The sequence below is a fragment of the Dipodomys merriami genome, unplaced genomic scaffold, assembly GCF_024711535.1.
Source record: "Dipodomys merriami isolate MVZ:Mamm:240054 unplaced genomic scaffold, mDipMer1.0.p SCAF_15, whole genome shotgun sequence".
NCBI classification, from domain to species: Eukaryota; Metazoa; Chordata; class Mammalia; order Rodentia; family Heteromyidae; genus Dipodomys; species Dipodomys merriami.
In genome coordinates, this window is record NW_027202826.1 from 2,480,010 (window position 1) to 2,552,098 (window position 72,089).

Below are 72,089 nucleotides of genomic sequence, written 5' to 3' on the forward strand. Positions count from 1 at the left end.
TTTAATCAAAGTCCTCTGGCAATCATAACTAAGGAAAGGCAGGGTGTAGTTGTGCACACCTGAAATCCCTGCATTTGTAGGGCTGAAGCATGAGGATCATGAACTGAGGGTCACTGGGGTTACATGGTGAGGCCACTGATGGATTTGAAATTAAGTGGAGTCACATTACTGCTATTCTGCTGGTCATCTTAGTTCTAAGTAGTGAATGCATGGTAAAGGTACCAAGGAATCTTTTTGCATTTTTGATTTCATGTGGCTTTAACTTATTCTGGTACTTAACAATAGTTTTATTGTTATGATAAAGGTGATGGATGGAGGGCTTACAGTTACATAAGTCAGGTAAAGGATACATTTCCTGTTGAACAGTGTCAGCCCTTAACTGGCTCTCTCCCACTTTTGCTCTCCATCCCACCCCAAGGTTGCATAGTTTGTTCTGACATAGTGTCCAGGGAGTGTTCTTGGATTTTTAAATGAAGGTTGAAACCACATCTCAATTCCCTTCACTATTCGCGTCCCCCCGCACCTGTCGAGGTAAGCAATGAGCATTATATCGTGCTCCATCTCCAGGACACTTGCACAAATTTCCCTCAATTCTGAATCAATTTCTGAGTGTGTTGAACCCGAGTTATTGTCAGAAAATAACTCCTATCTGCTTTGTAAATCCTAGAGCTTCTTTGATCCAGGCTGGGCACGGATAATGGAATCAGCAATACCATGGTTAATGGACTCTATAGAAGTGTTCACAGCTGGAAAATACATTTGGAGGATATTTATAATAGCTGTAGTAATTGATTGTTTTTATTTCATACAAGGTCTCTTTTTTAGTTTATTCAGTTCTTTGAGGCAGACTTACTCCATTTGAAGTTGTATTTATCTTATAAATAGCTGTATACATAGCATTACTTTGAATTAGTTTTTAATTTGTAGCTGTTTCTTAGTAGTTTCTGGGACCAGGGAGGAGACTTTCCATCCTTTTTCTATTATTTTTTAATGAATTCACGAAGTTGAAAGAGGTGGCGATTAGTAAAGCTGAAGATTAATTCCAAACAGCCAAACCTCCAAAACAAGAAAGAATCACAATAGAAAAACATAATGGCAAATAATAATACAGAAAGCTAATTTCCTGTTTCAGTCTCAGATTTTCTCTCTGAAAATGTCAGGACAAACTTATTTCATAATTTTAACACAATAGTGGAGAGCTGTTATAATGGAGGGAGTATTTATGATAATTAGTTTTTGCTGAATAATGCGGTTCTTCAAAGATGATCGTTGGGGTTATTGATTTTCCAAATGGACTGAGTCACTGATTGAATGCGATTTGAAGAGGAACGGAATTAGTCTCTTGAATTCACCTGAGTCTGCTCTGGGTGGAATCCCACAGCCATTGTGAAGAGGTCAAGGGCTTGCTGTCTGGGGGCTCATGGTGGATGTCTTTGGTAGTTAATCATGTTTACCCATAAAACCACAGGTGACTCCAAGGATGTTAATCAGTGATTGGGATTTTGTTTTTCTTTCTTAAGATAAACAAAATCTGATGATGAATAAAACATGGTAAGTTTTTTGAAGAAGATGAGAGGTCATGGGTCAGTACAAGGTGAGCTAGGCCAGGAGAGAGCGACATACATATAGATATACATACGGATGTGTATATCTATATGTATATATATATATATATATATATATATATATATACTCACACTTATATATTAACAGAAAGCTGCTACAACAGCAAAACAACGCATTCATGGAGGAAATGATATAAAATAGTTTGTGAGAAAATCTGCAAATTATTCTTTCATTCTTAGGAAGAGGAGAAGCCATGCACCTTGGAGCCCAGTGAACAAGCCAGAGAATTGTTGTTGTTGTTGTTGTTGTTGTTGTTGTTGTTGGTGGTGGTGGTGGTGGTGGTGGTGGTCGTGGGGCCTGAACTCTGGGCCTGGGCGCTGTCCTCAGCTCTTCAGTTCAAGGCCAGCGCTCTACCACTTGAGCCACAGCGCCACCCCCTCCAGAGAATGTTTGACCTGAGGTTAGTCAGGTTCACATCCTTGTGACAAAATACATGAAAGAAATGCAGCTTCGTGGAGGGAGGGCTTAGGCCTACTGTGGTCGCATCTTCTGTCTGTGGGGGTGCGGCCGCATCTGCGGGTCTGTGGTTGAGGCAGCGGCTGGTGGTGGAAGAGGACGGGGGCACAGACGTTTGCTCGTGGCCCAGGACCCAGGCAGCCCCAGCTGGCACCCTGGCTCACCTCAGCCTCGGGGGCCTCATCCTGAGCTTGCCAGTGGGTGTGATTGTCTCCACCTGCCAAAGCCCATGCTCCTAGGGACGTCTTGTGTTCAAACCAGAATCTGGGCTTCTAAACTTGTTCACAGCTCATCCTTTAGTCGGTCTGAAATAGGAGTATTAAAAATTCCCGATGTTGTGTATGTGTGTATGTTTATATATTTGTATATGTGTATATCAAATATGTACTCACATACGATGAACACTATGTATTAATCTATAATTATAGAGCATTATATTATATATTATAAATATATATCATGGAGGGTTCAACTTTGTGTTACTAAAACATGACATCAAAATAAATAAGAAAACGCTTAACCTGTATAGAACAGAATCTTCATTTTGTTTTTTTCTACAGACAGTGAATGATTTATAGCCTAAAAGTGCCCAGAAGATAGCGTGAAATCAAATACAGTATTTAAAATTATGCTTAGCAAAGTCATCAACCTGGATAAACTTGAATACTTATTTTTAATCATTCTCAGATATTTCAAATTTCTTATTTCTGTGTATTGGTAGTGACCACATTTCTGAGCTTTCAGATGTCATTCTTGTGCACAGTTTTACATAATTATTAGTAGTGATATGAATAATTGATTAGTATGTAAATAGGTGTTAATTATCTACATTTTAGATTCATTCATATTTTAATATGGTAATGATTTGATACTGATGTACATGCTTAGTATTTGTGAGATAGTTAAAAAATAGTGAGTGAAAGAATTTTATGTTCTACTATTTTGGCAAGTTGTAAAATGTATTTTAATTTATTTTCACTAAGATGAATAGACTCCATTATTTTATTTCTATTTGCATTTATTGGTATTTATGAAACTATCTTAGTTCATGCTATTCATTTTGGATTATTTCATGAACAATAAAAAGATGATAGTAACACAAAGATATATCAGAGCCTCAAGCATCACAAACTCACGGATTATTAGACAAAGGATAATTATGTGTTTGCACAGAGAGTAATGGCATTCTAGGAAATGCGTATCAGTCATTTCAAGTAACAGTGCTAAAATGTCAAAAGATCTTCCTTAAAAATAATTGAATGTGGGCTGGTGAGGTGGCTTAGTGATAGAGTGCTTGCCTGGCATGTATAAAACCCAGGGTTCAATTCCTCAGTACCACATAAATCGAAAAAGCAGGAAGTGGCACTGTGGCTCAATTGGTATAGCGCTAGCCATGAGCCAAAGAAGCTCAGGAAGAGTGCCCAGATTCTGAGTTCAAGCCCCAGGACTGGCAAATAAATAAATAAATAAATAAATAAATAAATAAATAAATAAATAAATAAATAAATAAATAAAATTGAATGTGAAAAAGTAAGATATTAAGGCATAGAATAAAATAAGATGTGTAAGATCGAAAGTATCATTGGAACATCAAATACAGTGAAAACAGGGGTTATACCATGGGGAAGGGACATACAAAGCAACAAAGAAATCACATGGTACATTAAAAATACGTTAGAAACAATAGCAAGCAAGAAAAAAACTACTTGTGTCCCTATCATAAGATTCACTGTATTTGATGTTGGTGTAATTTGAGGAGGGGAAGGTAAAAAACAAATTGTTCAAATAGGGATACAGGTGGACCCATTGCACAATGAGATGTACAAGACGTTATGCTGAAAAACCAACTTTACAATTTAGGCAGGGGAGAAGGGGAGAAGTATAGTTTCAGAGATGGGAGGAAAGGGATGGTAGGGGAAAAACAAAGAAGGAGGCAACAATGATAAGAAATGTAGTCATTAGTTTACTCATGTAACTGTAACCTCTCTGTACAGTATTTTCACAATAAAAAACTTATTTAAAAAGTATCATTGGAGTGGTCAGATGATTTTGGAAGAGGCTATGGCTATGGTTATTGTGTTTAGGGAAGATGCACACACATAAGTAATAATAATAATGATCATGATGATAGGCTTGGATACTCAGCTGAATTTGAATTTGAGTGACTTATGTTTGTTTTTTCTGAACTATTAAATTTATGATTTTATATTTCCAAGTGGAACCAGGTAAATAAAAATAAAGTTCTATATACAAATTTGTAAGTATAAAACTAATAGCTTTATGGGTAAAAGTAAATGTGGTTTTTATAGTAAAACATGTAGGCCTTTTGCTACATTATAAAATTTTTATTTATTTGTATGTGCTTAGATGTGTAATTCTCCAGATCTGCAATAATATATTTCAATATATTATACTTGACCATTTAATAAATTAGATACAAGAACTCACATACACATCAATGCAGTGGGGCATTTTGAAGTTTGTGCAAACGTTGGCTGCTCAGAAATTTCAGGCTCTCATTTAGGGTAGAAATTTTGTACCAGTTCTCTGTTCTCTCTTCTCTTGCATAGATTTTGTCCTCTGAAAAGGAAAGATCTGGACATAGCGGTTAAGAATGTCTGGGACCGAGGTTTTGCATAGTGTTTAGGCTCTGCTCTGTCACTGCGAGGTGCTATTAGTATAATAAGCATGCATTGGTACCAATGACTATTTACAGAAGCACATTCAAGGCTTGGAGTCTGTATTGCATCACTGGGTTCTCAGCATTGATTAACTAAAAGCAGATATTGCTGCTCTTTTCACAATTCCATCAGGCCCAGAACCACCAACCTTGGCTATATTTTTGTAACTTTGTGCTTAGAAACAGATGCTGAAATTCATGGGCTCATTGTTTTATATTAAAATTGCTTTCTCTTTTTTTTTTGTTTTTTTTTGTTTTTTTTTGGTCCTGTCGTGGGGCCTGAACTCTGGGCCTGGGCGCTGTCCCTCAGCTCTTCAGCTCAAGGCTAGCGCTCTACCACTTGAGCCACAGCGCCACTTCCGGCTTTTTTCTTTTTGCTTATGTGGTGCTGAGGAATCGAACCCAGGGCCTCAGGCATGCAAGGCAAGTGCTCTACCACTGAGCCACCTTCCCAGCCCCTTAAAATTGCTTTCTCTTTTATTATGGGAAAGTATTAAGAAGCAAAAAGTCATACGTATTTTGACATATGATAAAAAGCATGATATGTTTAAGAACCAGGTTTAAAATGATAAATAAAAATAAACACTTGCCTTTGTATTTGTATTTGTTCTATAAAGGAAATTGTAAGCTTGACTTTCATATCTAGTACATATTACAGTTTAAATGTTCAGATCACAAGTCTATTCTTTGCTATATTCTTTGTCATCTTTACTTACCAGCTATTTAAATTGATTTAAGTAGCTAATAGTATAGCATATCCAGTCTAGTTTATGACTACCAACAAATTGTACTTTTCTTTACACAATTTGTATTCATAGTTCACATGAAATTTTGAACACTTCTTAAATCTTAGTCATGAGAAAGCCAAAATGTTTGTATGTCCATGACATTGGAAATTTAATTTATCTATGAATGTTTCACATTGATCTGGGGATACATTACATTACAAAAAATGGAAAAAGAGTCAAATCAAACTTATTTTTGCCTGTACTGGGGTTTGTATTCAGGCTTCGCACATACTTGACTTGCTTAATAGGCTAGTGTGCTAACACTTGATCCTTGTGCCTAGTCTGGCTTTTTGCTGGTTTATTTCAAGATGGAGTCTTGAAAATTTTGTGTTTCCTCCAGCTCTGATTTTGACCAACCAAGACTAAGTGTGAGAGGTACTGACATATTGCATCAAGTGAATTCTAATTGTCTGTTGAAAAAAATAATAAATGTAGTTGCTTCACAAATTTCTTTGAAGTATATGGTTGTTATCAAGTCTGAAATTCAAACATTTAGAAAGCAGACATTGATCTTCAATTCTGGTTTTGAAAATGAGTCCCAGAATACCTAAGGCCTACCCACATTATCCTCACTGAATTATCTCTTCCAGGAAAGCACAGGAAACAAATATGCATAAGAGGTAGAGTCTGGGTCACCAGAACTGTCTTACCAGAGTCATGAGCATGCACAGCCGATGTTTGCACACTGGGCACCACTGGGAAATGTGGGATTCGTAGTGTTGCTTGTGTGCAACAGCTGTTTACAGATAATTGGACTGTGTGGGTTCCGAGTTGTCATTTTCCTGGTGACCCGAGCACAGCACTGATTGCAAGTTGGCAAGAAGCAGATGTACGTATTTGTGACTCAAGTGCTAATTTGTGGAATTCTCATTTTATTAGTTAATAATGCATGTTCAGTTATCTGACTTTATCTGTTGCATCACTGTGTAATACCAAAACCGGAAACTAATTTCATGTAATAGGAAAAAGCTTAACTAGTTTATGGAATGTAACTTTGTTTTGGCGTTGGTCAAGGTGATTATTCAGACTTGAATTGTCCTAGAGAAAATTGCAGCTTTACTTCACATATGCAAGAAGACCTATCCTCGGTGAGTTCATTTAGTTAACTACTCCATCATTTTCCATGTCTTCTGCAATACTTAAAGTGTGAGTTGTAATTATAGATTTCCGTAGGGGCGTTTTTGTGTAAGGCTGTCATATATTTGTTTGATAAAGCCTGTTATTGGCTTTGGGAGCTGTACTTTGGTGACTGCAGAAGACCGTTTTTCTCGCAAATATTTCCAGTTCTTCTCATTAGGAACCCTGCAAAGGACTTTTAACAAATTCCTTTTTATCAAGAAATCGTACCTTCTGAACTATTCGGTGTTAGCCGTCACCCCCTCTTGGGGAAGGCCGGCTGCCGCAGTGAACTGCCCACCCGGGCTGAGGGCGCCCCAGGCCATTGGATCAACCTCCATGGTCTGCCCGGGGAAGAAAAGCAGCAACACAAGCCGCTACCGCCACTCCCGCCTGCCACCCCAGCTTCTCAGGAGGCTGAGATGTGAGGATCGCAGTTCAAGGCCAGCCTGGGCAGGAAAGCCGGGGAGACTCTTCTCTCCAATGAACCACCAGAAAACCAGGAATGGCGCTGTGGCTCAAGTGTGCTAGCTTTGAGCAAAAATAAAAATAAAAAGCTCCGAGACAGTAACTGGGCCCTGAGTTCAAGTCCCAGGACACGCACACACACACACACACACACACACACACACACACACACACACACACGCACACTGTATATATTCCTTCCCAGCTGCTCAGGGTGACGCTTGAGTCTAATGGCAGGGCAGGGACTTTCTCCTTCCTTTCTTCTTTCTCCTTCTTTGCTTCCTTCTCTTCCTTTCTTCTTTCTCCCTCCCTTCCTTTCTCCTTCCTTTCCTCCCCTCTTCTTCCCTTCCAGCCAGCACAGGCACGCGTAGCTCGCGCTCTTCCACAGCAGCGCGAGCCCCGTCTCCGTCCCCTTGGTCCGCGCGTCTCCTCTCCAAGCGCCCTGCGGTTGCGCACGGCCTCTGGAGTGGACCCGCCGCTCCCAACACGCGTGGTCCCTTCTCCCGCAAAGACACAACGTCAGAGCCCGGTGACGAGGCATTGGATGCGCGTGTTCGGAGACTCTTGAGCGCACCTCCATTAGCTTCACAGAGACGAGAGAGCCCTGAGGCTCCGCACCCAGCACCCAAGAAACTCCGGGCAGCAGGGGTTCCTCAGACCGTCCCCCTGCAGCCCCAGGCTGCGCGGTGTCGCCGGACGCGCGGAGGACCCCCGGCCCAAGGCCCTGCGGACCCTCTCCAAGAAGCAGAAGCCTCAGTGCCAGGTCCAGGTTTCCCTGGTGGAAACAGAATGCGACTAGTGATGCGCAGGAAACGATCCGCCTGCGCCGAGAGAACTTCGCTCCTCTAAGCTTGATCTTTATTTTGTAAGATGGAAACTGTATTGTTTTACAAGCGTGTGCCCATGGCATAATTTTGGATGGCATTATCAAATGAATCTTTTGTTTTACTTAACCCTTGGCCGCCCTCGCCCTGCTGTGAACAATTATCCCTTCCAAGTTGTTATTGACACCACTTGGCGCTGGTCCTTTACCTCAAGTGCAATTTCCCATCTCTCTTCTTTAAAACACTTAAGTCATTTCAAGATATGTGTTTTTATTTGCTATTGTGCTTCCAGAGAGCTTTAGCTGAACCTTCTGCAGGAGAAGTATGACCAGGATGGTAACTGCCATTATCGTTACGTGGCGAGGGCGCACAGAAACAAGAGCGAGTCCTTGCTCCTCTCTCCTCGCCAGTGTGATCATAGATGGTAGAGAAGAAACAAATCAAACATTCGTTGTGCCCCACAGTCTACCTTTAAAAACGGTCAACTGCTTTATGGAGAGGCAGAAGAGAGGGAAGAACAAAGAGACGCGGGAAAAATCCCAAACGTCCTGCAATATGTTCAGGAACTAGGGAGCTCGTTTAGGTTAATAGAGGAAACCACAGAATGTATAAGGGAAAAAAACATCTTGGTGGGCCTATATTATAATTCATTATTGTCAATGCTTTCCTTATTACTAATGTGAAATAAAACAAATATAATACAATTAATGGACTGAAAGAAACAGAAACTTATAATTTAACATTTTTTTATTGTGAAAATACCATACAGGGGGTTACAATTACATGGGCAAGATAATGAGTACATTTCTTATCAAGCATTGTAGCCTCCTCCTGTTTCCCCTTCCCATCCCTTCCCAAACCCCTTACCCCCCCAACATAAATTCTTTTTGGTGCTAGCAGCAGATACAGTTATTCGATTTTCTGGTTTTCTTGTGTATTAACCTTTCAATCACCACTGGAGTCACCCATCCTTCTATCCACTCATCAGATTAACAACCATGCTTTGAACATATGCTTATGATTTCTGTGGGCTTGAATTCATACCGTATTTTATAAGAAACATATCTCTTGTTATTGTTGTCGAGCTGAGTTTCTATAACTGGACTTTCCATTTTTCTGTGTCCAGTCAAAATGTGATACAAGGTGCATCTGGAAATAATTTAACTCTATTAAACTTTTTTTTGTCCTTTAAAGCATTTGAGTTGATTGAGTAATTTGAATTTTCAAGTGTCTTTCTTATAACTTGTCATGTGTTTAGTGTGGGTGTATAATATACCACTGTAAAAAAGATAGTCCTTTCATTCTTGGAAGAAGGCATTTGGTTATGATATTTACTAAATATATGTCATTGTAATGGCATTGGTGCTGATTAAATCTGAACTATTGAGATGTAACTAGCTATGAAGACTAGTCATAAACCAGCCTGAGAAACACAAGATTTATGAACCCCATTCTTGAGAACAGGATCATGAGAGCCGTCAGCTAACACAGGTTACTGCCCATACCCATATCATGATATGGACTTTGAATTTAATGCAATTATGATACCTCCTGCCTGGCATCTTATTTTCACTATAATTTTATTGCTAGATTTTATGCTTTGTTTTCTTATCTTTCTCACATTAAGATTTTTATTTACATTGAACAGTATATGCTGTGTAGCACCATCGAATTTTCTAGCTAAAAGTCAACTCTTGTACACTAAGTGTGATAGCCATTTGCAGTCTTTTACTTCAAGCAGCTCAGGAAGCAAACGGGGTCTGTTGGCGCAGCACCATGGCGGTTCCCTGAAGGCTGGGGCTTCAGAGGAGAGCTGAGGCGGGGAGGCAGGCGCAGGGTGACAAGCCAGACGCCACCCTGCCATTTGGGGAGTGGGTATCCGTGTCTTGCACAGATAGATAAGACTGGAGTTTAGCAGAAGTATTCGCAATTGCTTCTGGATGTACTTTGAAGGTGGGGTCACCAGAGATTATCTCCATACTATAATCTTATTTGGACAAAAGGAGAGGAAAGCTGCTTTCCCAAGGTTATTAATTTTCTTGAGAATCTGAAAAGATAGAGTTGTCGCAGGTGTCCCAGATTGCAGCAATAGTACATTTCACAGAAGAGACTCAGGAGATATTAAATTCGAGATGTATGATAGTGAAAACAACATATGTCGACTAAGATAATGATCGTAGATGGAGTAGTCTTTATCCAATTAGTACGTATTTGGCAGGTATTCAGTTTCTTTATAGAAAATGATGACATATATTTTCTTTTACAAGAATTTAAAAAAGGAACATATGTTTTGTGCTTTCACTCAGGTATTAATTTGTAGTCATGTTTATTAAATGAAAAGAACAAATATGGAATTAAATGCTGCATTTGAACTACAATGTAAACCTCTGGACCATAAGGAGAATGATGGCATTTGTATAGATCGACATAGATAGAAGATGATGATACAGGATGGATGGAGGCTGGATACATACATAGAAACATGGAATACGATGATGGAAATGACACAGACAGAAAAACACAGATAGGTCAAGAAATTATCTCCAGGCAACTGGGAAAATCTATAGGACTTCATGACTGTGTATGGGAAAAATCACATTTTTCCTGAGATGATAACAAATTCTTTGAGGAAGGCCTTTTTAAAAAACATAAACAAAATTTCAGCTCTCCGAATCTCTATGTTTTATCTAGAAATAAAGGCAGAATCCCATTTCCCCTCTTCCTTTGGCATGGGGCAGTAATGCCCATGGAAATGCACACGGCTTCCCAAAGACAGCACAGAGAATCTAAGTGGTTCCGAAATCAGCTTTCATCTCCATGCAGACCGACAGGCTCAGGACAAGGCAGTCTTCTTAGCACTGGAGGAATTTCTTTTAGAAAACTAATTTTCTTACTCTAATAAGTTATTGATTAACTGTAGAACTTAATATAAACTTCTTTCTAAGTATAGAATTTTCTTTCCAAGTATAGAATTTATGTATGTATACGTATTTCAAACACATACATGGACAGTCAAATATGTATGTGTGTTCATCATTCAGCTGGCTAACCATACACACTCTCATTCACAGGATATTGAGAGTTTTGGGGATAAATAATTACTGAAGAGAAACAGGCTTTTTACTTATCATTATTGCCAAACAATACATTAAAACTATTTGGATAGAATTTGCATTCAATGCTATAAATAAAATAGAAATGACTTAAGAACGAGAAAATGCATATGACCTCTGTGCACACATTGCACTGATTCCATTATGGGCCTTTTTTTCTAGTCCTGGGGCTTAAACTCAGGGCGTGGGCACTGTCCCTAAACCTCTTTGTGCTCAAGGCTACACTCTACCACTTGAGCCACAGCGCCACTCTGGCTTTTTTGAGTAGCTTATTAGAGGTAAGAGTCTCACAGGGACTTTTCTGCCTCAACTGGCTTTGAACCCAGATCCTCAGATCTCGACCTCCTGAGTAGCTAAGATGAGGGTGTGAACCACTGGCATCCGACTTCAATAGGGAGCTTTGGCATCCACAGATTTGACTATCCTCAGGACCTGGGACAAATAAACCCCTGGTAACCAAAGGAAAAAAAAATAACATTTAAGCAATAAGTTGTAGTATTTGAAAGATTAATCACATAGTATAGTCTGCATAATTTGCTAAGTAACTAATCACCATTCCCTTCACAGCCTCCTCATCTGGGTCCTCCAGGCACATTTGAATGTTGCATTTAATAGTTAAATATTATTTTCCATGAGCAGTGTAATAGACTTTATATGAATTTCCAGTATAATGCCAGTTTTACATATCACAACTAATATACGCACTCTGTGCCTTGAAACCACATTTGATTTTATTTGCGAAGGTCATTGTGCATTTCATTAAATAAGTGATGAGATATTTAGAAAAATATTTATTTATAAGTGTCTATTACCAGTATTTAAAGATATTAAAGCAATCACTCACTGGATGTTCATGCATGGCAAAATCATTAAAGCATGACAAGCTAAGTGATTAAGAAAAATCTATCAAAAAGCAAATTGCTATGGATATTTCAGTGATGACTTATAAGAACTATTTTAGTATGGGGATTAGACTCATAATGGTGTCCAGCAGACTCTAACTGAAAATGGAATGAATATTATGTATTGCTGAATTGTTTAAGTCTTCATATTGACATTTTTAATGCATAGTTTATGAGAATTGAAGTAGGTTGTGTGTAAACTAGTTATTTTAATTTTAAATTTCATACATCAGATAGGTAGGTGGCAACTTCTTAGATATTCACTGTTCTTGTCCATGCAGAAGATATTCTTTCATACATTCTAAATCATGGGAGAAAGAGAGTTGCTTAGCAAGTTACCTGAGAGTTGTTAATCCCTTTGAGTCACGGTCCATTTATAAAGACTGCAATTAGCATTGTCCCTCAGTTGAAATGAGGTTGAAGTGTTCAAGGACATGCAGCTAATGATGAAAATAGAGTCCACCCAGACCAAATATTTCATGGCACTAAGCTTCCAATAATTCATGTTCAAACAACTCTAAACACACTGTCGTGTAAAATTTAAATAAAATAGATGACCCTGTGGCTATGTGGTGAGTGTGATAGAGCAGCACTGTCAATAGAAAGTGGCAAGTGGAGACTGCACTCTGTAACTTCGGTGGGTAACAGGTCATTCTGAGGTCCTGAATGGAAACACAAGGCATGCAGTCACTCAGCTAACCAGATGTCCTCAGTCCCGCCTGTGCCTGTGAAGCCTACATGAAGGTTTTCTGTAGGCTTCTGTTATTCCTAATACCTTAAAAAAACTACAAGTGTGAGCTATGAATGAAGGGAAAAGTATATGAATAGTTTGCAAAATCAATGATTTCTTATATCACTTGAAATGCACATGAAAAGTACCAAATTACAACTTCAGTTAGGAGGTAAAGTAGCCAAACTCCCCCCCCCAAAAAAAAAAAATCTTGCTATGCAGATTTACACATGTGGGGCAATGAACAATTCTGCCATTGAAAGAACTCAAAGGTCTCTTCCTACGATTATCTTCTGTACATATTGTTCTACAAAACTCTAACTTGTGACGAACAGCCTCTCAGATAGGAAGGAACACAGTGAAAATACTGGTCAGCACTAGATGTGCCGCAGCAATCTGACGAGAAAGCTTTGAACTGGTTTGGTGCGGATGAGAGCCACCTCGGAGGCCCCCAAGACGTCCTCTCTGGTTTTGGTTGGTGGAATACAGGGATGCACTATGGGTAAATTCAAGTCGAAGAGCTATGCCTTCAGCTTTTGTATTTGATTATTTTATTAATATCAGCTTACATCCAGATTTCCTTTTCACATACAGAAACACATGTGCTAATTTTTGAGTATGTAGTTAATAGTTTTATATATTTATGGCTTATGAATTTTCACTTTTCTCAATGCAAAAGAGTTATGTATAAAATGGTCAAATGTCTCAATTTAATTATTTTCCACCTTTGTGGAAAACAATAAAAATATACTGGTTAAAACTACCAATGTGTATGTGTATACATGTATATTTGCAGTTGGTACTTCAGGAAGTGAAATATCTTGTCAGTTTCAGTTTCAAGTCTCTAGCAATCACTGGAGCTTAAAAACTCTGGCTGACTTATAATTAGCCCATAAGAAAAAAAGAAAGGAAAATATTTTATTGAATTTAACAAATAATTTTGTTGAACAAAGAAATAATCTTTGTGGGGAATTCTATAGCGGCTCTTGAACATAGATTGTTGGAGCAGCAGATGAATAAATTACCTAAAAACATAATATTAACCTATAAAATAACACTAGCAAGTACCAGTGGAAAATACATGGAATGTAGAATTCTAAACATGATCATGCGTAATATATTTGGTGGCAGAAGTCATTTGTGTGTTCTAAGTATACTCACAATGCATGCTTATAAAGACAGTCAACAAGAGTTGAACAAGAGTGTCTCTTTCTTCACATGTCTAATAAGATAATGTTGATCAAGAAAAGGATGTTATTATCGTACCCAAATGTAATTCTTTTAATAATTTCCAAGTAACAAAAGGAATTCTTAATTCCCTGTTCTCAAGATAGCAGTGAGTGAAACAGGAAGGAAGGCTGGGGCCCCGTACCAGTGGCTGTGGGTATCTGGACAGCTTCTGTAGAAGGTGCCAAGAGGAGAGGGCCCAGGCCGCAGGAGAGCCACCCGGGACCCGGGGTCTGGAGGGACGTGAAGAAAGCACGGAGGAAGATGACCCTTCCTTCCTTCCTTCCTTCCTTCCTTCCTTCCTTCCTTCCTTCCTTCCTTCCTTCCTTCCTTCCTCCCTCCCTTCCTTCCTCCCTCCCTCCCTCCCTCTCTCTCTTCCCTCCCTCCTTTGCTTCCTTCCTTCTTTCTTTCCTTCTTTCCTGTTTTCTTGCATAACAGAGCACATGCGATGTTTACTCAAGTATATGGATCTCAGTCACCAAAAAGAAAACAAATCTCATCTTAATTTGTCAAGATGTTTCTTGGTCTCTGTCTCTGTCACTGTCTGTCTGTCTCTCTTTCTCTTCCTCAGCTTTCACCATGATCTTTTGTCTTTTAGTTGATCCGAAATTAGGTTTGATTGCTTTAAGTTTATTTGAAAATAAAATCTTCCCCACTTCAGAGCCTCTTGGACACAAAATACAGTAAGCGATACTCATCTAACGAGGTGAACCTAGTGAACACTGTGGACCAGCTGTGCCACACACTGCCAGGGTGAGTCAGCCCAGCAGGCTGGGGCTGCGGCGTAAAGCCTCTATCCCACAGCACAGGGCAGGGTGGACCCCACAGGGAACATGGGAAATGATCACAATGAAAACTTCATACAGGCAACCCAGCTACTCAGGAGCAGCCTGGGAGGATTGTGTTTGGAGAAAAGGATTCTGAGACCTCATCTCAACAGAAAAAAGTTGAGTGCATTCATATGTACCTGTAACCCTAGCTATAAGGGAAGCATGTTTAACCAGCCTGGCAAAAGGCGAGTCCTTATCTTAAGGATAAGTAGAGAATGAAGGACGGTTCAAGCATGGCGATGGCTGCCTGGCCCAGAGCCCGAGGTTCAAACCCAGCTCCTCTCCCAAACTTCCAAAGAAGCCAGCCATGCCTTTTACTCAACCTTAGTTCTTTTTAAGCTCTGCAATGCTGAAAACGTCTAAAGGTGCATCATCCTAAGCTGAAAATCACTTCCTCTTGGAAAGCTTAGCAAGCACAAACTTAAAAAACAAAATTACTTCCAGAAAAGTGGAAGAGACTGAAAGAAAACTAAAATTTAAAAAAATAAAAAGAAACAGGATAGTCATGGAATTTAATTACATGGATGTGAGAAAGAACTCTAAATAATTTTTATGAGGTGCCAGAGATTTGACGACAAAAATAATTTAAAATAATGCACATAAAATTTAAAGGTAACTGGCAAACTGAAAAATCTTTAAATGCATAAAGTAGAAACAGTTAATATTCTGAATTTATTAAGTGTTCTTTAAAAGCCAAATCGTAAAAATGGAGCACTGCAAGAGCAGAAAACATCTCCAGAAGAGATGTCAGGTTGTTTTATGTGCCTGTGCTCAATCTCTCCAAAGTGATGGAATCATCACCACAATGGCAACTTTGTTCTTTGTCAGAAAAGCAGAGCATATTTTACCCGACATGAGAAAACACACGCGACAGCTGAAGGTGTGGGGCAAGGCTGCCGTAAGCAAAAATAGTTCTCTTCACTTTAAAGACACTGAATGATAATCCACCTATTTTCTGATGTAACCCTAAGAGCTAGAGGCTCCAGCCGGGAGGGCTCCACCGGCCGGCAGGGCACAGACACTACCAAGCGGGGCAGGGCAGGGGATCACTGGTAGTTGTTTCTTTCATCGGTGAGTTTACAGGTCCACCTCTAGGAGCACATCCCCCAGATGTGATGGGGTCCAGAGCTGGAACCCCAGAGAGCTAAGTATGCTGTTGGAGACCTTGGGAATAGAGACCCCAGTGGCTTCCCATCGTCTGCCTGCACTGAGAAGTCACTGTGACAGGTTAACTGTCCACAGACAGCAGGACAGACTCCACCTCTCCCTCCACCCACAGGCCCTCACCTGCACTGAGAAGTCACTGTGACAGGTTAACTGTCCACAGACAGCAGGACAGACTCCACCTCTCCCTCCACCGACAGGCCCTCACCTGCACTGAGAAGTCACTGTGACAGGTTAACTGTCCACAGACAGCAGGACAGACTCCACATCTCCCTCCACCGACAGGCCCTCACCTGCAGTTTTGGGGGAGGGAGGGTGCAGCTGGTAGAAATAAATGGAAGCTTAGTAGCAGCTGACCGAAATAAGCGTTTGAGATGTGAGAATCTAGGCATTCTGTACTACCCTGAGTCAGCGTGCTCCAATGACAAGATACTCTCAGAGGCAGCGTGAGGTTTGTAAAGGCATCCAAAGAGCCGTCACTTCTGTAGCCATTGCCACAAGTGTCTTAAAATAAATATTACCATCGCCATTTCTAAACGTGAAGTTCATTGGAATAACTTGTACAAATGCAATTCAGGTGAAAAGTTCAGGTAGGAATTTCTTTATTGTGGTCATATAGAAATATTTAGCTTCTGTAGGAGCTATCTCTCTCTGAGCCTAGTAAAATGTAAAGAAAACCCTACCTGAAGGCAGGGTTGATTTTGTTTCCCTTTAAAAATTCCATATACTGCTTACTATTTTTCTCCCTTTACAATGCTAATTAATGCAGTCAGCTTGAGATGGCATCTTATTTTCTCTTCATAGTAGAATATTTGACCAGTAATCACTCTTCCAAATAAGGACAGAATGGCCACTACCAACATAGAGCGGCTTGTTTTCAGATGACAGTAAATAATTTTTTAAAACCTTCATACTTCTTCCACTATCATTACATATTGAATTTATCATATTTAGGAGGACCATGAGCTTCTATAGTCTTAAATACAAATTCTAGTTGTTCCTTTCTTTCTTTTAGAAGAACTTAAATTAGGAAAGTCCTGACAAAGATTAAAGAAATCTGCTTATCATACATTATTTTTGCATGAATATGTGTTATTTAAATGCATACATACATACATGACATTGCCTGGTAGGTTACATGGAATGTGTGCTTTAATAACAGTAAGTACTGTTATGAGCATTTCCTAAACCATCTGCCATATTATCAATGGAAATAAATGGTAATTTATAAGCCAGGCAATGGGAAATCATTGTTTGTGCTTCCTTACCTCTTCCAGTCTCTTTCCAAACTGCCTCTTCTACCTCATGCATATTCAAGCAACTTTAATATCCTGCTTTCTGCTGTTTCCTAATCTATTTCCCACATGCTTTCCTTCTGCATTGCGTTCTGAGGAAATGTTTTAAAATTTAAATTTAACCAGTCAATGGTAACTTTCATTATTTAAAAAATCTTCTTTGGTGGGTACCACCATAAGATATAGATTAATGTCCAAAAGTGCAATGATCTATCACCAATGTATAGTTAATAGTATTCCATATTATAGTGCCAACTACACAGATGTCTGAATATCTACAATGTTTTTATCTAAGTTCATTGAACTTTACTTTTCCTTTTATCCTAAGAATTTTCAGTATGATAGAATGAATGTGGTCCCTCCTGTTATACTGTATTCTACAGGTGAGGAACGTTCAAAGACTCACACACCACCACACATCCACACATGCACACACAAAAACACAAACATAAACATTCACACTCACAAACACACACACAAGTTAAGACTTCTTAGCATTCAAACATTTTTTTCAAGAATAACTAAGTTTTCCTGATGTAAACCCAATTATACAACCTGAGAGCTCAGATTCTGTTATGTAGCTTTTTAATCTTTCATTCCATTTTCCCCTTATCACTCAAATTATAATCTATCAAGAGTGAGGGTCAGGTAGATGACAGATAGGAAAACAGAAAGATACATAGAAAGATAGATGATTAAGAAAAATGGATAATAGAATATGATGAAAATATAAAGATAGACAGACAGACAGACAGACAGACAGACAGACAGACAGATAGATAGATAGATAGATAGATAGATAGATAGATAGATAGATAGATAGATAGATAGATACTGGAGTTTGAACTCAGTGACTTGCTAGACAAGTATTCTACCACTCACACCATGCTTCTAACCCAGTATTTACTTATTTGCAATTGCCTCCCTCCAAAGAACTATGCCCATGGAAAATCAGAAAGTAAGTTTATTCTATAACAAATACGAATGTCATAGGCTGGGGAAATTAAGTGCAATCTGACCTGGAAAATGCTCTTAAGAGCAACATTCAGCCATAATTATTTGTGCTATGTCCCTGATGATTATGAGTTTGCTAACGATTTCTGGTATCCATGCAACCTTACAGTCACTGACTAATTTTATCAGATCTGTGTTTGCATCACAGAAAGTCAGAGCCCAGCAACAGGCTTATAAAGACAGTACGCCACTTTCTCTCTTTGGAACAAAACCAATGTGGCTGTGTTGGAACCAAACTTTCCATGCAATCAATCCAAAGCCAGATTTTCACAGAGACAACCGTTTGCTTAACAGGCAGTCCCTCTAACAACCCATTCTTTCTCTTGTCTTGAGTAGTTCATCCTATATATTATCTTTAATAGAATCTTCAGGTCTGAGGCAGTGTCTTCCCAAAACAAATGAATGTAGCAATTGCTTCCTACATAAAAAATTTTCCCTTTTGTCATGACTCCCATCCTCCAATAACAACTGTCTTGGCGCAATCACAGAATGACCAACTAAAAATGATGACATCTTCCACCTGCAAAGTACAATCCTGTAGGCTTGGGGTCACTGCCTTCCAGGTGGGTTCCAGGCCTCAAGCCAGCGCCAGCACTCTGGACTGAGCCTCGGTTCACTCGCTTGGGAACACGGTGTGGGAAGCAGAGAGGGCCACTTTCCCTACCCCACATCGTGTGTTCATGGGAGAACATCGGTTTTGTCTCTGATCCCTTACATTGTATGGCCATCCTTAGGAAGGAGACCTCACAAAGGAAGAGCTTGTGCTTTCGGCCATCTGGAAGCTGGAGTTTTCTGCTGGTCACTTTTACTTCCTTGTAGGAACAGAATTGATGGTTCTTCTGGTGCTTGGTTTATCTTGCAAGTCCTGCTGGGTTCCTGTGTTGCCCTACTTATCAGGGGCAATGCCAGCAGCCCAGTGGACTGGCTATATTCACTGCTGACACTTAGCACGTGTAGACGTTGACAAATATTTCTGCAAATAAAACTGTCATTACATATGTTGAGCTATTTTCTGGTTATTATCAATATATACCATTAAATGTGTCTGTAAGCGTAGGATGATTATGTACACAAAGGATGCTGAGTGGATATGGATGTCCATCAACACTTCCGGTGGAAAGCGCTGCTCTGAGCCAGGGAGGAGATGCTCAGACTCAGTTCCCTGTGCCCAGAGTCACGCGCCATTGATTGGTTCGTGAGTGAGGCACAAGCATACTCCAGTGTCACACAGGAGCAGAAGGCTCTATTAGTGACACTTGCTTATGGGCTCTTGAGTGTTAAAGTAGGAAAACAATGGCTGTTTTCCAATCTCTTCTACTAACTAATATACATGGTTCTGGATTTTTGGAAATGAAGTATCAGAAAATAGAAACATTCATAGTTATTAAAATTTTTTCTGGCTATTATTTATTTGACCGTATCCATCTTAGTAATATTTACATTATTGGTATTTATTAAAATCAGCAAATACATGGGTTTATTCCAACATAATATATGAGGGGATTAAACATTATTAAAAAATCATGTTATGCTCTTAAAACAGTTCTTTAGCTATATATGGAATAAGGCAGTAATATAGGTCAGTAAATATTATTATATGTATTTGTCACATTAATTTCCACAGAGCTTATTAAACAACGGGGTTGGTATCAACAGTACTTTTTAATTAGGAATTTTACACATTCTCTTTTTGAAATAAAATAATTATGCCTTCAAAGATTTTTGTTGTTGGAGTTGGTATAAAAATTTCATAATGAAACAGAAAAAAGCAACCAGGACTTGAACCGGGGCTCCTGCTGGCTGGCCAGGCACGGTGCATTGTGCTGCGTGTGGCGGTCAGGGCTGCCTGCTGGCCTGGACCCTGTACAAAATCTGCCTATTTGACTGTCCCGCCATAGCGGGAATAAGAGGTGTATCCATCATGCCAAACCTCGCTCTATTGAAATAGCGTTTTGTGAACTTTGCTGCCTTCGTTCCCTGAGACACATAATATTCCTGCCCTGGACCTCCCAAGCACCCAGGATTACAGATGGGAGCAGCTGGGATTACAGATTTGGGCAGCTGGCCACAGGCACAGCCAGCTCATCTGGTTTCCCATTCTAACAAGCAATTTATCTATTTCTCTACTTCTGGTGATTTTTTTGAAAGAAAAGCCTCACTTTGCAATGCTCATAAAGGATTTTCTAGTACTTTATGTATACAAACATATATACTATCCATATTTAAAGTAGATTTCATTTTCAGGATTTTTTTGAAAGTAGATTAGAGTATGATTCAATCTTTATTCATTATTCCCTCCAAGAATTTCTTGGGATTTTTTTTTCAGCCATCTCTTGACAATCTGAGCTTTCAGTTTGAAATACGTTCAGTGCATGTGATTTTTACTATCATGCGTTTGCCAATTACCTCACCTGTCTCAGCTTTGGTTCCATCTTAATGGATCATCAAATGAAGACTAAGCTGGAAAAGAAAGCCGAGGCTACTTACAAAACACCATTTAGAATTCTTATTTGAACTCGTTATGTGGGAATATTAGCCATACTCATTCATGCTATTTATTAATGCTAAACTTCTAGAAAGATGCAGATTCCTGGGTGAGTGCCCAGGGCTCCCTAAGGAGACTCTGACCCTTTGACTTCTCATTTCTATCAGAAAACGTACAAGATTCCAAACAAGGATGCACGACAAGCAAGTCATTTTTCTGTCATACAGTGAAGTGTCTGTTTTTACAAAGCAATGAGTCACTTAAGAACAACCACATGGGGAATGAAAAGTATATTGTACCCTTAATTAAAATATGGCATCTTGATTGCATTCAATGTGGACATATTTATACTTTAGGATCCTGCTTGACACATTAAACTATAACATTTCTCTTCACTAATTTTTAATTATGCAATATTTAGTTTCATTAGAAACTTTTGGATCACATTTCAATATAATCTGTGACATCAAAAATATTTTAAACTTTAAGGCCACGGAAAGAAATATTCCTTATGCAGAAAAGAGCAAATAATTCAATTACATTTCTCTTTCATGTATTATTACATTACACTACATTATTGCATTAATATTTCATTCATATTCAAAATTAACTGTAACAGAAATTAGCATACTATTCATTATTTCCTGGTAGTAAGTCAGTACATCAGAACATTTACTGAACTTCTCGGGTCATTAGATTACTGTTTCATTAAATTCTCAATTTTCAAAATAGTCCAGACTTATTTCATTTACTGGAAGAAAAACACAATGAAACTAAAAGTGTATTTTTAGAAATGTGATTCATGTCTAGTACTCTCGCACTTTAAGATCCACGGCCCCAAATGCAAATGGTTGCCATGACAGGTTCCTGGGTTGCTCAAGTCCCTTCTCCACATCTTTGACTGTGGTGAGCCAACGCAGGCCGAATCATCATTCCATTCCATTAAATACTCACACTGTAGTAGTTCTGGATTTGGCCTAAGAGAGCTTGTCCTGGCTCCAAACAGAACCAAGCTTCTACGTAGGATTTCCACAAGGATATTTCCAATCTTCAAAACTTGGTCAAACAGCAAGTTTGCTCTTCCTTTTGCATTTGACATTATAAGTCAAACATAACATTTTTAAGCAAAAAAAAAATAATTCAATATTTTTATCGTACTAAAAGAAGAAAATTAAAAAACTCCCATGGTTATGAAGCATTTTCTGGTACTTCACATCAACACACAAGTAAAATACTGTTATATAAAGCCGACCCAACAGAGGAGTTATGTGATCATAGGATGAGATAGGAAATCCAATCACACCATAAGATGCTCAGGTTATGTGCAACTTCACAAAGACAGAGCTTGATTAAAGTATCACAGCTGTTCATCAGGAATGCAAAGCACAGGCCCAGACTGGATTGTTACAAAAAGAGAGGGAATAAAGAATTATCTATGGTTCATTGGTTTATTATCTATTGAGTGAAGAGTTAACAAGAAAATGTGTGGATTAATATTGGAATACAACTTAGTTTATACATAATGCAATGCTTGGAAGCTGGGAAAATTTGTTTGTTTCTAATAGATCCAGCTACAATGGGAGGAAGATGAGGACAAGAACAGCCACTAAGCAACAATCAACTTTTGAAAAAAAATCTGAAATGCCAGCCAACTAGAAACTAATAAGCATCCACACCTGCATAAGTTATTATTGCAACTTACAAATAAAATTTTTGATCATTTTGCATTTCTGCCTAGTATATCAGTAATTTGGAAAACAACTTGAATGTAGTTACTGAAACTCCTAAAACTTGCATGTAGCAATGGTTCTTTTACAAAATGGTATTAACATACCCTATGTTTAATATAATAAATGGTGTGATCAAATACTAAAATGCGTGAAAAATTTCATAACAATAAGATCAATCTTTGATCATTTATACCAAACAATTCATAAAAAGAAAAATATATGTGTAAAATGAACACAACCTTGGGCTTAATGACAAAGAGTGGTCTTTATCTAATATAGTTTAAATAGATTATTCAATCCTATGCTTTGTCATGTAATATGTTACTTTCTTTTTACTCTGCATAAAAGTCTTGATTCTTCTACTGGTTTCTAGAGTTTCTGTCTATAAGACATCTGTAATAATTTTGGGATATAATACACTTCTGAAGAAAATATTGTTTATATAATTTCTGTAACACATCTGGTGGAAACTAATACATAGAACTTGTTTTATTGGGTTTATAGTTCAGTTTGGGAGTTATAAACATACTCATTCATGTTGCAATTCAAACTCATTGAAATGTTTAATAAAGATAAAGACATAAATGAGATCCAAGAGGGAAGATTGCTTTTCCATAAGGAAAACAGACTCATTCCCCTGGAGGAGGTGTAAATGGGGCTTTGAAGGTGTGCGGCACTGAATAGCAAAGGGAAGGAATGCGTGATGAGGAGCTATGCACAGAGGCTCCATTCTCACCCGACCACAGGCTTACCAGCACCGAATCTATCCATCTATTCAAGATGCATTCATCTCTGTTCAGTTTTCTTTAGTCTTCTGTCTTATCATCTACCTGTCTGTCTGTCTATCTAACATCTATCTGTCTACATCTATCTATTCTTTATCTTGTTCTATCCACCATCTGTGTTTGTATCTAGCACACACTTATCCTTCCTTTGTTCTCTCAATCTCCTCCCTAATTTATCTGCCATCTATCTAACATCTATCCAGCTATCCATCCATCTTCTGTCAATCTACTTATCTGTCTATCTACCAAGCTATTTATCCAGAATCCATCCATCCATCATCTACCTACCTACATTTTCTACCTATAGAATGTACATATTTAAACTGAAGATACAAAGATAAATAACAAATTACCTTTACTCAAAAGAAGGCTAGATAAAATGAGAACAGCAATTACAGTTCAGTGAACTAAGAGCTTTGATAGAAATATGTTACTAGAGCACAGAAAACACATGACTACATTAAAATGGGACATTCATGGTAATCAAATAAAAGCTATGCTGCACCTGTGAATTATAGATGAGCTCACAGCTAGTTCAAGAATGAGGCCAAACAAATGGCATACATAGAAATTGTGAATTATACTGATGGGTGAAGTGAAAAATATTTTTATAGTATAGGCCTGGCAGCCTATTAGAGGAAGTGAGTGATAAATTTGAGTTTACATTTTGTTTACTAGCCACAATTTTTTTTTTGGGGTCCGGTCATGGGGCCTGAACTCTGGGCCTGGGCGTTGTCCCTCAGCTCTTCAGCTCAAGGCTAGTGCTCTACCACTTGAGCCATAGCGCCACTTCCGGCTGTTTTCTTTTTGCTTATGTGGTGCTGGGGAATCGAACCCAGGGCCTCAGGCATGCAAGGCAAGCACTCTACCACTGAGCCACCTTCCCAGCCCACTAGCCACAAATTTTGAAGACTAGTTAGAGATCTGTGAGATACAATAGGATGTACATTTGGAAGTTATTGTCTCAACTTTGCATGTCATTCCATTATTTAGCATACACACATATGTGTGTGTGTGTGTGTGTGTGTGTGTGTGTGTGTGTGTGTATTACAGTTTAAATAGTTTTCTACAGGGAAGACACAAAACAGGTCTTGCCTTTTCTATCAGAGCCTCCATATTCTGAACTACAAATACAACGTGCTACACATAGACAATGATAGGAAAGATAGATCTGTCCTCTCAGCCACAATATATCACAAAATTATCAAGTTTTTACCTAAGTCCACTGAATCGAAGATGAGAAAAGAAAGACGATTTTGAGAATAAATTAGGGACTCTTAATTATATCAACCTGTCAAGTTCTGATGGATCTGAGAGCAGGCAGGAACAGGAAAGTGTTGTAGGTAATACCTCATCTGTCTAGGGTTGTGATAGAAGTTGTACACGTACATAATAACAAGAATGAACACTAGTAGTTTCCTGATGCAATGTACACATTAACACAACAAAGATGCCTGGGAATACTTGTGCTCAATCATGAGGAGATACCAGACAGACTCAGATGAAGAGATGCTTTACAAATTAATTGACATTATGCTTGATGAACATCAAAATTAAGAAATAGCAAGAAAGTCTCAGGAACTGAAGTGAAAAGAATTCATGCACATTTTTACCTAAACTTATAGCAAACTTAAAAGATAATGCATACCAATAAACTAAACCAAATGATGGGGAAAGAAAAACACACCAAGGGTAAAGGAGGACAGAAATTTGGAAAAAGAAAACATAATTATTCATTAGTAAAATGGGGGAGAGCGAAACAAACTCAACTCTGAAGGATTCTAGCACTCTTACCTTGCTACATATACTGGTCTTCTAATACACGAGGCTTCGTAAAACAAAATGTTATCAAGAACAATGACATATAGGATGTTGTGTTCTGGAAATCTGATCTGGAGACCACATCCATTATCTCCCAAAGCAAATTGAACAATTTTTTCATGTCTGTAATCTACTTGAAAATATTTCAAGATTTCAGCACCTGGACACAAAGAGTTCACAGTCTGTTAGTCGATCTGAGGAGTTAGTTTAAGGTTCTGGTCTAGGGGCAATCAGTTGCTTTAATAAGAAAAATGCTCTATAGCTTGGATAGTTGTTGTTATATCAGATAGACTATAATCCAGAAAAAAAGGACACTTACATTTCTAATAACTAGATAAAGATTTGATGATATTTTAGTTAGAACTTCTAGAGCAAAATAACATTTGGTTTTAATGAAATAATTGATATTTTAAGTAAAACAATGGATATTAAAATAATTTTTATTTTCAACTTACAGATATTCCCTAGGTTTGAAATGAGGGTGATGTTTCCAGATACATCAGTATTTCTATAAGGATCTAGGCAAGTGAAACAGTTGATCCCCAAATAGACCTGCAATTAAGTTGAAGGAGGGTTTCTATTTCCCTGATACCAATTTTGCTGTTTCAAGGACTGACTTTTTATGTGGAGTTGTGATCAAAGAGCTTTAAGGACAGCAAAACTAGGATTTTTATCCAACTCCTAGATTTATGAGGTATTTTTATTTACTCAATAAAAATGGTTTGCAGTCTGTATGTGGGATGATATTTATTCTTGGATTTATCTGTGTGTTTGTGGAGTAGTGAAGTCCTTTCACAAGAAACTTCTTTGGAAACTTAACAAGAAGAACCTAAAAGCCAGGCAGGCGCCAGTTCCAGGGAATAGAGTAACTCAACAATGCACCACCCAGAGGAGGAAAACCAGTGCTCACCCGGCCCATGCCTACAACCGGAGCTGTTTGGGTGGTGGCAAGCTGGGGGTCACAAATAGAAGCCAGCTTGCATCTCAATCCATCTCCAGCCCCAACACACATACACACACACACACACACACACACACACACACACACACACACACACACACACACACACACACACACTGGGCCTTCCTGATCTGCATGCATGAAAACGCCTATTTATTGAAATCGCAGGCTCGTGATGGGATCCCAAGATGATGAAGTATGAGACACGGAGGGGTAATTTGAAAGACTTTAACCCAGAAATGAGCCATGTGCAGGGCAATTCTTCCGTCACTATAGAACTCAGCTAAGAAGTGGGTAATGTCGGATGATTGCAGAGTTGCCTTTTGGATTTGAACCGAATGATGTGGAAGAGAAGGACGAGCAAAGAAAAGGAGTGCACACACTTCTTAAGGGCACACACAGTTCAGTCGGGGAATTCAAACAGAAAGGGTGGATGGAAGGCCGCTAAGGTGGCCTCCGACAGGCCAGCGGGTATTAAAGCTGGTTCAGTGTGGGAACCAGGGCCAAGCAGCCTTTCAGGCTTTCTACTGAGGCCCAAAGCCAGGGCAGAGAAATAACAAGGGAGCACGCAGGCAAAGCCTGCAGAGAGAAGGGGCGGCAGCCCTTGGCTGTGAAATCCCTGTGGGTTCCTGAGCCCAGTCTTCAAATTGGCCCCTGACTTCAACAGGAACCCCGCACTTTAAAGGTGAAAAAAATTCACAGACGCACCACCGTGAGCTCTGAATGAAGGCTCTGAATCAAACGGGAAGGATGAAATGTATACATCAATGTATACATTAAAAAACCTACAGAATTAGAACCGCCATCACAAAACAGTGGGGAAATGCCATCAGAAATCGATGGAAGGAAAGACAGTAGGATTTGTCTCTAGCAAAAGTCCGAACAGTCCTGAGGAAAGTTCACAAGAAGCAAACTGTGTATGAAAGATTGCTCTCTCAAGGGAAGACGGGCAGGTTGCTGGGGTTTGATCATTACTCTGCAAAGATTTCCACAGTTCCCTCTATTCTTCAGTGTGATCGTGGATTACCCACTCAAGGGGGACTAACACAAGAATGTTATCAATTTAAATCAGTTTTTCTCCATGATACTTTGGTAACTTCAAAATGTATTTTTCCCCTCCTCTAGACTACAATTTAAGAGTGTTCAAAATATTGAGGAAATGAACCTTGGTTACAATCGTATCCTTCGATGCATTGTTACATTTTGGGTGCGACAATGGTAGAGGGATTTATTCTGCTCACTTAATGAAGGCTGTTTTATTTTAAATTATTTCTCAAGGACATATTTTAACTCATGGGATTGCTAGGCAATTCACTTTTCTATGAGTAATTTCTAAATTGCTTTTTAAAATTTATTATATTCAGAGGGAAACGAGTTGAAAAGTTTATAATAAATTTAATGCATGCCAGCAGCATACTCTTGCGAGAGAAAAAGTACATGTTTTGTAGCTGTTGTGGAAGTTCATTTGGATCTTCATAAATTCCTTGGCATAACACCGGATTCCATTTTAGATTAATAAAAAAATAAAGATGTGGAGCTGAAAATATTAGGAAAATAAACACAATGACAAATGTAGAAATACATCATCACATCATCAAGTATAAGCAGAATATATTTAAATAATTATGATTTGGGGCAGTTTAGAAACATGGAGTTTCTACGCTTCTGAGCATCTAGTTACTGATTAGACAATTATAGGAAAACTCACCCTGACCTATTTTTTCCCTTACAATTATACAAAAAAATAGGAAATTCCCAACACAGATCTCAGCAGCACATCCTTCCTTAAGTGGAAAGGAAACTCAGCCTTACCCAGTGATAGCAGAGAGAGCATTGGCGTGCCTCTACTTCCCTTTCAGACATGTAGAGAGAAATGACAACTGCCCTCCAAAACGAGTTAATTGCTTCCATGCTGTCTTTTCTGTGGGCTGGGAGCTTGTCTGAAGCGATGGTTGTTGACTGGGAATTGAGAACCAGACTTCCCTGCTTCCTGCACCTCCAGGCTTTGGACCTTCCATTTCTACCCGGGGCCATGGTGCTCACAGCCCATAACATCTGTGGGAAACGAGGGACCATTCCCACTTCTTAGGACACTGAAAGAAGCCATTCCACGCGTGGGTCTGTACTGTGGATTGTGGCACAGCCACATCTCGAGTTACTGTGTGACCCTGGAGAGACTATGGACAATCTATAGTTATTCTTCTGAAAGATCCATGGCCCTTTTGCTAATTCATAGGCCAAACTAAATTGCAGTAGTGTATGTCTAGGGAATTTTAAGTAAGAACACATGTGGTAGAATATTGCATAAGCTCTTCCATTCAGCTATGAAGTAAGTTGTTATATGAAAATAAAGAGGTTTGTAGGCGTGGGTTCAGAAGGGAATATTACAACGTGCACACTTGCACAGGTTCCTCCTCCTCCCCATTAATAGAGAAAATGAAGGAAGAAAGGTGAATTAATCCCTCCTCATTTTTATTTTTGTGGGTATGTGTGGATGGGGGGCTGGGCACCTGATTTGCTTCATTAGGGGAATGTGTTTGTAGCTTTGGAGTGTGTACTTAGTATCAGGGTTCTTTTTCTTTTTTACAGTTTTCCATAGCAGTTATCTTGCACAGGGCCTGAGCCATATTAAAATCAAGTTGACGCCATCCTAAAGACATGATTCAAACACAATTCTCACGAAAAATAGCATCACCCTTCAGCGCATCCCCAGGTGGCAGCATCAAGTGATTCGCTCTTGGCCCTTCCATAATCAGCCCAGAGTTTCTGTGCTTGGCAAGTTAGAACTGTCTAATGTGCAATGAAGTCATTTATACATAAACACAGAAGAGGTTTCCAGATTCTCATTATCTGCTGACCTGTGTGTCCAGAGATTTCTTGTGCTCATTACTCTCTTCTTAAGATCCTCTCTTTTTATAGGGTTTACTTTGTAGACATACACTTTACATCTTTCTAATTCTCTTACCAAATTATATACTTCTGTCAGTCACATTGTATTAATTATTTATGCATTCTTTTATAATTGCAAAAGATATTTGACAAATGGCTAGAGATAGGATGGTATTTATTTAATGTAATTAATAAGAGATTAAAGAGATTGGAGTTGAAAACAGAATTTTGATAGTTTTCAAGTTATTAAATAATGGTTAATATTTGAACTGGAGATCTTGATATATTTGTCTCATAATTCATTTCTACCTTCAATTCTCTTCTGTATAACATAAATCACATTCTGAGGTAGCTATTAAAATAGAATAACCATGATAAATAAATTAAACAAAATGAATTCCTTGTTGATAATTGGAAATTTTTGAAGCAGGGAATCAATAAACATGTGATTTATCCTTGAAATCTATACAGGGTTTTTCAAGCAACTGTACTGATTATTGTTCATATGTTTTTCTATGACCATTAAATGAGAGGCTAACCCGCACATCTACGGACTGAATTCGGTGGACAAATGAAAAGCAAGTGATTGGAAAGATGTGCTGGCTGTTGTCCATTTCATCAAGGTAGGCAACAAAGTGTTATTTGAGTAATACTGTATAGCTCACACTCTCTGTATATCAAGAATAAAAGTGCAAAGGAGACTAAGTGGTGTCAGTTTCATGTAGTATGTATGGGAAAAGCCATTGTATGAACTGCTATTCTAGCAAATACAGTAGTTAAGGGGAAGCCTCCTGCATGCGTGCGCGTGCACATACACACACACACACACACACACACACACACACACACACACAGAGTGAGCGAGCGAGCGAGCGAGAGACGAGAGAGAGAGAGAGAGAGAGAGAGAGAGAGAGAGAGAGAGAGAGAGAGAGAGAGAGAGAGAGAGAGAGGCAAAAAAGACATATAAAAACTTTCCAAATAAATTTCTAGGGGAAATAACCAAGAGGGAGGCACACGAGGGTGAAGATGTCTCATTTTGCGTGAGATAAACTTTCCGACCTGGTGCTGGTGAAAGCACATCGCGTGTCCCATCTAGGATACCACACCAGAGACCCAGACATGGAAGAGTCTGCAGTGAGTCCTTATTTTAAAAAAAAAAATTAACTCATGAAAATTACATATTTGACTCAAAAATTCCATGTAGAACAGAATGCAAATGCAACAAGTTCAAGGAAATCCGTATACGGGAAGAAATTCAAAGTTGTGATAACAGCACAAAAGGCGTCCAATGTGTCCATTTCATGTGTGTCTCTATTCAGGGGAGAATAATGTGGCGCCTGATGTCATTGATTTGGCGATTACGATAAAGTCTAACTACTGATTCATGAAGGTACTTGTGGAAAGGGGAGTGAATCAATTTGAAATGTGACTGGAAGTAGACCTTCTTCTCTTGGAGCCTAGAACCAATCACCAGGCTCAAAATGTCCCCCAGCTAGGGGCTATGGCACAACCCAGATGCCCCTCAGGAGATGAATGGATCAAGAAAATGTATGTGTGTGCGCGTGTGTATTCACACATATGTATATATGTATATATATAATGTATAGATAATGGATTTCTATGCTTCCATCAGATAAAATGACATTGCCATACAAGTGACATTTGTAAGGAAATGGAAGGACTTGGAAAAAAATCATATTAACTGAAGTAAGCCAGATCCAAAGAAACAAAGGTGCCATGGTCTCTCTTATTTGTAGTGATTAGTATACACCTAGGATAATCTTAGCAGATGAGCAGAATAGCTCAATAGCTATGTACATATGACCACATAAGATGATGCTAAGCAAAATGAACTCGAAGACATGGACACAAGAGGTTTATCTTTGTCGTCGTCATTTTTTTAAATTAATTTTTTTATTGTGAAAATACCGTACAGAGGGGTTACAATTACATGGGCAAGGTAACAAGTACATTTCTTATCAAGCATTGTTGCCTCCTCCTTTGTTTACCCTTCCCATCTCTCCCCCCACAGCCAAAGTTGTGAAGTTCGTTTTTTGACATAACGTCTTGCACATCTCATTGTTGCAATATTGTTTTTAATGTACTATGTGATTTCTTTTCTCTTTTGTGTTTTCCCCCCCATGCTTTATCTCCTGTTGTCACTGTTAGATTTTGGTACCCTGGGTATTGTATATATTTATCTAAATGAGGGGAGGGAAGGGGGCAACAGAATGGTGGACAAAGGGGGAACGGAAGCAAAAGCGATGCTCATAAGACAACATGTTAGAAACAATCTGTACAACTTGGAGGGGCCTGTGGAGGAGGGAGAGCCGGAGACAAATGAGGGAAGGAGGAACAAGTTCGACCGGAAATGCAATCACTGCCTCACACATGTGACTGTGCCCCTTTGTACATCACCTTGGCAATAAAATTAAAATTAAAAAAGTAAATGACTGAATCTTATGAATAATTTAATAAATAATTATGTTTTGTTTTGCAAAAAAAGAATCACCTACCTATGGCAACATTACTCCTGGGGGGGGGAAAAATGTCGTGCACATTTAAGATGCTAGTATTTGAGGACACTGTTTTTTCTTTTTTGTTTTTAAAGGGGAGCTCAGTCATTTCACCAGAAAGGCTGAGATGTGTACACTTAAGAAGTCTGAGAGAAAAACAAACAAACAAACAAACAAAAACAAAACTCAAGAGCAAATCCTTGGTTGAGAAGGAAGCTGTGCATTTCATGTGCATGTGACATTCCTGCCCACTGACTCGAATGCTGGATCAGACATGCATGCTTAGAAATGTTGGCAGCAGAGATGGCAATAATTTTAAAAAGCTGTATTTGTCAAACAAAAGTCAAACTGTTACGGTCTAGAGAAAATATCCCATCTTCCTTCTTGTGGAGATGAGAAAAGTAGGTTAAGAGAGTGTGTGCAACTTATGTCACGTCGCAAAAATAATTGCCAGTAATAATGTCTTTTCCCTCTCATGAACATGACATCCCATTATCTCAGTAATGATATTTTATGCATATATTTCATTAGAAATAAGCTTAGTTGGATGAAAAAGTAATTTCAAAATATGTTAGTTAAAACCTATGACAATGACAGAAAAATCCTTTCTCGATGCCAGCTAATATGGAGACTGTGTCTGTTTAAAAATTATGTGCATTGTCTGCATCTCTGTCTCCCGGTCCCCTAGCTTGGCCCTGCATGTCTCTCTGTGATTTCTGTCTCAGATATCACTGTATAAACATGGCACCCCAAGAGCAAGATTTGTTCAGATGAATTCTTAGTTCTGCCGTGCACACACCGCGTCTCTCAGGGGTGGAAAGTGCTAGCTCACCCGAGTTCACGACTCATTTAGGAGATAAGTAATCATGTTACCAGGATTCAAATCATTACCTATTCGATTCCCAGAGTAGCGGCTCCGCTCTATAGCCAGGCAAATATTTAGTCCGCATTACGGTGAATACATTGTGGAGACGACATCGTTTTCTTAAAGGACCAACTGCAGGCTGTATTATGGATACTTGCAATCATCTAGTGAGTCGATTTACATACTGACTTCCTCCTGAAACTTCCTACCCAAGAGTTTCTCTGCAAAGCAAACGGGTGTACACTTGGAAGACCGAACCAAGGATGAGGTTAAATTGAATGATCTCCTCGCTAAGCTTTGGAGCACTGTGGTGAGGATTCTTAAGAATTTCAGATCTTTCCATTCAGTACATACTTTAAATTCACAAGTGACTATTTTATATCATTATTAATTTTCAATGTTCCTGTCACTACTCTCTTCTTTTTAATCACATAATCGAGCCTCTTAAAGTTTTGGCAAACTGAGCGTTAAGGTCAATTTCTAGGCATATTCCCTTTTGAAACCCTTGTAATCACTTTTCCTTCCAGCAACAACATTCCTTTGTTGTTCAAATTAAATGGTATTCCAGGGTGTTTTATGCTCTCAGTTGCCCACTACTACAAAGGCTGTCCATTACCATTTTAAGTATGGAATACTTAAGTGTTTTATGTGCTCAACACCAACTATCTCCACTACTTAAATCCATGTAAAATATGTATTTTTGCTAGATGTGTGTGTGTGTGTGTGTGTGTGTGTGTGTGTGTGTGTGTGTATGTATATCCAGTTCTTTTTTACTATGCTTATTTTCAAGGAGCACCTCAGACTTGACAGTTCCATAAAGAGTATACCCAGTAGCTGAAACAAGACTCATGTCAAGTAGGCAGAGGGGAATGACGGCAAATCCCTACCTCTTGACCTCTGTTCCAAGGCCTGAGTCCAGTTACTCAACATCTTTGGGTCGTTTCTTGTTGGTAAAACGGCATGTGAGAGCCAGGAGCCCTGGTTGTTTTCTCCTTGGCATCACCGCCAGCATGGCCCTCTGTGCCATGCCCGGAAGCGGGGTTTACATTCGTTCAGATCCTTTTCCTATTTCCGTTTTCCCAAATGGGTGGATCATAAGGCATCTCCAGCTCGCCGGGTAGTGAGTTGGGTGAAATTTACATCTCATGCCCCTTCCGGTGTTTCCTGCTATGCCGCGTCCAGTCCCCCAAATGCTTCTGCTGCTTTAACTCTGGATGGCACAGATATGCTAACACATTATTAGGTGGTAAACTAAGGAAACTCTTTGTGAGATATCTAGTATAAACTACACAGAGAAAATCGATGCTGGACAATATTCTTACTAAATGTTATATTTTATTAAGCATGATTAAGCACATACAATTTCAGAAAACAACTCGGTCGTCTTTGACAATGGTTGCATGTGTCCATAAATTACAATTGAGTGTTCTTATCAGGAAAATAAATGCATGTGGGTATATTTATACATAAGCATATGACAAACAGGTTAATGCCTTTAAATATCCCACCTGTCCCTTCTCCCAACTCATATTCTCCTCTCATGACTCTTGAATCTTTGACACTTGAACTCAATATTATATCTCTTTGGTTAATTCTAACATTTGATCACACAAAACATACTTGGGTCCTTGAGTTTGGAACATTTATAAACTGGTATATCATTTAAATCTGAATATCAATAGCTGAAATCAGATCTTCTGTAGACACTTCATTTTTATAGTATCATTGTCATGATTATAAGTAGTTGTACAAAAGAGTTTCAATTCAACAGGTGGAAGTATGAGAACAATGAATCTGGTCAATGTCACCCCTGCTATCATTCCCCCTCATCTTTTTCAGTCCCCCCATACCCTCAAGTTGTGTAATTAAACTTATTACATGAAGTATTATGAATAGAGTGAGTGCATATGTGCATATATGTTTGTACATATATGTACGATAGCATTCATCTTTTCATACAAAGATGTGGCAAATTATTCTTTTCATATCATGGGAATCTGCAAGTGTTTAAGGCTATAAGGGAAAAGCAGAGGTATGTTCAAGATAAAATATATAAGTGGCATGATGTAAGGTTTATTTAAAAATTGTTCAGGTAGTTTCCATGGAAACTAAATTCATAAAAAAATTAATTATTTAGTGTTTGACTTCTCCTTACGTATGTGTCAGAGTCAGTATCTCTCAAAGACAAGAAAGAATCACTAAGTTTACTCTCCATGTATATAGCTTGTTAATAAGTACTTTCATCCATTTTTTAAAGTAAGCATTCTTATATTTTATATTTTGAATAAAAATTCCTTTATAAACCTCACTAATGGTAGCTGCCAAGAGGTCTATATGCATTATATTGTTACCCCAAGTAATATCCTTGTTTCCCCCTATCATACAGCCTGGAGTGGAGCCCCTTAGTCACCATGGAAACTCTTTTATTGTCATACAAGTTTCTATCCAGGACCATATAATCTTGAACAGGATTCATAAATAATCCATATAGAAGAGAATCTTGCTGTCACATTAGTTTCTGATTAATCTGGTTTTGGCAAGTATGTAATTATGTTTCTGAAATTGGTTAAATAAATTGCTTGCACTGTCTTCAGTAATGATGTCACGTGTAGTGATAGAAACAACTAGAAAATGAGAGAAAAGGGACTTCTGCATTTTGGAACTAGAGCTAGAGCTCAAAGGGAGGTGGTAAAGTAGCAAAGTTACCCAGTCAGGTTTCCATGACTTTGATGCACATTTGTACGTATTTCTGACCTTTGAAAATATTCATTTTCACAGGTATTCTATGTATAGTTATTTATGCATATGTGAAGACTATATATGGGTATATGTGTATGTCTGTATATGTATATGTGTGTGTGTGTGTGTGTGTGTGTGTGTGTGTGTGTGTCTTTAGAAATTATACCAATTTATTTTGTCGACACAAGGACAAATCATATACTTGATATCTTTTTCTAGTCCATTAAGTACCTCCATGATTCTATAATTTTTTACCTTTTAAAAATAAAAACATGCTATATTATCAACTTTACAAGTTCAGAACTACTTTCCTTGTTATATCATAGAGCGCAAATTTCTTTATGAGTGTCCACCGATTTCATTAATTATCATTTTAAATATCAAAGGTCATATGTCCTTAATTAATTGAACTATACTTCAAACAACAGGCAGGGTTCTTTTTAGAAAATAAAACTGTCACATAACTTAATAAAATGTCCAAAAACTTGAGAAAGCTAAAGGAAAGTTGATTTTAACATTGCAGTAAAACCACTTTATTGCCACCAATACAAGTAAGCACTTTAAAACCCAGTTCGTCTCAAAAATACTTTAAATGGTAGTTTTTATCTCTGCAACTCTTCCAGGAAAAATGTGTAGTTCTTTCAAATGATGGCATTTTGTGAAGTATTATGATGTTCGTAGGAGACAGCCCCTGTTAGTCCTTATGCAGAGGACACAGAGCTCTTCTGACCATTGTCACACGAACAGTCAGCAGGTTCTCCAAGGGGTTCTGTAAGGAGAGAATGCTAAGCAGACTCAACATCTGTTATTTAGAGTGTATAATAACTTAATGTCTTTCAATCTACATGCCAGGGACGTATTAAGCCAAACAAATCTTAAGTTAATCCAAGTCCATAATAGAAGAAGGCTGGTGAAATATGCATGAACGCATCTTTAAAATGTATTATTTTCTATTCAAATGAATATTATATATACATATATGTGCATGTGCATATATATATATATATATATATATATATATATAATGGATGACAGTGTAGGAATCTGCGTTCCTTTTCATTAAAGTAGCTGGGTGCTTTGGATGAGATTCTCATGCTCACACTAAATCAGACTCTCAGGAAGTTCTCCATTTTCCCACTCACAGCCCCTCTGACTTTACAAAGCCCTACATATATAATGTCTCCCATTTTTTTCACATGTCCTATTGCTGGGTAGGTCAGTGAAGGTGGATTGAATTTTCCCTTTGGCAGACAGTTAACTGAATGTTTGCAACTCAGTCAATATCTTCTGTTATGCTCTGAGGAGGGACAGCTAATTATGCTACAGGAGATTACTCCACTATTATTTGTTTGTTTATTCATTCATTTTTCCACCGTGGGGCTTGAACCCGGGGCCCAGGCTCTATCCCCTGAGCTCTTTTGCTCAAGGTGAGCAGTCTACCACTTTGAGGCACAGTGCCACTCTCTACACTGTTAATAATTGCTAACTCAGGATTCAATCCTGGACTCTCACGGCAGAGAGCTGGACGTTTGCATTGTCGTGGTGGTGAGGGTCTGAGGCTCTGCTAACAGGACTCTCGGGGGCTCATAGCAGCATATGCTGTGGTTCTGGCAGGAGGACAAACCCCACATCAGCAGAAGAGTAGAGGCCGGTGAAGGCGTGCAGCAGGAGTCCTCTCTCCACAGAGCCCCAGACAGCCTTATCTCCCACAGCAGCACATGGTGACCACACACACATTCCTGTTTACCTGGGAGGCCTGGGTGGGGCTGTGATGCTCAGAGTTTCCAGCCAGGGTCATTCACCCAGCTGCACACCTTTAACAGCACAGCCTGGTCCGTGTCTTACTCAGTACTGGTGGAAAGGGCTCATTCTGTGCTTGATAGTTTCCGGAATAAAGAAACTGTCTTCCATCCTGGTTTTACTGTAGACATACTACTGATATTAGTTTATGTCAGACGGTGGCTTGGTTTAAAATATGATACTTCTATCACTTAAAAATACATCTGCGGTATCCTGTTGTGCTGGTTGTTTTACAGTCTGGCTTGTCATTCAAGTTCTAACAATGTGTTTCCTTAACTTTTCAAATACACCTGCACATTCTTCACACATTCTTCTCATGACAATCAAAGATTGTTAGTCCCCACATGCATACATATGTATAAAAACAATATGTCCCCAGACCTTCTGGATATCCCAATTTTCCTGTAAAATCTCCTTTTCCAGGACAGTTACTAGTGACCTTACCTTCTGAGCCTCTAAACACTATTATCTAAGGATAATATGAAGCTGTCACCCCAAATTTGCATTAATTATTTGAGTTGCATTATAAATAAAGCCAGTACAAAGAACATGCTGTGAAGATCCTTGGTCACTTAGTAACTTGTTCAATTGGCAAAATAAAATGGCAGGGGACACCTTCAATACACAGTGATAGAAGCAGCTCAGTGCATCGTTGGTGAATGGGCTGGTTTCACCATTTTCATTCTTCAAGAAGGAGACCCGGGCCTAACCACTTCAGCCTCAGTGTGTTGCTGGAAAAAACACAAGAGGTAAGACAACAATGCACAGACAAGGCCAGTGTGGGCAAATGGGGCTCCTTCCTGTGGGAGAATCCCAGGAAAATATTCCAAACCTGGCCCGAGTGCACAACACCCAGAGCCACTGCTACCCGGGCGGGCACAAGCATTCTCCCCCGACTTCTGACAGTCGGTAAGGAAGGCACCAATCCCAGGAAACTCCAGTTGATTGACAGAGAGGATGTCTGTTCACAGAGAGAGCCAACAGGTGAACCTCGCCAGAGGTAGAAGCTAGACTGAAGAAGGTACAGGAGGGCGCCACAGGGAGCAATGGAATCTTGGGACATTTTTGGAAATGTAGCTACCACGACAAAAAGTGGTACTAATTTTATTCACTGACGTTGATGAAAGACTTTATTTATTTATATATTGTCGGTCATGGGGCTTGAACTCTGAGCCTGGGTGCTGTCCCTCAGCTCTTCAGCTCAAGGCTAGCGCTCTACCACTCGAGCCATAGCACCACTTCCATTTTTTTTTCTGCTTTTCTGGTGCTGAGGAATCGAACCCAGGGCCTCATACACGTTAGGCAAGCACTCTACCACTGAGCCACCTTCCCAGCCCCTGAAAGATCTTCTTATAGGTAAAGAATTTTAAATAAGCTGTCTCTGGAAATAGCCACAGGACAGCAAATGATGATCATTATGCTGATTCACTAATAAAACCATACACTGTTTGGCTGTACGATTCTGAGGGAGGATTTGTCAACATAGAGCCAAATATAATACTAAATAAAGTATAGCTTTTCATTTGTGCATCCCCATTTTTCTCCAAAGAGAGTTTACATATAAACCACAAAAACTGCTTGTTGAACGAGAAGTATGGCGATAGAAACATATCTTAATTCTACATATTTCATTCTATTTTAGAAATTGTATGAAGAGGTTCTGAGCACGATGCGAGCTCATCCATCCTTCTCCCCATCCCTCCCAACCCACCATTTCCTCAGTTTCCTTAGGATTTGCAAAAATATACAGGAGCACAGAGCAGCACATTAGTTTCGTGAGTTAATACTTCTCAGAATAACTGGTCCATAAATTCTTTTGTTCCTGGCTCAGAGAGATAAGAAATTTGTGGCAGGACATAAATTGAAATGTCAGCTGACTCGAGTACTCTTCTAAATCATAACGCACACTCCATCTCTTGCGCTTGACCGCTGGCACACTGCACACCACAAGTAGGGGCTGTAGAACAGGAGAAGACTCTGTTTCCCAGTCTTCAAGGACGCTGATGAACCTGATCTAAATGTCCAAAGCCGTCAATAACAAACCCTCAAATACGGTTGCCTAAATGTCACCCAAGAGATGCGTGGTGATATTAGTGATATTAGTGGTGATATTAGTGATATTATAGTGGTGATATCAGTGGTGATATTAGTGGTGTAAGTTTTAGATATGAGAAGAACTAGATTCAAGGTACATTATACCCCTTCCCAAAGTGTTACCAATTAACTCTTCTGAGGAAAAGTGGATATGAACATATGTGGGCATATTTTACAATCTTTGACAATACTGTTTCAGATTTTGCATGGTAAAAATATGGCTGAATGGGAGGGACAGAAATTATACAAGTACCAGTTTTGAAACATTTAATTTCACGCCATCAGTGACCAAATTCATGATGGTTTAAAATCTAAAGGATAACTTACAGTCTGTGAGTGACTCAGGGTCTGGGAGCGAAATTGTCATAGCTGGTTCCCTAAATGGACAAATCTCTAAATGGATAGTCATTAATTATACATGACGATTTCTCAGTCCAAAAATATATTAGGATTTTCCAATTTAGTGTTTCCATGCCAATGAAAGGCCATCCAGAAATTTTCATATGTAACATTCCAAAGCATCACATGTCACTCATTAGGAGAAAAGTCCATTGATAAAGATGAATAATAGTAAAATTTAGTAATGAAATTATACAAGTACCCAATTCATTGGCTCTAAGTATCAGATGTTAATTATCAATGAATTCTACTATTCGCTACTAGTTCCTCACTTGTCCGTTTCTGACTGTGCTTGGAAATTCATGTTTTGTTTCCGTGGTCTAGATCAAGATAGACTCATGCAGTGGCATGGAAACACCAACTAGAATACCAAAAATTAATTTAAGACTTCTCGGTGGATGGCTGGGTCTCATTTTCCTAACTTTTTAAAGTAAAAAGTGGAGTATAATGGCATTTTATGGTCTTTCTTAAATCGAGTGTCATTTAGATTCAGTCTCTATTGACATGGATCTGACCTTGAGGAGTTCTAAATCAGCTCTAGGATGGATGGAAGGCTCATGGGGTGTGCTAATGGCTGAACGCTGTGTCAAATGAGCGAAGTAAGTGTGTGTAACTTCTGCCCTGGGTAGTGGGAGCTGTGAGAACAGCCATGCTCGGCAAGGCCAGGGTGGATGTGGGCCATTCTATCTGAAGAACATTTCTAAAGAAGCAGTGTCCACGCATGAACGGAGAAGAGGATGGTTTGCTCGTCACCAGCAACACACAGTAGGAAAAATTAGATACAAGAGTAGATGTAGCCTGCACTTTGCTACCTAGAACCTGCTAACTCCTAATGTAAACTAGCTATTTGATGTCTGACTTCATTCATTTCTTTAAACTTTTTCAATTTACTAGGATCTGAGAGGATATAGTCCACATTTTACTTACGCTTATCAGAATCTCTCTCTCTCTCTCTCTCTCTCTCTCTCTCTCTCTCTCTCTCTCACACACACACACACACACGCACACACACACATACACACACAGAGTTGGTTCTTGGAAAATAGACTCTTAAAACCTTTGAAAAAGTTCATAATGAGCTCCTCATGTACATTTTGCTGCCATTAATTTAGTAGTTTGGTGTGAGAAAATGTCAGAAAAACACATGAAAGTGTGTCAGACTGAAATTCCCGCTCTCTCTGGAGATCTCCACATGCGTGTATCTACAGAAATCCTTTAAACAACAGCTAATGTTTATTTTGTTCCTTGTCACTGGTTCTAGAGGAGATCAAAACACTCAGATGACCTTTGAAACAGTGGTCATACAAGTGAGCACAAATCAAAATAAAATTCTAGAGGAGGGGTACCTGAGAGTTTTGTGGGAGAAGTTGTCTATTTTGGTACTAAATGGGGGAAAAAAGGTGTTTTCTCACTTTAAGTTACTGTGTGTTCTTCATGTCTATGATACTTCATTATCTCTTCCAAACTAAACAGCACAGCAAAATGACAACTGAGACACACAGGGAAGTGCAAACTATGCAGATTGGATGAGGAGACAGCTTCCCCTTGCTGCTTTCTCCAGAACAGAGAGCCTCCTGGGCAGACTGGTGCATCACCTGTGGATCCCGCTTCAGGGTGAGAGGGGGTTATTTTCAAAACTCCACCTCCTCTGAAAATACTCTGTGACGTGGGCAAGTCCACCTCTCTTAGTATTTCAACTCACTGATCTATCTTAAAAACGTACACAGAGATCTCATGCTGTGAACAAGAGCAACATGAGAGAAGTACTAAAAATATTTACCCAGCGGATACTGAACATCTTTATATACTTAGAGAGTCAACATGCAGTAACTATTAGTGATTTCCTGTGTACACATGAACAGATTAATATTTGATCATGCAGCATTGATTCCTTTTGCACATATGAACACATTAGTATTCATATGTGTAGCATGCAGGTCACTTTGGAAGTGAATGGAATTAGAATGGTAAGCAAAACACCGAGTTTAAATAATATGCAACTTATTAAGATGTACTTGTGAGAAAGCAATTGAACAGGTGATTAGGACATTAGCCACAGTACAAAGGAATCACAGGATATCATGAGAAGCATTTCCCCATTTCCCCATGTTCTGAAATGGAATGTAGTAGAAGTGGGAACCATATTGTCCATGGGGACCAAAGCAATCGACAACTTGCAGATTGAGGAGCAACCAGGTATCTGTTTTTTTTCTCCCACACAAATGATTTCTCAAAGCAGCGCCAGGATCAGTCTCTTCCATTCTCCCTATTTCATTCTCTCATCTTTAGAATATCAAAGAAAATAGTTCCACGAGAAGGAATATACTGTCAGTTCAGAAGATGTTGAAATGCATGTTTTTTTACTTGGAGTAAATATTTTCTATGGAACATGACTTTAACTTATTCTCACCTATTGACCATTGATGCATTTCCCTGTCATTTCTCCATGAACCTCATCAATAAACTACTTTAAGCATGTATCAAGTTACTTTGTACAATTGCTGTATTAAACTGGGAATCATTTAGATACTTAATTGATGGTTTTATTAAAATATAAAGATGTTTTAATCTTATTCAGTGTCTTTCATTACTTTCTGGCAAATTGCTATTATTAATTATCATCATAACATATTTTGAATATATTTGTGCTCATATTTTAATAAGAACTATTTAATTAGGAATAAATGAGTACCATTTAAATATATGCCTAATTATCATAGTATGCAGAATATTACTCTTTTGAAAAAACAAGACATCCAGTATCATCCTTACCATTCCCTGTCTTTTCAAAAGATTAAAAATTATTTTATATCTGAATAATAAAATTGTATTATACCTGTTCAAATGTGTAGATTTTCAGCATATTCAACATTAAGTTTGCATGTTTCTAAATATTATCTACAGCAGCCATCACAAAATTTGAAGCATGTTGAATTAGACTAACTTCTTTTAGTTTTTTATTGAACTTGAAATGTAGTATAAGAAGTTACAAACATAACATGCCCACTTAAGTATCCAGTGCTTCTTGACCAACTTTTATTATCCTATAATCTGTGACAGTTTATATTATACTTTTTTTACTTATATGCCTCACATAGCTTGTATCCACTCATTATATATTACATTAAAATAAGCAGATATCCAATATAGCAGGATAAATACAATCTCTATGACAAAATCTTGGGAAGCTTTCTAGTTCTCGAAGGTGGTGATCGTCTGTACTGGATTTAAATGTCAAAGTCACATATTCAATCACTAGGAAAGACAAAACCAATCCTAAGTATAAAAACAAGGTGTGTTCATTTCCTATTACTCATTAAGACATACTTTTAGTTCTCATTTGATTAATTACCAAATTTATGATATTAACATAATGAATTTTATTTCCATAATGAAAATGAAGGATCTTGATTGCAAAATTTTAAAAAAATGATTGAAATGTTCATTTTGAAAGGTCTTACTGTATGAGAAAAAATTTATAATAAAGGAGAGGAAGAGAGATTAAAAGAGAGAGAAAGAGAAACAGAGAGACAGAGACTGAGCGGGAGAAATAGGATCAAGAGCCCAGGAAGGCAAAGGTAGATGTGTTTTGATATGATAAAGCAAAGAGAAGAGGGAAGACCAGCTTGAAAGGAATGGCGATAAAGGGAGAGTTAAAAGGAATGAAAGGAAGCAAATCATGCTGAAAACACAAGTTGAAGATATTAATGACATCTAAAACTCTTTCTAAGGAGTAACAAAACAAGCAAATTTAGGAATTAAAAACAGATTCGACTTGCTTCAGATATTTATAAAAATTCTAGAAATACACCAAAACATGAACACAATTTACAGTTAGCATATAGATTATATACATAGCTACTAGATTAACCAACAAAAATGAACTGAAGGCATGGTTGATTGGTAGAGTACCAGCCAGAAAGCTGAGGAAGAGTTCAATCCCAGGTATCAATACCGAAAAAAAAAATCTGTGATAACAATGCATTCAACTATTAATAACTAATTCAACTATTAATGACTAATTCAACTATTAAAATATCTTACACAAGTCTAAAGTGCATCACACAAAATATCCCACTGAAAAGAATTCTAACCCTCCTAACTCTCTTAGAGTTCATCAGAAAAAAATCCCAGAAAATCAGTAGGTTAGATAGACAGATGACAGACAGACAGACGGATGGGAGCTAGATGGAGAGATAGATGAGAGAAATGGAGAATCAGAATCTGCAACAGAAAAGCCACCCGTCCAGGGGCGTCTTGAGACTTGGGAAGAATCAGAGCCGGTCCATGGACCCTGTTCAGAGTCCGAAAGCACTGAGCACAGACGCAGCAATGTTTAGGGTGTTTAGGGGTGAACATAGGGTGTCCAACCAGTGGAGAGTGGACCGACGCTGTCTCCACCATATAGATCTCTCTGGTCCCCCAAAAGTACGGATAACGACTTCTTAGGTACCTAAAGGTGACTTTAACTACGCCCACAGATCACACCCTGCGCAGACACCCCCAGACACGTTCCACACATGGCCCAGGACCCCACGAAGACAGGACGGGAGTCCCCGCACCCTGGCGCACGCAGATCCGATGTAGGGGACTAGAGACAGCCCGGGAAGGCCGGGCTCAGGGAGGAGAGCGGGCCTGGCCGGCGGGCATGGCCGGGCGTCCCGGCTGCGCCCGTGCCCAGGTCCGGGCTTGGCCGCCCACCGGGCACGTGCCAGGCAGGACCAGAGCGTCCCTGGAAAGCCATTCTCAGCCGGCACCCGACCCTGATCCCGCGAACGCGCGGGGCCCGCGCGGCTCCAAGGGGAGCTGAGCAGACCCTGTGGACGCAAGCTGAAAAGCGTTTCTCTCCCTCGCCTGGAGAGGTCCCGCAGCACCCCGCAGGGCTTCTGTTTTTAGGGTGTTTTTGAGCTGGGCTCTCCCTGTTTGCTGGAGTGAGCTTTGAACTCACAATCCCCCTTCCTCCGCCCTCTCCCGCATAGCTAGGATTGGCAGGTGTGGGCCGATAATCCTGCTAGATGTTTTATTTTCTTTCCTTTTTATTAAATACACATTTTCCCCTCCTATGATTACCTAGGGCACGGAATATTCTCATCAGTAATTATAACTCACACTAGATTGGAAGCTTACCGTAGCGGCATGCTAGTGAAGTCCTGGAAAGTGGTTATTTTTTTTAGCATCTGCTCAGAGATACTATTTTATTTTCCACAGTAGAATGTTACCTTTCTCCTATCCCCCAGAGTTCTAGACTAATTGATATCCACGAATACATAATTATCTGAGGAACACCTTACATTGGTTCTTTAGGTTTTTAACAGACCTTTGGCTGTTTGCATTTTGTTGAGAAATCATGCTGCAAAAATATAGTGCCGCGTAGATTCTGGTTTTGGTTTTTGTGTCTCCCAAGAGAAGGGAAGTAAAGACTCTACAAATAACTAGGGTTGTAGGCAGCCGACTGGCTGTATTCTCTTTGCACGGATCGGAACACAATCCTTCCTTATCAGGAACTGTCAAATCCAATTCCGGGGTGCAGTTGGAGCCTACCCAGGGCTGGGTGGGCGGGGCTGGGCTGGGCTGGGCTGGGCTGGGCTGGGCTGGGCTGGGCTGGGCTGGGCTCCCACTTGGTACTTGATTGCTCGGGGTTCGCGGTGACTGGCTGGCTGAGAACCAATGATAAAATAAGCTAGCCCTGGGACTTCATGCCTTCTTAAACTTGTCTTGCATATCTGGCTTTGGTTGCTGATGCCTGAAAATTCTGTGCACAAAATCCTTCTTTCATCTTCAAGATGCTGCTCACTTTTTTCTTCCTGAAACTTTGTTTGCAGTACAAAATCCTCAGGAGATTAAACTCCCCTGCGCGGCTCTCTGCTGCTCTCCTCTCCTCGGGGCTATTTACCCACAGCTGCTCGGGATTCAGATTCCTGTGGCCTCCGCCCAGGGACGGAGAATGGCTTCCTCCTTTCTCTGCTCTCTGCTGCCCTCACCTGACTAAGACTGTCCTTCAGCAAAACTTGAAAAAAAAGAAGGATGGGTCAGGGATATAATGAACCAATCAATTCAAAACTCCTTTAAGATAATAAGGAGGAAAACAGACACAAACTAAAAGGTGTAGATAAATGACCCACAGTCCTAAGTGAGCACTAAACCCTGCTGATAACTTTGAGGAGACAATTCTGTCGTCCGAGGCTTCATTCTGTGACAAATCTCATCCTGGCACAGAGCCCACCGTGTGTAATTTCAGACTTTTATGCTCACAGGAATTATTGGTTTCAGCTGCATTTGATATATTCGTCCAGACTGTCCTGTGCTATTAGTATTTGGGAATGAGGATTATTTAAGATGGTTTATATATTTAAAAATAATCTCTGAAAATCATGTGATTCTTAAAATGATACCTATCTGCACATTTTCCAGGCCTTCTGTAATATTTAGCCACAACTATGCAAATTGTACATATAATATTTTGTATAGTCTAATATAACATATAAAACATTACATAAAATTATAAGATGTTGCCTAGATAATGATAGATCCATTCCTGTGCATCAGTTGAATATGATGTAACTTTGAAGATGAAGAGTACTGAAATTGTACTTTTTTTAAGATTATGCCTTTTATTAATTCATACACAAAAATTTTACTTTTTATATGTTGTCTAGGTTCGGTTTATTGGACAGGGAGGAATGGTTGGCAGGCCGGTGGGAAGCTGGAGTTCTTCTATGCTGAACATGGGAAGGGCATACACCACTGATCTTCTAAAATCGGAATACTGAATGTGTCTTTGTGAAAAGGCTGGCCAGCTCCCCGGAGGAGGAGGGACATTGAGGGACCCGGAGCTCAACCCCCAGGAATGTGCCAAGGCCCCCTGAGGAACTTCCTCTGCCTTCCAGATCCACTACCCGGACAGTTCATAAGTGAATGTAAGTCCGTGTAGCTCAGCGTCTGCACGTGGCACACTGCACAGGTGTAGTCAGAGGCAAATACATAGCCATTGCTGGCTAACGCTTTCACAATCTCCCCTCTGTACGCATACAACGGGTGGGTGCAAGCGGCCACCTTGCTCTATACTTAGAATCTGTTGCCTGTGAATTAGCGCATGACAAATATCCAAGTCCACACTAGCCTAAGGAAAAATAAAGAGAACTCCCCCGCCAGCTTCGTCTTGAGGGAAGAATGGAACATGGCTCAACCTGCTTTCTATCTGCCTCGCATCTTTGTAGCGCACGTATCGCGCCGCACACGCGCGACCCTTGACAGGTCTGCAGGTCTGTCTGTCTGTCCGGGGTCAGTCGGAAGGGGCGGGTCACTGTCAGCAGGAACGATGATGCTGAGGACTTCAAACGACCTCTGTGCGCAGCTGCGCCTGGGCACCGAGGCCAGGTCAGGGCGCCGCCAATGAGCGCGCAGCCCACTGACCACTTTCCCGATGACCACTGTCCCTGGCCCCGCCCAGCCTCTCAAGGCCCAGCCCCAGCCATCTTCAGAATCAGCTGAAACAAAAGAAGATCTGGAGTCAGAAAGGCGCGCAGGACCTGCAGAGACAGGGACTGTTAAGGTAAGAGGCTGATTTGAAAAAGACCTGGAAAAGTCTCTGCCATACCTGCACAGAAAAATATATCTAAGTTACCAGTGTGACATAAATCCTCGTGTCCTAATGTACACAACACATGAACGCACAGTTTCATGAGCAGTTTAATAAGTATGCTGATATATATTTCCAAAATTATCCACAATATTACTGAGGACTAGTTTTCAGAAAAGTGAGTGATGCCTTCCTTCTTGTTAAAACGCAAGTTTATATCAAATGATACATTTTACTGCTTCGAAAAGTACAATTGAATTGATTGACATCATAAAAATTCAGAGTCAGCTAAATGAATACATTTGTGTCAATTAACCTCACACATTTTCCATTGAAACAACTCCAAAATGGATTCCTTTTAAGGGGATGAAATTTGTCAGTTGGCATTTTTGATAAAAGGTAATAGGTTTAACAAGTTGCACTTAAGCATTTTACATATGCAAACTTTTCAAATGACTATAAATACAGATTTATTGAAAATCTCTCTTGACTTTGAATAGCTCAAGAACTACCCTAGATAATTAGGGAACTTTTAAACACCAGAAGAATGGTTGGTATCAAGTATACTTTTCACTTTGCACTCAAACATTATTCTAAGATCAGATCTCCATCAATTTCATTACTGTAAAAAGTAAGATATATTGTGTTAAGTGTCATACAAACAGCTACAGATTTATTTTAAATTATTTTCACAACAAAATATGTTAACAACAGTAAAATTCCCTGTGAATATTCCTCTTTCACAGGCATTCATTCCTCTACAATTACCAAACATTAAAATCTGGGAACTTGACCTTTTTGACCTTGTCAAATAAGGGAACTCCTTTTAGTGAGGAAGATCAATGCTTTGATTCAGATATCTAGGCTGTTCTGGAATGCGTCCAGAGACGGTCTCTATAGTATTCACAAAACCCCCAAAATGCCACCTGTCTCTTTCCTCCAATAACAGAAAGAAAAAAAAAAAAACTCTCTGCAAAGGTGGTTAGAAGGTTGTATTAATCATGGGTAATTTTCCCATCTATTTGAGTAATTAAAGAAGAATGGTTCCTGAAAGTCTCGTGACCACACTAGGAAGTACTTGTAATCTGCCCATCAGGTGGGAAATCCCACCACCCCTCATCAAGTGGGAGATCTGACGAAATCACAAGATTACACAGGTGTAAACACGTGACTGATCGTCAGGGTGAGGCTTCCCGTCCGGAGGGGATAGAGAGGTGGAAACTCTCCTAGCAACCAGAGGGTGCGTTCTCCAAGGCTTCCTTGCAATCCTTGGGGCTTTGGTGGAAAACACTCCTACTGGGGATACCTGAGGAAACCTCCACACTGCAAGAGGCAAACAAGAGATCCTGGGCCAGGCAGCAGCTCCCAACAACAACTACTCACACTTTTCTTGTGACTTTGAAGACTTAGCCTTTGCTAATAGGACACAAAAATCCCCAAGTCCAGAAATCCAGATGAATGCTCTCAGACTTCAGATGGATGCACTTGGGGATGACAACTTGAAATGTTCAGTGGGGGACAAGAGGACCTCTGAAAACACATGGGATTGTTTATGTATTCTGTAAAAAATCATCCATACACTGCAAAGACCAGGAAAACAACATTTGAAAATCACAGAGCTGTTATATCTACCATATATACATGTTTGTATATGTATATATGGTAGGTAGATAGAGAGAAGGAGAGATAGGCGGTTGATATTGATGATAGGTAGATGATAGATAGATGATAGACAGATAGATAGACAGATAGATAGACAGATAGATAGACGGAGATGGTAGCTAGATAGATGCATAGATACATAGATAAGTGCATAGCTAGAAGATATACACACATTGCATTATTTGCTCCATGTTTAAGTTCACTGAAAAGAGGTCTGGTATGGTGCTCTCATATTTTGTGAATTATTGAACTCTGATTTAAATTTGTTCATCACTTCATTTGAGCAGAAACTGGAATTAATTGTTGTTAATCTCTGAGCTGGGGAATCCATTGTGGATGGCTTCATTGTAGACAAGGCATGAACAGTGTTCTGGCTTTAGGTCTACTCCCATTCCACCTGAAAACAAAACAATTAAAATTAAATTATTCCCTCTGCGCCTGAAAACGACAGAGATGAATAAAAATAGCTTTTCATGACGCAATTTGACCTGGGGAAATCTGTTTACTGCACTCAGAAACCCTCGAAGGAGTTCTGCCTGTGGTGTGCATGAAGAAACATGTCAGGAGGCTCATTTTCCATCTCTTTAGATTAGCAAACACGAACTTCTTCAGAAGGTGGCGGAATGTGGGTGCCCTGGTGTATTCTAAGAGGAGCATTCACAACACAGCTGCCTTTTCCATTTGTTGTGAATGCTTCTGTTGTTTATTATTATTATGATGGGCCATGGAATCCTCAGCTTCAGTCCCACCTTACCCTTAGAAAAGTTGAGTTTTGTGTCTGTGCTGTACCCTGCATGAGCGAGCAAGTTATGACATTTCTCTCCACTTTTGATCATCAGGTCAACCCTAGGGTACCTGTAGATTTGGGAACACTTGGACAGAACATAATAGAAAGTTCATTGCTACCATATAGGCTGGCTGGTTACTGGATACATACTCACTCATGTGTGTTATTAAAATTATATTGCTGAGTCGTAACTGAATTCATCATTGCACTTTGTCTATTGGCCTTTATGAGTTTATGGAAATTAAGTATTTTAAATAAATAAAAAGAGTATAACTAAAATCCTCCTATTCCTAAAATCCCAATCTAACTCTTATCACATCAGTGATATTAACATTAGAAAAATCACTTTGACAAGAATTCAGATTACGCATCTATGAAGGTTAGTGCCAGAATTACATCTGGTTTCAGCAAGAATAGAACTGATTCTGTGGAGTTGTATATTTCCTTTCATGTAAAGATTATTGTCCAAAGTTTCTGATCTTTGATAATGATGTATAATTATTAATACAGCTAGTCATATTTCATTTTAAAAAGTAACAGGTAACATTTTTTTTCTCTTTCTTCTAAGTGAAGGTGATACCTTGAACTATAAATGATAAAAGGAAACTACTGCTCTCCTGCCCTGCTGTTCTGGGGCTACCTTGGAATATATTTTAATTCAAACCATATCTAAATGTATATTTAATATTGTTTTACTGGATTTCATTTCCTTTTTTTTTTTTTTGTCGGTCGTGGGGCTTGAACTCTGGGCCTGGGCGCTGTCCCTCAGCTCTTCAGCTCAAGGCGAGCGCTCTACCACTTGAGCTACAGCACCACTTCCGGTTTTCTGGTGGTATATTGGAGATAGGAGTCTCATGGTCTCTCCTGCCCGGGCTGGCTTTGAACCGCGATCCTCAGATCTCAGCCTCCTGAGTAGCTAGGATTACAGGCCAGTGCCCGGCTTGGATTTCATTTCCTTAATGTGCTAACATCTGGCCCCTCCCAGCTCTGAGTTTGTTATTAGGAAGTTTAGATGAGGTCCTTCGACGGGACTGTGTCCTTACAAAGAGGTAGGCTGTGGACAGAGAGGAACACTTGGGACTCAGGAAGGACAAGGGGAAGAAGCCATGTTCCAGCCCCTGACGGCTGGGTGGTGTGGGAGAGGAGCCTGGGGCAGCCTGGGGCAGAGTGTGGGGAGGCCGGGCAGGTTGGCATCACAGCCCAGAGGAGGGCAGGTAACCACCCTGCCCCCAGGACCGTGGGACCAGCCCTCCGATGCCTCCCTGTCCTGTGTGCGGAGGTGTCCAGCCAGGCAAGGCGGAGCTCCCCTTGAGCTTTATTTCAACTCTACTCACCTTTATTTACAGCCCTGTGCATTTTCCTTATTACCAAAAAAATGACAAACATCCATGTGTGCACAATATTTAAGACATTTAACCAAGATGCCGAGTACCGATGTTTGTGTCAATTCACCAAACACAAAAGTTTAATAATTGATGGTGCACAAATTAAAGGAAGAGTCATAAGTGAAATATTATTCAAGTGTAATTTAAATCCTATGAGGAATCAAATACTCAAAAGATATTTACTAAAGGAAACGGACAGGTTTTAAAAGCATAAAAAGCAAACACTTCCTGCAACTATCTGTTTTTTGCATGATCTAGGAAGAATTCCTCTGTGTGAATTGTGAATCTTGTTAGAAATTAAGCCCTCACGACATCCCTAAAGAAATTACAGAGACGCTGTGATATTTCTGTGTCGTCCCTTTTCAGCTTTCTTCCTTGTTGCTAACACTTTCCTTCTCTTTGTGAACTTATGTACCTACTCTCGTGTACTGTATTAAAAAGGAAATTACTGCTACTTATTTTTAGGAACCACAGAAGCCATATTTTTCCTGGGTTTAGAAGGACAGAAAGGAAGGCTAGCCCTGGAGAACTTTGAGAATGACACAGGTTATTCTACTGTACGTTCAGTTGGTTGCTTAGCAGCTGCCCTTGATATGAGAATGGTTAATTAGAAGGGATAGCAACAAGTCCCACAGGTGACTCTCCTTTCACTCTCTAGGCCTTTAGTTTAGCTACTAGAAATGTATTTCCTTGCCAGTGAGCGCCTCCTACTGGCAGGTGACAAAGATTTCTATAACTGCAATATCTTTCGTAATTGGTCATGATGGCCTTTCATACCTTGATTTCATGGTATTGGAGTAAAATCACAAATGCTTTAAGAGTCGATGGTCTAAAGACGGTGTCAGATGTATCAACAAGCCCAGTGGCTATCCTTTGGTCATGTAGAAAACCGCAAATGGCGTTAATTGGAGGGACTAATGATAGAATCACATTCTGTTCAATAAATATTTCTGTGTTTTAGGAAAAAAATAATCTAGTTAGGAATTTCTTATGGTATTAGGATGTGATTCCACATGACTGCGTGGCTTCCTCATGTAATCTCTACCTCCTATGATTCTATTTAAACTTTCTATCTCCTTTTCTGGCTGTCCTCTGGTTTTAAGGAAAACTGTTTTGCATTTCTTAGTTGTACAAGGGGATTTTACTGCTATACGTCTATGATGCACTTAAGTACCCCAATTAGAAATACCCCCTGACACACATCACTCTCCTTTGTATTTCTCCAGTTTTGTAAAAAGAATTTTAATAGTTTCCATTTCTACACACACACATTCATATACGTGTGTGTGTGTGTGTGTGTGTGTGTGTGTGTGTGTGTGTGTGTGTGTGCACCATTGAATAATTTTTCCTCATTCACTCCCTTACTTGGCCTCCCTTCCTTCCCAATAATGACATGGTAGTGTTACAAGGTAGAAGCATTTTCAGTTTCTGATGAAACCTCCATAATGGTTTCCATAGTGTAGTTTATTTAACAGTAGGTATTATGGGCTGCAATGCTAGAGGATGTAGAAATGTCACATGTACATTCTTGTGTCTGTCTCCCATTGACTTCAAGCTCTGGGAAGATAAGAATTTTTGTTTTGCTCCCTGACTTTGTTTCGGGTCTAGGAAAGGACCTATCACTATTAAGCATTCAGTGATTCCTTACAGAATACATAAAATCTTACTTTATTTAGTTTGACCAGTTTTAATTTTTAAATCTGTAGCTTTGCTACCCAATAGTATTCATACAGCATAATCTACTATGTACTATTTACTACCCAATATGTTTCACAAATAAATTCACAAAACCAGTGTTATGTGAGTTAAGGATAATTATTCACATTTTAGAAACAGGGGCCCAAGATTAGGGAAATGTTCGTGCTGCTAAATGTTGAACAACACTTACCATGAGAAAGCAAACCAAAGGAAGTCCAGGTTCCGTGCACTCACCGTTCACCAAATGCAACTTCCAACTTGACCCCTGGTCTCATCTGACTCTAGATGCCCCAATGTTTTCCAACTGGCCCTCCAACGTTGATATGTTCTAGTATTAGCATCCTCCTATAAAGTTGACTTGTGATTAATGAAGCTGGGGTCATCTATCTAGAAGTGGTATGTCTGTCTGTACATCCATCCACGCTCCACTCAGAAATCAGTAAAGATGTCGGATACTTGGCTCAATGGCTGCAATTAAAAAACAGATATTCTTCATTATTTTTATGGATACTTTCTTCCAAAATGCCTATTTCTCCTTGGTCAGTATTTGTCAAACCTTATTACTATAGTTACTAAACCAAAATTCCTATTTTAACATCATTATTTTCTGGAGTTTTGCATACACTGTGTAGCAGTGAGGGTTTGTTTTTTTTTTGCCTTGTTTTGTTTTGTTTTTGTTTGTGATTTAGCAAAGCTATCTTCCCAATTGCACACTTTCTTTTCCTCTGATAACCGCTGTTTGCCCCTCACCTGAGTTATGCTCTGAGTTACTCGAATCCACCCCCCTGGTGCTCAGGGCCACGCGATCAAGTACGAGGATGAAAATTTCAGTCACGTGCAGAGAGCAGAGAGTCAAACTGACTCTCGTGGGTGAGGAGTTGGAGCACATTTGAACCTTCAAGCCAGATGTTCAGCCTCTAATGTGAATTCAAGAACAGAAGACCATTTTTAGCTGGTTGTGATACTTTTTAAAAAAATACAGCTCAGAACTTCAGTGAATAATCCAACCCAACTCTGAAATCCAAAATGCATCAAATCTAAAGCACTGTAAGATAAAAGTCTGCAAATGTCTCCATTTCCTACATTTCCACAGGACCTTACCTTTACAAAACAGGATTTTATTTTATCCTCTGGGTTTGCGTGGCAGGTTTCCACCATTTAGGATTTCAGCTTCGGGCACATTTCACAGTCTCATGCCAGTGTAGTGAAGGGTGGACTGCACAGTCAGCACAATGGTCAGACCGAGAGAAGGTTCAGTACCACATCTTTCGGGTGGCTCTATTCCCAAAACTGATGGAGTAAAGGCCTTCTCCATTCATTTCCACAAAGCAGCGCGTGGTCAGGTAGATGCAGTTTCTCTAGGAGTTTGTACAGGGAGTGGGGACTGCTCAGACCTCATTGTATTTCTCACGGGGAGGGATCAGTCTTGCATCACACAGCAGGGGAAAGGGAGAGGATGTGGAGGAGCAGGAGGAGGAAGGAAGAGATGGCATTCAGGCTGTCCTACTGAAGACTGTGGTTTGTCTAATGATTACACACACATGTTAGCAAACACATGCACTCACACACACACAGAGGACATTTCTGAGGCTTATTGTAGTCTCTCTTGTTTTCTATATGAAGGTAAGGATAATTTTACTTGTTATTTTCAAGCTCCTTAGGCTTTCTTTTTATTTCTTCTGAGAAATCAGAAGTCAGGCAAGTTGGTTATTAGCTAATAGTTTGTTTCATTAGACAACTGTTCATTGATAGTAAAACAAAACAACTGACAGATGTGTTTACTCACAATATTCTACATTTTACTTCATAAATTATTAGTTGCAGTTAAAAAATAGCTGCTAATTCATATCAATAATAAAAGCACACAAGTGTTCAGGGTAAACTAGAAGATACCAGATTAAAAAAAATCTCAGTGGGATGGCAAAGACTATGTGTGTGTGAATGTGTGAGTGTGTTCTGCTCAATTACAAAGAAAATGAGTTAAAATTTGAACTTTATAATAACTAAAATTTCTGCTTTGTAAAAAAACACTATCATGATAATAAGAAGACAAGATTCTGAGTGGAGGAAAAATTTCAAAAAAATACATAGCTGAGATGAAGCATAATCTATAATTAAGTACCCTTAAAACTCAAAAACAAGAAAATGTGTAACTCAATTAAAACTGAGGACAAACCTGTGAGCAGATACCTCAACAAAGAATAAGACATAACACTAATGACATGTGAAAACTGGTCTTTCAAGCACTATGGAGATGATAATTAAAACAACAATGAGAGACCATCACACAGTTATCAACAGTTAGCACCAATGCTGACAAGGTTGTGGAGAAATTTAAAGAAAAAAATCTTTTGCTGTGGGACTATGGCCACTTGAATGTGCATTTTACATGGTTGACACCTGATTTATCATGCAGTCTGACACCTGTTCCACTGGTTATTTATCCGCAGAAGTTCAACTGTATGTGGTCTTAAAGGCCTGAGCACAGATGTTTATTGAAGCTTTATCTATCTTTCCTAAAGCATGGAAGCAATCAAAGATGGCGTCTGTAGTGGACACATGCCCAGTGCTACATCCTGACCAGTGGCCATTAGTAAGTTCTAAAATGAGCAGCCATGCCAGGAACAGATATTGGGGGTGGAATCAGTGTTCATCTTCAAATAGAAGACCCTGGACCACGTGATTCTGACTATACAGTTTTCTGTATAAGGTAACATGGTTGCTGGGCAAGATCGAGGATTGCTGGAGACAGGTGGTAGTCAAGAATGAATCTGCATGGTTGGCATGGATTTGAAAGCAGCGAGACTTTTGCAGGAACACATCCACGTACATGCATCAGATCCCAACTTGCACAACAGCACAGTGGTACAAAAGCAAGAACAGCCACAGGCCACATCACGGATTATGAGTGCAAAGATGTGTCACCAATGATCACGTATAACAAGTTACCACTCAGGTGGGTTAGGTTGATACTGGAAGGGCCTGGGGTCTATGGGGCCCTTGAGTAGAGAACTCTGTGCTTTAGGATTGATTGTGCTGTGAACTTAAAACTGAAAAGCACAAAAAAAATCTATGAGCAGGGTGAAAACAAATATATGGGGCTAGAAATTGTCCTAGATAAACTTGTGTAATGCAGAATTGCCCTAAATCTTGGCATATAACCATTTTGGAACATCTATGAAATATCAAGTTGGTGTCTCATTCCTATAATCCAGCTCAGGAGGTGGAGATCATGAGGGTGATAATTTAAAGCCAGCTGGGGGGAAAAAGCACAAAGCTCTGCCTAAAAAAAAAATAATAATCTCAAGCAAAGGAGTGCAGTAGACATAGGTCAAGTAGTGTGAACTCTAGGTTATAAACAATATGAGGCCAGTACTGCACAAAACATATGGAAACTTAAGGCTGTATAATTCAGAAAGACACATCCACAGCATTCTGAAAAACAAAAGTGGAGGTGTGCTCATTGTTTTTGGTTTGGGTTTGTTGGTTTCTTACTTGTTTTAAATGAATTTATATACCTGGACATAGGTCACTGAAAAAGAGTTGAATTGAATATTCGTACTTTTCTCACCTCATTTTCTCAACTTTCTTACCCACTGTAGGATCTGGGATTTCAATGTAAGGTACCCTCCAGTGTTCCTATAAGCAGCTGCTTGAGGATCCCAAATTTCTTTACATGTCTGGGAGAAACATAACTTTCCTCAGATTTTAGTTGAAGCTATAAATATGACTTTATGTTCCATTAGCTCGTTTTGTATATGATAAATCTGTAGTAAATAATCTGCTATGTATTAAGTTCAAAGAAATTTTGACTTTTAAGTTAAAATAGGTCTTTGGCCAGATATTGACAGTTTTTTCTTTTCTTTTTTTTTTTATTGTTAGAATACTGTACAGAGGGGTGATAATTACATGGTCAAGATAACGAATACATTTCTTATCAAGCATTTTGGCCTCCTCTTTGTTTCCCCTTCCAATCCCTTCCCATACTCCTCCCCTTCCCCCACCCAATCCTCCTCGCCCCCCCACCAAAGGTGTTAAGTTCGTTTTTTCGACATAATGACTTGTACATCTCATTGTTGCAATGGGTCCACCTGTATCCCTAGTTAAACGATTTGTTTTTTTCCCTTCCCCTCCACAAATTATACCAACATCAAAAACAGTGAAAGTATGGGTTATACTGTAGGAGAGGGACATACAAAGCAACATAGAAGTCATCTTATAAATATGATAGAAACAACTGCATGAAAGGAAAAAAAAAACAAAAAACATTTGAATATTTATCTTGGGGTTCATTCCCTTAACATCAATTTATCTGACCTTTTCCGCTTCACTCAGACATATACTAGTTATTGCAAATGAGGGAAACCGTGGGACCTATGTTTCTTTGGGCCTGGCTTACTTCACTTAATATAATTTTTTCCAAGTCTTTCCATTTCCTAACAAATGAGGCAATGTCATTCTTTCTGATGGAAACATAGAATTCCATTGTGTATATATGCCATATTTTCTTGATCCATTCATCTACTGGGGGGCATCTGGGTTGGTTCCATATCTTAGCTATGGTAAATAATGCTGCAATAAACATAGTCGGGCTGGTAGCTTTAGTGTGGTCTTGTTTGTGATCATTTGCCCAAAAGTGGGATTGCTGGGTCATAGGGGAGCTCTATGTGGAGTCTTTTGAGGAACTTCCATACTGCTTTCCAAAGTGGTTGAACAAGTTTATACTCCCACCAACAATGCAGTAAGGTTCCCTTCTGTCCACATCCCCTCCAGCATCTGTTGTTATTAGAGTTCTTGATTATAGCCATTCTAACTGGGGTGAGGTGGTATCTCAATGTTGTTTTGATTTGCATTTCTTTTATGGCTAGGGAGGTTGAGCATTTCTTCATGTGTCTATTGGCCATTCTTCTTTCCACTTCAGAGAAGTTTCTCTGAAAGTCTTTACCCCACTTATTTATTGGGCAGTTGTTTCTTTGAAGATTTGTTTTTAGGGGATTTAATTTTTTGAGTTCCAGGTATATTTTAGATATGAGACCCTTGTCGGTTGTATGGCTAGTGAAGATCTTCTCCCACTCCGTGGGCTTTCTATTGATCTTGCTAGCTATGTCCTTTGCCATGCAGAAGCTCTGCAGTTTCATGCAATCCCATTTGTACAACCTTTGTTTGATTTGTTGTGTTTCTGGGTCTCTAATAAGAAAATTTCTGCCTGTGCCAAGGAGACCTAGGGTTTCTCCTATTCCATCCTGTAATGTTTTCAGAGTGTCTGCTTTGACTCCGAGGTCTTTGGTCCATTTGGATGTTTTTTGTTTGTTTTTTAAGTTAAGAACTAATTCTATTGCATACTGAGAATAAGCATGAGTCTTGCTTGTATTCATGCAGAGTTGACTCCTGTCTTAACGAAGGGTGTATTGCATCTCTAAAAGAAACCTGGCATTGGGTCCTGTGTAAAGGTCAGGCTGTTATTATCACTCTTCATTCTTGTGGCTTCAATTTCAAGATGTCTCCAAGCAGGGGCCCCATTGCTGGGGTGGGCACCATGTCTGGGGCTTGTGCAGAAGAGCTTGGAAAGCCTGAGGAGAGCAGGCCCGGAGCAGCAGACTCGTTCTGAAAACAATCTTCTCTTATGGTGTCTCCCCCTCTTCCTGTGTGTTTCTCCCACATCCCAGCTCCTGGCAGCCCCTTCCTGGGGATGGAGCTGGCCAGATGCCCTGCCAGCAACCAGACCTCAGCTCCACAGCTCTGACCACCTTCAGTGCTGTCACACAGTGGACCCAACTTCCAGCACACAGATCTTTGGGGAACAAACATTATCCCAGTCATATTCAAGTAGATGATTGGAAAACACACAAAGATCATCTGAATCCACCAACCACTGCTGTGTGAATAATGTAATCACTTAGACCTTCTAAGCCGGGTTTTCTTCTATACAAATAATCGCACCTATCTCTCAGATCTATTTGGAGGCTTACAATAGCATTTCAATTACAGTTCTTAAAAGAAAATAGGCACTGAGCAAATATTATCATTCTTAATTATGTCTAGCTATCCCAGTAATGAGCTTGCTAAAATACAGCTACGGAAACTCCTCCTCACCAACCCGCAAGCTGGTCCCCTCCCTTCTGCCAGGAACGAATGGAAAGCTGATACTCATGAAGAGATTCATGGAGAGCAATCCAGATAACCAACCCACAACTTACAAACCAACAACAAAATTTTTAAGTATGCAAAAAGTGAATAGACATTTATTGATTGTCCATGAGCTGCTAATGTGTTTGCTTGAGACGTAAACAGTAACAGATTCAGTAGTCTCTTTCCAATTAGAACAGTATTCAGTTGTAGGTTGTGTCAATCATTTTAGGTTGTATCACCTCTGAAGGTTTTATAATGTACCTGTAGGATTGGCACACGGCATTCTTCAGGATGGATTTTTGTCTGGAAGGGTGGCATTAGTGGGGATTACCTCACGGGTGTAGCTGAGTGCCTAATTTTGCTTCTATTTAGGCTCAGCACCCTGAGTGGATAGTGCGGCCCCCGGGCCCCTGAAAGTGCTCTCTCCATTATCACTTGCAGCTGTAGGGATAAAGCGAGCAGTAAATGCTACTTGAATTTCATGATTTCAAATATCCAGGAAAGATGAATTCACTTTCTGCACCTGCGTGGGGCTTTATCATCCCATCTCTCCTCTCCCTCGTGGATGGGCCCTCAGACACAACACCTATTTAAAAAGATTGGATCTTGAAAAAAATGTAAATTGATATTTCATACCCCATAGGTTCTTCTGCAATGGTAATATCTGTGCTACATTCACATTGAAAATTAAATCATTTTTTAAGCCAGTGTAGGGTCTGTCTAATAAAAACCCTTATGAAATCCCACTGTGTCTGCCTGGTAACAGCTTTGCACAGTGCAACATTTAAGCTTTTAAAAAGCAACAGAACAAATGTGATTGATTATCAGCTCCCTTGCCAGATTCCACACTGAAATTAAAGAAAGTAAAAGCTCTTTTATGAAAGTCATATAACCACCTGCAACACTGAACCAATAAGATGTGTGTTCTGCTGTTTATGAACTATTGTGACCCAGATATAGAAAGTAGCCCTCCTGTGCAGAGGCCTGGATGCTGCTCAGTTCTTCCTAATGGTGGTGGAGGAGTAAAAAGCATTCCAAGAGGACAGAAAGGCCAGAGCCCTCTGAAAGATTCCCTCCTCAGAAGCAGGTCTGAAGCTAGCCACCCCGGTAATGTGCAGAACAAATTGAAAATAATAGGAATCAGCAAATGCGTATGAGGCAGGGAGACATTTTAAGAATTATCAATTCATTGAAGATGAGTTCCCAGTGTGTGACACGAACTAGATTCACATGAGAACTTACCTGTTTCCTGTGATCTAAATATTAATCAGTGCCCTCATGATTATGAAGGAGCTAATAATCTTTGCAAAGAGCTACAATGTCTATAAATATCTCATGTCCTCTCCATGATTCATTTTGAATCTGTAACATACACAATACGTACGGCTCACCTAGAACGGCAAATATCACTAAAAGCAACCTTCAAATTTAAGCTTAAGAGAAGTCGGAGTGAAGCTGGCTGGACAGTGGATAGATCTGTTCTCCTTGTTGGGGAAAATGTTGGCATCCAAAAATGTGAAGTAGGCCAGAGCCTCTCCCATCAGCTCTACAGTCTTCTCTCCAGAGTTGATGGAGAATTTTTTTTTCTATATAATGAAAATTATGGAAACAACTTACAGCTGTGAGTTAATTCCATGTACATGAACTGGTGACTAAAACAGACTGGGCGCTGGTAAAGAAGGATGGCCAGGTTTTATAGAGGCCAAAAATAATGCAAAAGCTACAGAGATGGGGTGACCATTTGGGCAAACGGGAACTTAGGACTCAATCAAGGGCAGGAAACAGCTGGTGGGGCTCAGAGGGTTGGTAACAAGGAGCAGAGGTATGTCTATTGGAATCGGAGAAGAAAAATCAGTGAGACCAAGAGGGACAAATAGATAAATCAATAAAACCATTGGTTTAGATAGCACCAATGGTGAGCTTAGCTTGAGGCCCTTCCTGCTCCCTGCACAGCCTCTTTCATGTAGATAAGTTTATATTTTAATATACATAAGTTCCATTAACACTTGATGTTGAGGCCAGGCAAGTATCAATGAGTAAGTATAGCATTGTATCTAAAAGTAGTAGAGCACTAGCCTGGAGCTCAGTGACAGAACCTAGACTCTGTGTTCAAGCCCCACAACTGACCTCCCCCCCTCCCCCCACAAATTGCTGGTGCTGGTAACCTACATCTGTAATCCTAGCTACTCAGGAGGCTGAGATCTGATGCTTGCATCGCAAAACCAGCCCAGACAGAAAAGTGTATGAGATTCATCACCAATTCACCACCATAAAACCAGAAGTGGTGCTATGGCTCAAAGTGGTAGAGGGCTAGCAGTTAGAAGAAAGAGCAAAAAGATACAGAGGCTAGTTTTCTAAGACCAGTCAAAAATTAGTATCTAGGACTCTAAGTGAAAGAATTCTCTAATTAATGTCATAGGATAAAGGAATATTAATATGTAATATACTAAAACATAAAATGTCCACAATTTTACCCAAGGTTTGCATCAGAAAAGATGTATTTTTGTCATATCTCAAAATTGCATGGGCTCCATTAAACACTAGGAACTTTGCCTTCACATTTGAACTTGTTTTTGTCATATTCTCTGTAAATTTAACACATGTAAAATAAATTTCAAATTAGCTTTCTATAGCAACCATTTGTTTATATACAGAAGGAATATTCAAGAATAAATACCAATAGTGATATCGATTGCCATCTTTTCTGATGTAGGTTATGAATGAGTCTTGAGTATGAATACACTCGCAGGCTTGTCTGAGTTGACCTTCATGGCACATGATGTGTCAGTGGTAGGAATATTGCTGTGTGCATGAGCACCCTGTTCCCCTTGCTGACATCCACTGAGGTTACTGGAAGAACAAATGATTTTAAACATTCCCAACAATATCGCCATTAATTGCTGGCCTATGTAATTATTTTCCGGTGAAAAAGTATAAACAAAATCTTGAAGGTGTGCCCTCATGTGGAAGGTTTTTTTAAACTATCTAGGGCATCAAGAAAAGTAAGTTGAAAATAAATACACTAATCAAACCAGAAGAAGAGCAACCATTTGGAAAATTGTCTATTTATGTGGGAGAAGGTGAGAAGCCTGTGAACAAGAGTTTGAGGGTCTGGTCAAGTAAACCCTTGATAAAAAGATCAATAAGATCCATGTGGATCAGTGTCAAGAATAGCAAATGCTTTTCACAAAGACAACTTGAAGATTACTGAAGATTACTGGCCTAAGGATGGCTAGACTTAATGTCCAAGATAATGTGAACATGAACACATTTGAGAGAGAGAAGGAGGGAGAGATGGAGGGAGGGGGAGACAGAGACAGAGACAGAGACAGTTAGAGAGAGAGAGAGAGAGAGAGAGAGAGAGAGAGAGAGAGAGAGAGAGAGAGAGAGAGAGAGAGAGAGAGAGAAGGAGGGAGAGGGAGAGAGAGAGAGAGAGAGGGAGAGGGAGAGGGAGAGGGAGAGGGAGAGGGAGAGGGAGAGGGAGAGGGAGAGAAGCCCCTTTCCCCTCCCTGGACATCGTGCCTGGAGCGTAGCTGTGTATGAGGACAGGTCCATCTGCTGCTCTCTTGTCTCATGCCGTTCAGCCTCTGGAACTCTAGGAAGCATCCAGTTCATCATAGCACAGTGAACTTTGAGGGCAGCTATAATTCTACTTACCACAAGCAACAATCATTTTTAAACTGGTTTAGTAGTTAGGAACATGCATGTCCTCACATTAGTGTCTAGAAACACTTTCTAGATATTTACTATTTGACCAAGAAGCTCACAGTACAGAAGCTTAGGAGAATCTGTTCTGTTCAACAAAGGAAAGAACAGAGTTGGTGGATGACTTACATACAGACTGTGACAAAATAATCCAAAAGAATAACATCAATTAAACTTTAAGAGAGAGCAGGCCTGAGAGCGAGCCTAGGTGTGACAGGAATGCAATCATTTTTGGTATTAAATATCAATATTAAACAATTACAATTAGTACTCTAACAGAGGTGATCTTAAAAGGTGGAAAACATGAAAGTACAATGGAACTAGGGACATGAGGATTGCAAGAAATAATAAGGAAGTCCAGATGAAAGAACTGTATGTAGCCCAAAGAAGGGCTGCCTTTGTGTGTTTGGTAGTAGGCTGGAAACAGTGAGGAAAGAAGTCTTTGAGGTATCAGATCTGTGGTGGAAGCATCCCCACTGACCACGAGGGGAAAACACAGAAGGAGATGGAGCCAGAAGGTCCAAATGGAGTGGATCTCACACAGGCCGGGGCATTGGCCTTCTGAGAATATAAGAAGATTAAAGGTGGAGGATTAGAAATGGCCTGGAAGGAAGGCGAAGAGACAGCCCCACATCCACATCAGAGAGTGGTGACATGGAGCACTGCGAACGTCTGAAAGGAGCAGTCTGGGCGCGTCACAAAGGGCAGACAATTAGAGGTGCACTCGCGAAGCCAGCCTGAGATAAAAATGTGCATATGAATTACACCTAAGTTAGGAGGTTTCTTGACAAGCAGATTATTCAACACGCTGAGATAAAAGTAGCAACAGTAAGCAAGAATTCTGTGTGTTGCGAACCTATAATTCAAAAGTAAAGAAAAACAAAGCACTACTCAGATCAAAGAAATTGAAAGAATTTGTTGTTAGTATTCCTGTCTTGCAAGAAATATTACTTCCTGAGGATTAAAAACTGCTTGACCACACTGGTAAAATATAACATATAAAATCTATGAAAAGAGAAAAAGAATAGTATGTCAATTTCTTTGTTCAAAATAGGGCCATCTGTCTAAAAATATGTAAGTGTAGCTATTTCAATTGTTATTCTTCTGTAATATGTACAACATGCATATGGACAATGATTGACAATCTTTAGAATGCATTTATGTCAAGTACTGGAAAGACAATTTCATTGTAGATTTCATTGTAAAGCTCTTCCTCACAATAAAAACTTCCTTAACAAGAGCTCAATAGTATGCGGTCATTAATGTATCACCTACCAATATTCTTTTTTCAGTGCAGCATTTCAGAGGTAACTCATTTAATTTCATATATGATTTTCAGAATAAAGGTGGACAAGAAAAGACATGTTAAGAGACAAAATGAAAACTTAATGTTAGAGAGAAAACAAGTCAGTGAACCTAAAATGGTAGCTACAAAAGGATATTATTTATAGAAGCTAGAATATAAAAGAAAGTGCCAGGAGATGTCAGAATGGATTGAAACACTCAGACTTGACAGGTCTGAAATTTGCAGGTTGAATGCCTGCCGCGATTTGAGAGTGATCCTCTCTATTCTTAAACAGCTGGGTTGAGCTAGAGTTCTGATCAAAATGGAGAACAGCCCTAAGGTAGAGCCCAGTGCTATTTTATTCCTGAAACTTGCCACCAGGCATGATTGTGCAATGAAGGTGTATTTCAAGGTTTTTCAGAATTTTAGCATTTAGTGTCTACTTTTCTGTGTTATACATAAAGAGGTTCAAAACAGAAATGGCTTCAAAGGCCTTAAAAACCAGCGTTCCCGTTGAAAGGATTTTACATTAATATGTGCCCTTATACTCAATATATTTACTTATTTGTTGTTGTCCATTTATGTGAGCATAGTTGTGCCCACGTTGTATTGTTGTTAATCAAGAATGGCTGGCTGGTATAATGCTGTGACAAACCAGAGAAGAGAATAATTAAGGAAAACTGTTCAAAATAAATGCTGAAAAGACAATCACTCTTGCCTAGAAAGGTTCACATGTAGATTTCACAGTTGAAACCTACCAGTGGGAAGCTTTGTATGATTTGAAATCATAATAAAAATAAAATTAGTTGATTTTAGTTATATCTAAACAAAAAAAGGATAGAAAAAGGAGATTCTGGTATTAAAGTAGAGAAATTCAAGTTTTTCTATTCCCATTCAAACTTTGTATGCTATATATCCTAAATATAGAAAGTTATTTTAGACATAAATGTTCTAGAATTTACCACTCTTGCTATAAAATTGCCTAACTTAATTGTAAAGAACACAAATCTGGCATTATAAGAGTCACTAGTTCATTACTGTCTTATCTCTTCATGGTAAATATTATAGCAAAGGATGACTTGGTAGAATTTAAAAATTCTGTACAAAAATCAACAAGTCAGTCTACAAATAGTTTTTAAGAAACAAATTAACATTAAGAAAATGTACAACATATTTAGCATTTGTCTGTAGTGGACATTACCATATTTTTTGTTCTTTTTAATACAGTTTTACCAGAAGGGGGAAGAAGTAGAATTTTGAATGAAAAAAAAAACAAGTCATAAAGACAGTGATTTTTTTTAATGACATTGAAGTAGAAAAACTTATGTTCAGAAGTGTTTAATTATATGAAAGAGATATAAAGTCAGGAGTCAATGGTATTTAAACACCAACATCTGAAATAAAACTAATGGAGAAGATCTGATTTTATCATTGACTTCATCCCCAAATAAAGCATTGACTGAATTGTACTCAGAGACTAAACTTTCTTGTACTCTTTAAATGAGAGAGTGTGTGGGGGAGGTGGAGACATCTAGTAATACTCTGAGAAATTGATTTAAATACTGTAAAGAACCCAGGTAATAACTGAGGAGTTGATATAGGAACAGAAGAGCCCGGTCCTTGGGGACGGTGTCCCATTCTGTCCCATGGACCATTTCCTCCTCCCAGCCCTGGGATCTGCTCTCTGCCCTGTCTTCTGGCAAACCTGCACAGTGGTGTAGGGCACTTGCCCTAAAGTCTTCTCATGATCCTTTGCGCATTAACACTTCCCACATTTACTCTAGAGTTCACATTTGAATCTTCTGCTCATCGAACAGGACTAGAGAAATACCTCCAACAAGAGAGACACTTTTAAGACTTTACATATGTGAGATTATAAAAGGCCTTCATCATCAGTAAGAGTAACCTCACTGTGCGATACTTCTAGATGGTGTAATATATGTCAGAAGTAGTAATTTATTGAAGACTGAAGTGAGCTATGCTTCAGCAACATCTCAAAATAGCCCACTGAATCATCCCAGGAACTAGAAACATCCAATGAGAGACTTGCCTAAGCTCAAATGCAGGGTGTGCGTGTGGAAGCATCTATGTAATGGATTAACGAGGGACAGGTAACAAGTTAGACAGGAAATGTAATCAGTACCTTATATATGGAACTCGAACTTTTCTGTATATCACCTTGACAATAAAATTAAAAAAAAGATGCATTGGCTCTTTGTATTTCATTGGAGTTAAACTTCAGTTAATGTTAGAAGCTAAATACAGAAGAACAATAGACAATATAACATTTTCAGTTGTACATATATGTGTGTGCCTATATATATATACATATATATATACATATATATACATGCATGCATACATATATATTCTCCACTCTCCCTTCCTCCCAGAAGAAACTGTGTTTATTGGTTGGTTCATTTATTCATTCATTTGTATCTATCCATTTATCTCTCTCTTCATAAGTTGTATGTTTCAATTTGAGATGAAATCCAATTGGGAAAAATACTAAAAGAAAATTAGGAACTGAATATCAATTTTGGTACCTGAGGGCAGGTGCTCTAGAGGTAAATATCTTAAAACTCAAGCTGTATGTTCATATAGGCTAAGGGCAAAAGAATCCAACCTACCAAGCTCACAAAGTCACTCTGGGGTTTGAGTAAAGAAAGAGACTTGGGAGAGTTGTAAATTACAAATGAGTCTAAAAAGGGAAGTCTCCATAAATGCCAAGGATTGGACTTGATGTGCAGATTACTTTCTTACATTTTTCTGACTTCTTTTGCCAAAGTCATATCTATTTAAAGTAAATAACAAATACTCCTTTTTTTCTGACTGTCCTTTAACATTATGTATGACTGACCAGAAGATGCAGGAGGGCCTACAAAGTATAGGAAATACATCTCCATTATAACAAACCTCCGAGATTGCCGAGTGTTAAATTAATGCGGTGTACAACGATGAATCAATGTAGTTCTTTTGTGAGAAATCCTAAGAAGTTAATCAAAACTTAATAACTACCAAGAAGGAAACAAATAATGATGAGAACATTATGATAATACTGGCAATATTATCATCTGGATTTATAGATATGACCACTTCTTATATTTGTGTTCATGTTTTCTAGAAGCAGTTAGCTCATTTTTGCTTTGTGTGAGCAGAATATATAACTTAGAATAGACCACTTTCTGAGGTTTCTAAGGTAAAAAACAGACAAACTTCATCCATTTTTATATTCTGTTTAATGAAGGAAGACTAAGGGAGACAAACAAGTGGATTTTGTATTTTAAAAAGATAGAGTATTAATAGTCTATTATTATGTAAAAATGAACCAGCACTTGACCTACACCAGTTTTTTAAGATTTCTTTTTCACTCTATTGCAAGCTTTTGTTTCTGCTCAATCAAAAATGACTAGATGATATGAAATACGTTTACCTGCTGGATTTTTATCTTTCAGTTATTCTCTTCCCCTCCCTCCCCCCTTCTCTCCTCCCCTCTTTTCCTCTCCTGTCTCTTCTTCCCCTCCCCTCCTCTTTCTTCTTGTCTCTATTCTCTGCCTCTCTCTCTCTCTCTTACTTTTGATAATAATTTTCATATCTAGATGTAACTTTTGGGAGGAATTTTAGTAAAATTTGACAGTAATATATAAAAATGATTAGTTTTCCCTAAATATCTGCATGTAATATAACCTAACTTAGGGTGACAACTCAAATATCATCTCTTCAGAGTTTCTATCTTTATCATCTTGCCACTAACAACAGAGATAATATTGCATTAAAATGTGGTATCTGTTCTCCATCTTCTCCATTAGAAAGTCAATTTTATGAAGGTAGGTATTTGTTCTTAGGGAATACATTTTCTTTAGTTTTGCTTTATATCTTGATGCATGACATTTATGAAGCCAATGGGGAGAAAACCCAGTAAAATAAATATCTGGAAAGAAAACTTTCTGAGCCTTTCTCTTAGAAGTCAGTTTTACTGTCTTATGTTAGTTCTACTCAAGATGATCTCATTGCTCCGTCTCCACAGCTGTTTTCACTCCATTCCAACCACCTCACCCCTCTCTCACACTGTTCCATTCCCTCCCCAGGAACAGCATCTAACACAGGCTCCCACCTGTGTTTCCTTCCCATCATTGCCAATAATCTATGGCTACAGATATGGGTACTTAATATCCATTGTTTAACACCCGCCATCTTCCCTGGGACAATGCTCTCCTGTTAACCCACACGGCGCACACAGGCAATCTGCTTCTACACCTCAATCCCTGAAGCGAGCAGCAGCCTTTGTGCGCTGCTCTTACATACACCTGCAATGGATTAAAAGTTATTTCCCCTCCTTTTTTATTCTCCCTGGAAGTTAAAATTACCTTATTGCCTATCTCTAGTTGCCAAAACAATAAATCTACAATATCTCTTTGTCCTCATCCACAAACATGGGAGCAAATTTAGAGTGAAATATACAGAGATAATCTTAGTCAGCAGGACAAGGTTTCCTTCAGTGAGCTTCTGTACCTCAGCCGCACAGCTTACCTGGCTGCAGTGTAGCTCTCCTCTCCAATCAAGGACTTAGCAATCCTAAATCAAATAACTGCCATGGATTTGGAGGTTGTTTTTAAACACAGCAGGAGTTGTTTACTCTCTAGACAAACTTTGATTAAAATTATAGACTTTGGTTTTCTTTCTCAGGTTTTCATTTGCTAGAGTGAAGGGCATGTATGCAATGAGCCAGGAGTCTGGGGGACAAAGAAAGCAAGTCTTTTCCCCATGGCTTGGTTTGCTAGGAGAAGACATTAAACACAAGCCAGCAGGACAATATGTGATCATCTGTGGGCCTGTATTGGCAGAACACGCCAACACATAGTAGAACTTGCTTTCCAGCCGGACATAATATCATTGTTATCTTTAAATCAAATTGGAATGGAAAGCCAATTCCAGAATCCACAGAATCAACCACCATCTGTTTTTTCTTTATTTTTATATGAATATGTTTGTGGATGTGTGTGTATACCATTATTTAAATTATAGAATTTAAATTACATGATACCAAGGAGACAAGTAAATTTCACTCATGGACCTTCCCGTCTTGGGAAAGAGAAAAGACATTTTCAGTTGTAGACATATTTCTGTCGCATAAGGTGAGTTATGTCATTGTATTGTTGAGTTTTGATATTAATATCATTTAAGTAACTGTGCATAAGTGCTCTGCTGAAAGTAGGTGGGCCTGTGATACTTAATACTGTGTCAACTTGAATGTGTCAAATACACACATATATTTGTCCAAATAGTGCTCAAAGTGTACCTGTCTAGTGATTTTTGATCCAAATCACAGGAAGAATAAAAACCATCTAATATGTGTGGGCCTTTTCCATACTCAGTCGGCAATAAATATTGGTTCTTCTGAACATTCAGCTTGCAGTTCTGAAAATCTAGGGATTTTTCTTCTGTAATTATGTGAGCCAAATTCAGGAGAGTTGTAACACACACAGGTGATATTTGATATTTCCCTTTAGTAGTTTACAATGCAGCAGAAGACAACTATAGTCAGGCAAATATATCATCATCAAATGCTATGAAAATTAATTAGTCTGCTTCATGCGCATGGAGAAAGCTGATGCACGAGGAGCCCTGAGGCCGTTGATGTGATCCAAATGAGAGCTGAGTGAAAGGGAATTTGGGGGGGAAATAACAACAAGGAAGGGAGCTGGTCCCTGCAGCGCTCTGAAGGTGATGAAGCGATTCGCTGGGGAGGTACCGGGGCCACACAGCCATCTGTGTCATTCCGGGGCCAGCAAGGTTGTGGCTGGCTCTAAAGAAATCACAGCCTTCCAGTCACCTGCGGTGCACAACTGTAATCTTACCCAGGGACGCAGTTCATGCCAGGCATGCAGAACCATCCCAGAACTCAAACCCAAATAGCCAGCAAAAAGGCGAGACTGGAGGTGTAGCTCAAGTGACAGCGGCCCAGCCTGGAGAGTTAAGCTGTCCCTGGTGACAAGGGAAGGAAGTGCTCTCCACCTCGCGGTGAGGAGGGGGAGGGCTGGCAGCACCCTTATTTACTTTTTAAAATTTGTTTCTTTGGTAGTACAGAAAGCACGGGGCTCGATGAATGGCTGCAGACATTGTGATATTTCGGCCACCAGAGGGTTATAGGTGAGAAGAACAGAAGAAGAAGAAAAGAACAAGGGGAAAATGCCTTTTGAATCTGTGGCTTCCATTCCTATACCAAATAATACAATGTTGAATCCAATTTAAAACTCTTCACTCTTATCTCCAGAGTGCGGGGCAGGTCACCACCCGGCCCCCGCAGCGTCTGTGTGAGGACATTCACACCTGGCCTCTGGTTCAGAGACTCGCCATGCTGGGCACCCAGAGAGATTCTTATGGATGGAGTCGGTCTGCCTCATCGCAGCTCAAGGACAAAACATAACATCGTCTTCTCCTCTAACCCCACTATTTTTGAAATTCATACAAGCCATCATCCAGGGTTCTCTTGCTATGTTTTTGGGTTATTGTTAGCTTTGGTTTGTTGCTTTGTTTTCTTTCCTTTTTGGTTTATAGAAAAATAACAGGCGGCATTTTTGCAGGCATTCTGATATTTACGAATTCTTATTATTCATCATTTTACATCCCTGTTCTCATCCTCAGCCTTATTCTCTCGATGGATAACTTGCTAATAGATGTTTTAAAGCATTCACTTTTAGTTGTAAAAATTCATCACAAAGATTTTCTTGTTTCTGTAACATTTATCCTTCCTTCACCAATTTAACGCTTTTTTGCTGTTTTTTTTTTAATTTTAAATCTATAAGGTTGCAAGACAAATTGAGAGACTGGAGAAAAGACATCACAAAGAGCCAAGTTTCATCTTCAGTAGTAGAAACTTCTTGGCACGAATATGGTGAGTGGTAATGGAGCAATGATAGCCAATATGGAGCCTGATACATGGACATCACCATGTCATGTTGTGTTGGGTAATGGTGACTTCAAACAACTGAAGGTCTGAGAATAAAGCAGCATTTCACTTGATTAATTAGTCATCTTGTGTTCATCTGACTCTACTGAGAAGCATTTACTAAGTGTGTTAACTATTAAGTATATTTGTATATGTTTCAAGTGATATCAATACTATATTTTCTCTATTCTAGGTCTCACTAGATGCATAAGATAAAGAAAAATACACAAATGGCCAGAATATATAAAGAAAAAGTATATAACATGTACATTGAACTGTTCCCACTGAATGATTTATCAAATTGATGGACCAAATATAGCAATAGTTGACAAACTATTTACAAGCTGTTTGTTTTGTTTTTCTAACTTCTCTACTAAAACCAAAAAAGAAATGTTCCACTAATTGATATTCCAGATTTGTGGAACTAGATCCAAAGTTTAGATTTTGCCAAGTCAATTACTTGTAGCTTCAGCACCAGTGGCTCAAGCCTATAAAACTAGCTGCTCAGGAGGCTGAGATCTGAGGACTGTGGTGTGAAACCAGCCTAGTCAGGGAAGTGCGTGAGACTTTTATCTCCAATTAACCACCAAAAAAAAAAAAAAAAAAAAGGGAAGTGGAGCAGTAGCTCAAGTGGTCGAGCTCCAGCCATGGGCAAATCAAAGCTCAGGGACAGCGCCCAGGCCCTGCGTTCACACCTCAGAACTTGAAAAGAATATCTGTAAATGAACAATGTGGTGGGACTTTAGGAGTAGTGTTGGCTTTGTTCTAGCAGTGATATCAAACTAATCTATGCCTTGAGTGTAGCACAAAGAAAACCTACTTCTCACCCTGGGTGCTTTCTGTGATGAATTCTACCCATGCACGTATCAAATCTGAGTTTCCCGATACTGATTGGAAAATCAGGAAATCTCAAACAGAGTAATTACAGACAGTATAGAAATACATGGGTTTAGACACTAATCTCTATATAACCGCTGAGTAACTTTGTTTTTTAATTCTGAAGGCCAGTAGGATTCGCATGCCAGTTCTGTTTTTTCTACTTCATCTATAGGAATGATGAGCATCCTACCAGCACCCATATGTGCCCCCTTCAACTTTAGGCTGCTATAAATAGATGTCATTTTCCAATCTGGCCGGTTCAGAATGATGAAATTGTATCATGGGGCATGGTATGCTGACCATGTAGGAGTCTTCTAAATTGAAAAAGAGGCTGTCGTTTGGGTATTGGAGCACCATTTCCACGAAGGAAAACCTCCATGGAATGCTCGGAGCATGGCAGAATGAAGGTCTATCTGCTCAGAAGAATGTTCCCGGGCATCCCGGCTCCCACCCAGACCATCGCCAGGGAACCCCGAGAGTCCGTTCCATGCCCGCGCTCTCCTCTCTCGCCCTTGGGGATACTCCATCTGTCTTCTGTCGAATCAGCACTTACCCAGTGGAGGCATGGAGGTAAAGATGTCCAGCCACGACTTTTCATGAGTCACTGAACTTTCCCGTGGGGATCATCACAAGAGGGACAGGCTCTGTACAGTCTGAGGCCCTCTCCAAATTCTCAGTGTCCTTGGTGCTCTCCACGTGCTCCTCCTCCAGAAT